Source organism: Akebia trifoliata, chromosome 14 (genome assembly GCF_017979445.1).
Source record: "Akebia trifoliata isolate Shusen 1 chromosome 14, ASM1797944v1, whole genome shotgun sequence".
Taxonomy (NCBI): domain Eukaryota; kingdom Viridiplantae; phylum Streptophyta; class Magnoliopsida; order Ranunculales; family Lardizabalaceae; genus Akebia; species Akebia trifoliata.
Window position 1 is genome coordinate 10,678,642 of NC_141388.1, and position 72,089 is coordinate 10,750,730.

Sequence of the window (72,089 nt, forward strand, 5' to 3'; positions counted from 1 at the left end):
CTAACTTCAAAAAAGTGCTTTTGACAGACAAGAAGCCAAAAAAATCCCTCACCCCCCCCCCCCCTGCACGCACACACACACACACAAAACCCCAAACACTACACCAAATGCAACTTTAACGTCTTGTAATACGAGTTTAAGCATTTCGAAGCCCATAGAAATTATATGGGGATCTTTTATTGGCATTTTTTCCCCTGAAAGGCCACATAATATCTATGTAGCATGGATTCTTCTAAAAGAGAAATGTGCTCAGGTGCCTTCTTATACACCAACTCTAGTCCAACACTTCCAATTTTATTCCCTCCCCTTATTGCTAGATTTTGATTAACAGTGGTCATAGATCATTGATTATATTCTTTCCAATTAAAATTTTATTTTTATAAAAAAACAATATCATAAAATAATCAATCAAAGCCTACCTCTGAAAAAACTAATTAAAAAAAAAAAGGTCCCCAAAGCAACAAATAATCTAACAAAATATACTTAAAAAAAAAAAATCTAAAGAAGTCCACAGTTGATCCATATAAGAAGAAAAAGAAAAAGAAAAAAAGGAAGCATTAACAAATCAATAAAGCCCATCAATGTCTTCTACAAGTTGTTATAATCAAACCCATCAAGGAAAGAAAAAAAAAGAATTCTCACTAATGATGAAAAAAAATATTACAAGAAATGAAGAGAAGACATGAATCCAAACTTACTTCTGAAATAAAACTCTGCAACCCATAGAAGAACAGAAACCTAAGAGATAGAGAGTGTGAGAATCATATAAAGAGATCCTTGTTGCATCAAGAAAGCTACATTCAGCAAAACTCGGGCAACAACTCCGACTACCTCTCCATATATTACGAACTTAGACGTCTTTCTAGCAAGAATACGCCGTGTGTGCGCAGATTGCTGTTTTAAAAGCTATGTGCTATGCTGATGAGCCAATGGAACGACGCCAAGTGTACTAAAATTACTAAAAACACACATGGCGTCATACTATCAGCTTATCATAAAACTTTCAAAACAGCAAATCTCAATTCTATATAATCTACCGTACGTGGTCTTATACTTAACGATTCGAGCTAATCATTCTAAACCTTCGACCATCAGTTTCACCATAACCTTTAACTGTAGATGTGTTTCCTCGCGATACGATTAAAAAGAATCTATGGTTATTTGCTCACCCCCAAGATTGGCCCACCAAATTCAATTTGATAGAAATATGATTAAACTTAAATCTGGCGCATGATTTCTAACCGTTAGATGTATCAATTTCTCTTTTAATCAGATTGGACTGTCTTGATCGATGATTTGGTGGACCCCATGCGATTTGTCTGGTGGGGTCCATTGAGGATGTAGAACTTAGTGTGTATCTTTATCCAGCTTTGTCATCTCTGAATCTAACCCTCCAGGTTTCTGGGGATTCGAATCTTGTTATAAGTATATTATACATGGCTTTCTATAAATGTAACCATATGAAAAAACTTTGAAGCGGCCACCGCTTCAAAATTTTGAAGAAACCCTCTCCACTGAATTACACGTGGCAGTTCAAAAGGAGGTATTTCAAAAAATTTAAAATATAAATTGTAAAATAATTCAAAACGCCACGTGTCTTATAATGAAGAGGGTTTCCTCAAAATTTGAAACGGGCTGTACGGTATGAGTCTGGCATTACCCTTTAAGACTAATTACAGTTTACAGCTGTTGATTCGGTGTATTGGAGCGTATCAACTAAGTTGATCCAAGCTGTAATTCTTGGCTCTTGCACCTTTGGAAGGTTTAAAAATAGGAAAGTTAACCGATTCCTGCGGGGTGAAAGTACGCATTTGCTGTTAAAATTTTATGAAGCAATGATATGACGTCACGTGTAGTAAAAAAATAAAAAGTATACCCTTTAATGTCTCTCTTCTATGTATTTATAGGGATCAAACCCTTAGAGGATGTCAATGGGTACTCATTTAATCGAATCGAAATCAAAATCTAAATTGAATACTACGGTTCTAGATCCTTTTTTATTGGAACTAATTAGAGTCTTTTTTTATTGGAACTAATTAGAGTCTGATCTAAAATAGAATCAAACTGATAGGAACTAGAATCGTTAGGTTCATTTTATCTAATGGGTACGCGCAAATACTCGGAATCGATTTATTTTATCATTTTTTTTTCATATTAAAGATGACTTAAGGTATTTTTTTATTTCAAAATAAATATATGTTATATAAAATTCTTCAATCTTTCATATAAATTATCGATTGGAACTTAAAATGAGTTACTCTTCTAAAAATTTACAACTTTTAATAAAGATAAAATTTTATTTTTGAAAAAAAAAAATCATTAATTTGTATTTTAAGAATAACAAGTTATAACTAAATTAACAATTTTATTGATCATATGTTAATTTTTTTAAAAGGAAAAAAAAATTTTAATGCTTTGAAATATATTTTTTTTTTCATTCAATTCTTGAGAATCGGAACCAATAGGTGTCCATGATTTTTGGGGTTTCGGATCCGATTCCATTTATTTTGGAATCAGACCTAGAACCGACAAAAATCAGAATCAAACTAATATAATGGTTATGATTCTAAATTCCTTAGTAACCGAACCGAAACCAACTCATTGACACCCTTACAAATCATAATCCTTCCATTCCCTTGTTGATGTCATATACCTTCCAATTCAGAGTTGGTATCTGAATTGGAATGTATCTTTATTTGGATTATGTCTATATTCATCTTGATAATTTTTGTAAGAATTCCCTTTTACTTGGATGGTCCTCGATTTTTTGGATATTTAGCAGATTGCCTCTAATCCAAATCCCTAATTTTTCAGGATTTGGATTCCTTATTGCATTCCGTCTGTTTGTAATTGGTTCTAAACTTCGCACTTATTCGATTTTGAGTCCTGAGATTAGGTTGATCATGTCCCTTCGACCTCGATGCCCTGGCCTTACAAATGCTTGTTGATCTCCTCTTCCCTCGGACTTGGATTTTCATGATGTCATATCTTGAACTTGGGACTCGTTTTCTTATGCTACCATGCATCACTATTTGGTGCGTTCACAAAAACAATCATCCACAATGTGTATTGAAAAAGCAAATTCGTATTATTGTCGTGAGGACGAGTTTCTAAATGTACCTCACACTTATGGGCGTGATACATACACAACTATGTGTAATGTTAAAGGCAAACCAGTTATTACCAAGGGCACCTCGCATCATAGCCAATTTTTTTGTTTTATATTAAAATTTTAGGATTGGACCGAGTTTTGGTGAGAAGGATCTATATGGTTAGGAGATCATCCTCACAAAAAATCAGCCCATTCCTAAATTTCTAACCCCGTCAAATATAGTTTACTAAAAAAACAAAAAGAAGATTTACGTTTCTTCAACTTGTTTTGATGTGGTTAGAAGTTTCAGAATGGGATGATTTTTGGGGAGGATGATCTTCTCACCAAAAATTCAGCTCATTCTGAAAGTTTTAACTCGTATAAGACAAAATAATTTGGTTATGGTGTGGGTGCCCTTGTTAATATTTGGGGTGTCTTTAATACTACCCCACAACCATTAGTAAGAATCTTTTTTTCTTAACGTCCCCTCTAATTATAATCATTGATCTTAAGGATTGTAAAATGTTTTCTCAACCATTAGATCATATGTTGTTCTCAATGACTTGAATTGTTGATGTTAACCATTTGAATCATCTATCTCAACAATTTGAAATAGAGTAACAATTATAAAATGTTGGCTTGACTATTGTAACTAAGTTCATTCTCAATGATTTGAATTGTCGATCTTAACGATTTGAATCATCTATCTCAACGATTGAAAGTGTGTCACGGCTTAAGAAAGAAAAAGTTTATTAACTGACCTATCAACATACCACCCAAAAATTTGGGGTATTTAGAAAGAAATCCCTCAGTTAAAAAGGATAAGATTGAATCAGTCGAGTGAAGAGCCAAAATTATTGTCATCTGTGTTTTTAAAGAATTTGGCATTTTGAGGATAATCCCTATTTGATAATGAAACATTTTTACCAAAAGAGACACTTTTGTACTTGTATTTTTAAATTTCTTCTATACCCTCAGCTTAAATTGAAATAAATGCAAATTTCAGAAATATAAGATTTCGATGGGTCGTCGATAACTTTCACAACTACCCTAACAACATTCTCTATATTATTATATGTGGAGGTTCAATGACGATTATGTAAGGATTTTTTTGTCAATAATTTTTTCGAATCTTTGTGAATTACATAATATCATTCTGTAATTATCAAAGAAACGTTGTTATTGTTGTTCTTTTTATTATTATTTTGCACTAAGAAACAATATAACTTTTTAGGGACAAATGTAAAAAGTTCATTTGGTGGAGGTTGCTAATATCCTATGAACTCGTTGACATTGACATTATATGTTTTCATGTATATATGTGTATATTTTCACTAAAGTGTAAAGATCTTTTCTATAGGTAATACATGTCAAGATATCAAGTATTTGATCAAATGAAGTTGACAATTAAACAACTATTATATAGGGCAGAAGTTGGACTGAATCTCGAGTCTACACATGTCTAAATTTGAACCCCCCACTTGTCTAAATTTGAGAAGAATTTCATGGCCAGGTAGGGTAGCTTCCAACTAGCATAGCCCAATCCCATGATACCTTAGATGTTAGGTAGCTCTGCTCAGTATAACATAGTCGAGTCAAGCTAACTATGCACTCTTCCACAATCTTGGAAGAGTAGTGAGAGTAGATTTCTGGCCTTTATTCTATGCTAATTATCATTCTATTCTAATTTGGGCATTAGAGAGTGTTTTAATGGTATCACACCAGTGCCCCAACTCGATAAGGAAAATGACTCGTCAAGAAAAAATTTATTTGAGTTGTTAGAGGTAAGCTTATATTTTTTTCTTACAACTATATCACTCATTCAAAATCTTAATATTTATAATTGAAAATGGAAAAGAAAGGAATGATGTAATTTCATGATTACAATGTAACATAAGCGAATGCCAATGCAACCTCTACAACAATGCTAAGACCAAAAACAACATCAGTGCCAAGTGCATAGGAAGAGACCTACAGCTTGACTCTCATGCAGTGGAGATCTAATATTCTAATAATTTGATAGTTTTCATTTTATGAGCTATTTATTTCCTTTGGAAGGAGTAGTAGCATTGGAGATCACATGAGAGTATTCTCCAATTCCAGGTCACCATGCGTTCTATTAACAATGCTTAACAACTTACCAGATAGGTAAGATGTCAACGTGAAATCGGTTTGTCGACATATGTTGGTTGGTGTTTAATTTTGAAACCAATTTTCCTATTATGCTAATTTTCTACTATCATAAAAAAAAAGATGGCATGACTCTGGATAAAGTGGAATTGAGAAACAAAATTCATTTAACTAACCTCAAATACTTCGGATAAGACTTTGTTGATTATGATAGAAATTTCCACACTCAAATAACTAGGATTACTAAGAGTGTTTTGGAAAAGGAAGGTCAAGTGTGAGAGTTGGACGTTCAACCATATAACTCTCAAGACTTTGGCTTCCGAAGGTTTATTGTGAGAGTTGAAGACAACTTTGGTATTCGGTTGAAAGAAATTCTGCACGACGCAACCCAAAATCAATCGCCCAAATCAATGTTAAACCCCAAATCATGCTCCTCCAACAAAACAAAAAACAAAAAAAATAATAAGAGAGAGCTTATTATTTGGCGAGTTTGGTGAGAGCCATAGATAATGTTTAAATGTTGCTTTTTTTTACATAATTATCATAAGCATTATCATGTTAATAGTCCAAACATTTTTTATTTTAAGCTCATTATGCAATAATTCTTTTAATTGTATGATAATCTCAATCATGAAACTTAATGTGGGAGACTATGAGCATGAAAAAGCCTAATTTGAGAGTGTAAGTGATTGTTTGGAGAGATCTCGAGGTTTATCTATGGATTATAGGATTTTAGGAGAGAGATAGGGGTCCATATCTTAAATCTTCTTTAAATGGGCTTATGAAAGCCCTTTAATACTTTTCCACCATCTAATTGGAGATGAGCCATAGTGCTAGATGGGCCACCCAAGCTTACTTAAAGACTTCTTTTAGAGTTGAACTCATTATCTTTCAAAAGTTACAAAGAACCCTTAGATCTTCATTGAGTGCACCACTTTTATCAATACAAAGAGAATGCATCTACACCATTGATCTTAGAGCTATCACATGACAATATCTAATCCCTTTGGGATATTCAAAATGAAGTTAAAAGCACGTCAAAAGTGATAAAACATGGAGCCAATCCTTACATTATGCATGCATGCACAACTCAACCACCCCCATCCTCTCTCTCTTCTTTGGATTCCACACCAATTTTTATTGATTTTCTAATCCTTATGTCATGTATACATTTATCAAGAACCAATGCCTCCCTTATTAAGCTTTTCTTTGTTATCTTTTCTAACTTCTCTCACCTACTTACATCAAATGGCAAGATTCTTTTTGACTACTTGAAAATCACATTTTTTCATGTCACCATTATTCTTCATCTATTCATTAGCCACCTCATCACTTCACTTTCTCTACTTAAACCTTTGTTCCTCCACCATTTTTTATCTTTTGACTTGGTCTCAATTCATTTAGAGCTAGGAGCTTGGGAGATTTCTCTTCTTCTTCCTTTACTTCTACTTTATTTCATCTTGTATTTCTTTTTTATGTCTTGCTTTGGCTTTACCATACTAGGCTAAGACCCTTACTAGGGCTAGAGAGGATGCTCATTCTCTCTCTGATTTTGTGACTTAGAGAGTGTACCCATGTAATGTATTTTGAGGATTATTGTTGAGATTTATCCTTCACCCCTTTTGTGTCTTATGTTGTATCTTTCATGATGTATGTCATATATACTCCATTGTTGGACTATTTTTAGGATTAATGAAGTAAGGAGGTATTATTAATCTTTTGTGAGTTTTCTTGTGTTGTTTGATTTCTCATGTCAAGCATGGATAATGCTTATCTTTATTAAAATTATTTGAGAATTGTTATTGTTATATCTTAAGTGGGAGAATAATTTATTAGTTATATTTCATTTCATTGGATTGCACTTACTAAAAAACAAATGAGAAGGGATAGGCTACTCTTAATGCCTTAGCCCTTCTCTTCTTGACCTTACATCAATCTTGTCCACCATTATTGGTATAAACAATATTGCACACTAATTAATCACTTGCAACCAACAATTCTCTCTCTTCTTCTTTATCTTTCATTTGTAGTAGTCTTAGTCTTGTCCATCACCCCAATCCTTGTGTTCCACCTAAGGGCCTTCTAGTTTTAGAACTTGGCTACAACAATCTCTAGTTGCATTCTACTTTATTACTTTACACTTTGATGTCTAGGGATCTTTAGTTGCATACATTTTACATGTACAAGGAATACATTCTTGTATTTTCTTAATTATTTTGAGTATACACATTAAGGACGTAACTCTTGTGGAGTCGATAACATTTAAAGGTGAGGCCTTTGATAGAAAGAAATATGGTTTGAGAAATCTGATGATTCCAGTAACAGATCAAAGAAGTTTTTATTGTAAATGAATTTTCTCCGATGAATGAGATGCTAATTCTTTTTACAATTCCTATGATTGACACCTGCATTTTTTTATAAAAGAAATGAGTCTTGAGAGAGACTAAAAACAAAACATAGAAAAATAATGGTTTTAAAACAAACCGTTCTAATGTTTAAAGAATGTGGCTTAATCTTTAATCCTGGTGTGAAATAATTTAAGAAATTGGGGTGGAATAATTAAAATATAAGGTGCCAATAGTGGCTCTCTAAACAAATTGGGGTGCAAATAGTAATTCTCTAATAATTTAGGAAACTGAGGTGTAATGATTCAAATCTTTCTCAAAAAAATAATTTTATCATTATTTTTTATATAATCATTCCAAAAGTCAAATTATATATATAGGAGCACGTTCGACACCCTATTATTTACCCTACATTTTGTCCTACGTGTTTTGTGGGACATGTGTTACAAGTTTTGGAATGGGCTAATTTTGTGTGGGGAAGATCTCTACGGTGAGGAGACCATCTTCACTAAAAATCAACCTATTCCAAAACTTCTAGCCCCATGATTACAAGTTGAAGAATCGTGAATTGTCCATTTTTTGTAAATCATTTTTGATGGGGTTAGAAGTTTTGGAATGTGCTGATTTTTAGTGAGGATGGTCTCCTCACCATAGAGATCATCCTCATCAAAAATCAGTCCATTCCAAAACTTGTAGCCCATCTAGGGCAAATAGTAGGGTGCTGAACATTTTCCATATATATATAGTTTATGTAATTCAAACAACAAAAATAATTTTTCACGAAAGTTTTTATGATATGCCCAAACAGTAGAAAAAGATTTGCTTGACAAGTTAGTTGCCTTCAAAATCATTTATCTGACAAATGATTTGCCAACTAATATTTTCTCTGTAATCAAACACGCCCTAAAAGTTTATGGTTACATAATTTAATGAGATCATATTGAGCTAAAGCCCAGAAATATCTCCCAATCAAAACCTACCATGAGGTAGAATAACCCTTAAATTTTATGGGTTTTTTTTTTTTCATATAATCTTTCACCATAATGTTGTTCATCACACATGGAATCGAATGATTTTGACAATTATTGGCTTTTTATAATAGACTAGAAGGTGACTTGTGCGAACATAGACACAAGTATCAAAAGGGCTTATTTGTAATTTAAGATATTAATTAAAGGGTTTTTGAAGATTACACAGTAAAAAAAAATGCACTTTTGTAATTTTGAATACTAAGCTATGTGTAAATTGCACTTATCTTAGTTTTATTACCAAAATAGTCCTGATTATATTAAATTTAAATATTAAAGTGGAGGCAATTTTGGCCACTCAAATTTTGGTGTCGAACCATTTTTTTCTGCTTTCTCTCATTATAATAGTAAAGGTTGGACATCTTTTCCAATGAGACCCCATAAATAAAGGGTTCTCATTAATGTGCACATTTTTTCCTAATCTTAATTTATAGATGTGGATATCCCGTAACCAAGGAGATTTTTATAAATTGACCCCTTAGTATCCAATTATGGGAAATGAATTTGATGCAAGTTTTTTGGATAGGAAAAAAGATTATGGGCGTGTTTAATAATTAAGGATTGCACTTTCAAGTGTTCAACTTTTGAAAGTTGACGGTGAGTGTTAATTATAATTTTTGTGGTTTGTTGTTTACAATACTTCACCTTGGAGTTATATAGAGTTCCAACTCCATTGGAAAAGAGGAGGAATTAAAAAAAAAAAAAAAAAAAAACCAACTTTCTAATTGAGATTGAAGACATATTCTTATTTAGTTTTTGAGAGAGAGAGAGAATGGTGGTGGCTTTGGCCATCATGGATCATGGTGTGAATGTTGACGAATTGTGTTGCTTGAGATGATGGAGAATGTAAACCTTACAATTGGCGTGGATTGTAGCGTAAACATCGGCATATTGTGTTTGTTGAGGAGAAGATATGGAATGAAAATCTTAACTTAATGAGAAGTCATTCCCCCTTGATAATGAAGAAGGTGGGGAGCTCTAATCTTTTTTGGAGTTACTTCTCACACCCCATAATGTTTATTAATGATTTTAAGTTGGTGTGGCAATAGTAACTCTCAAGGATTATTTCCATATTTTAAGACACTGGGATGGTTTATTAGGGTTTTGCGATTTAAATTGCAAAGACTTTCCAAACAAATACGGAAGTTTTCAACGAATTCACATTAGGATTTTCGATTTCAATCGATAGTTTCTTAAGACTATGTTCTATTTCTACTGTTTGGATTGTTAAATGGGGAAAGAAGAGAAGCGGAGGGAAGAGGAGGGAAAAAATGTCAAACTTGATTCTCTCCAAAAGTGGAGAGATGAGGAAGGAAGAGAAGAAAAAAATATTTTACATTCCAAGTTTTTCTCTCATTATTTCAAAATTTCCGAAAAGATGATATTGGCGGACCAGCTATTGCTACTTACACACCCCAAGTAAACAAACGAATAAAATCTGATTTCAGAAAACCCTAGTTGTGGAACGGAGGCGAAGAAACCCTAGAGACGTAGAACGAAGGAAGCGAACTCGAGTAAACAAACGAATTAAATCTGATTTCAGAAAACCCTAGAGTTGTGGAACGGAGGCGAAGAAACCCTAGAGACGTAGAACGAAGGAAGCGAACTCGAGTAGGAGACGACCTGAGGTATCATCTCTCTCTCTCTCTCATTCTTCAGTTTTTTTTTTTCCTTCAAAAAACCAATAGTATAAATTATCAAATAATATGGGTTCAATTTTGTTGTTCTGGAGAAGAAGAAATTTCATGAGAATTCGACCAGAATTTTTCAAACATCATTCATAGCTGTTAGAGCTTTGACCAAAAGAGATGTAGGTAAGGTTGCAGGATTTTGAGTCATTTGGGTTTTTCTCTCTCCCCATTTTGATGGTCTTGGTTTGCTGCATTTGCTCCTGGAAATTTTGGTATTTAGTCGTTTTCTTTAGATTTGTGTGTTTCTATACCAGTTGAGGTGATCTAGGTTTTTCCCAAAATTTTGTTTGGTAATCTGGGTTGTGCTTAAAAACGTGTTTGTTGATTTGGATTTGAATTTCTTTTCTGTAGATTTTGGAGGTTTATGACTGTTTGGTGGTTGGGAATTTGTAGTTGAGATTTTGGGGGGATTTTTATAGCTAATTTTGTAAATTACATCAAATGAGATTTGGAAATTGTGTGGTTTGGTGAAGAAGTCTTCTGCATCTCCTTTTCCAAATTCCTCTCCTGCTGCAGTCCCACCAACTTCTAGTGCTACTAGTCCACCACCTTCAACTTCATTCCCTCCTCCAAACTCTTCTACTAATACTACTAGTCCACCATTGTGAATGAGACAATAGCTGCATTATATATTTTTATGTGTCATTCTTGTATATTTTGATTCTACCCACACAAGCGCATTTATATGTTTATTTTGTAAAAATGCAGAATCTCTATCCATTACTTTTAAGAAGCCCAACCCTGTTAAAATGGGGATTGAATTGTTCAGCGATTCAGACGACAACGAAGACATTTCGAAGATCGAAACCAATGAAGATTTCGCTAGGCGATACGAGCACAACAAGAAACGAGAGGAGTTGCACAGATTGGAGGAGCTGAAGAAGAGAGGACTTGTCGAAGACTCCGAAGAAAACTCTTCTTCCGAATCTGATATTGGAGACGATGAGGAGTTGATTGGTTCAGATAAAAGTGATATACGGTTCTTAGATGCCCTAGTTAGGGTTAAGAAGAATGATCCAATAATTAATCGAAAAGATGCGAAACTCTTTGAATCTGAATCTGAATCGGAAAATGAAGAAGAAAACAACAAGAAGCGTAGATTGGGTAAGGAGAGGCCAATGTATTTGAAGGATGTTGTCGCAAAGCAATTGATGGAAGAAGGACCTGAATTTGAAGAACAGGAGTTGAAATCAGGTGTAAAGAGCTATGTTGAAGAACAAGACGAGCTTCGACAGGATTTCTTGAAAGCCGTGGACGAGGCTTTTGATGGTGATGATGATGGAGATTTGCTGATAGAGAAGAAGAAAATTAACAGTGGCGATGTGGAGGGGGGCGAAGATACCCGTGAAGTACAAAAGAGGTTGGATGAGTATTTTGGTGGGGATGAGAATTTGGATGAGAATGAGAAGTTTTTGAAGAATTTTTTCTTGAACAAAATGTGGATCGACAAAGATAAGGGCAATAAGCCTTCAGGCGAAGATTTGTATGGTATTTCGGATGATGAGGAAGCGATAGAGAAGCAAGAGAAATATGAGTCGGAGTATAATTTCCGGTTTGAAGAGAACGCTGGGGATCGGGTGTTGGGTCATTCTCGGTTCACGGAGGGATCAGTACGAAAGAAAACAAATGCCCGTAAACTGCAACGGAAGAGTAAGGAGGAGAGGATGGCTCAAGCAGAATTCGAGAGAAAAGAAGAGCTGAAACACATGAAGAATTTAAAGAAGAATGAGATATTGGAGAAGCTTGAGAAAATACGGGCTATTGCAGGTATAACGGATGGCGGGGTTTGCCTGCTGAATGAAGATGATTTAGAGGAGGATTTTGATCCCGAGGAGTATGATCGGAAGATGAAGGAAGCATTTGATGTGGATTACTATGATGCAGAGGATGCGAACCCTGGTTTTTGCAGCGATGGCGAGGAAGGTGGTGACGATGATGATCTTGAAAAACCTGATTTTGATAAAGAAGATGAGTTGCTTGGGCTTCCAAAAGATTGGGATGTGTGTGGGTCTGGGTCTGGGGATGGGTTCTCAGCAGCTAGAGAGAAAATCTTAAAACGTAAGGCAAATGGAAAGGATATTGACCTCTCGGATGACAACGAAGAAAATGAGGAAGAGTTGCCCAAAGAGGGTAAAAGAAAGAGGAAGCGTAAAATCCCACTTTTGGAGAAGGTTGCACTTGATAATAACTTTGATGAGTACTATAAGTTGGATTATGAAGATACCATAGGAGACCTAAAAACGCGGTTCAAGTATACGTCGGTTCCATCTCAAAGATATGGGTTGAGTGCTTCCGAGATTTTAATGATGGATGACAAGGAGTTGAATCAGTATGTTTCTTTAAAAAAAATCGCTCCTTATAGGGAAAATGAATGGAAGGTTCATAAGCTCAAGAGGTACAACCAGAAAATGAAGAATAAGTTAGTTGCCCAAGACCAAAAAACTGGTAAGAAGCATAGTTTGAAGGGCTATGGCCATTCAACAACATTGGTAACAGGTGCTGCGGAGCAAAGGAAAGCCCAATTGGAGGAATCAAATGGTGAAGTGGGTACAGTGTCTAAGCGAAGCAGGAGAAGACACCGTCAGGCAGAACTTAAAATATCACAATTGAGACTCATGAAATATGGAAAGATTCCCACCAAATCCAAAAATAAGAAAAAGAACTGATGTAAGTGGTAGTTCAGGCGCATCCAATAGAGGTAATTACTATAATGAACTTATATTCTTTGTCAATCGTCATTTTGGTTGATTTTGTTTTCCTTTTGGATTGATCCTTGTTTGAGATATCATATGTGCTTGAAATTGTTGCTGAAAAAATATTATAAGTTTGAAGCATCTGAGGGGCTTCAGGATTACTGAACTGCTTTGCTTTCCCATATATTTATGCTTTTGTTGCAACTATAGAGCTGGTTCCCTCTTGGAAGTAATCAATATATATATTGTTTTGTTTTAATGACAGAGTCTTCTCATTGATTTTTCTCTCCTTTTGTGCTACGATACATTTTTTTAACCTTTTAGTTTTTTTTTTTACTGTGCGTGCATGAGTGAGTGCGTAAAAGAAATAATATTAAAAAGCTGGTTGAGTTAACCAGCACAAGAAATGAAGAGAACTCTCCCAAATACCACCGACAAGCTAAACACCCATTGAAAGATTACAAACTCTATCCCATCTAAACATAAAATCTTCAAAGAATACCCCTCTAAGCTCCTTAAAAATTTTACACCAGAAGAAAAGCAAATACAAGATAGTATTAATAATGTCTTCTACGGAGCACTTCTTATCTTCGAAAATTCTCCCATTTCACTCCTTCCAAATCCCCCAGACAATAGTGAAAGGAGCAAAACTCCACATAATCCACTTAAATTAGTGAAGGAGTAAATCAATTGAGACCACAAATCAAACACCTCTTTGATAGAAGAAGACAAGCAGCCCTCTTGTCACACTGAAGTAATAAGTGGTCCACTTATTCTTCGTCTCTCCCGCACATACAACACATAATTGGACTGCAAAGCCTCTTCTCCTTGACTGATCCGAAGTCAGAATTCTCCCCCCAGCTGCTGCCCACACAAAGAAAGAGATACCTAGACGGAACCCAAGGGCTCCAAATCGCCACATGAGGGAGGAGGCTGACCTGTCCTAGGGTTGCACCTGGTTCGGTTTGAGGTCAAATTGGAACTAAACCGACATAGGTCGTGTCACGCCCCAAAAACTCAACCCGAATCCCCATGATTCCCAAGTTGAATCCCGAGGCATAATATAAAACCTATATCATGATAATCAATACATAAATGTAAACGACAAATAATATAACTATGTCTTACCTGATTATTGCTTAACAGAACAGATACATATCCTCAAACATCAGAACACTTGACATATATACATAAAACAGTAATGACATAATATGGTGGTCATAATTACATAACAAAAACGACAGCTAAAGACTTAAACCTAACTCTAGTTTAAGCCTCATTACTAGTAATACCCATGCTCCACTCCTGGAAGCTTGGACTGATCATCTATAAGGCCCTGACACTGAGCCTCCTCGGAAGGATCACCTAAACTAGGTGCGCCTGAATTTGTGATGTCGTAGGGGTGAGTAACAGGGGAGTTACCCAATAGGGGAATCTTACAATTCTAAATAACAGCAAACCTCCAAATTTGTGATGTCTACAATTACCTTTTTCCAAAGACTCTCCCCCTCTTCCCCAAACCTCCAAAGTATTAATAAGTTGGATTCTTAGTTGCAAGAACCTTCCATCCTAAAGGCCTCTAACTTTGGAGTCTTGCTCGTTCTCACTTTGTAAAATAATCAAATTAGAAGAGTTTAAAACATCACATAGATGTACAAATGGGTATAGATATGAAAATCTGCTTCCCTACTCCCACATCCAACTTTCCTCCCTCATTTCCGCTTTGTGCATTTAAGGTTGGATTGTGAGAGATCATAGAAGACTTAGACATCTAAGTCAAGCAGACCGCTGACTCATCTAACAAGTACGAGTTAGTTGATGCAGTGATTTTAATGATTTTAGTGTCTTGTCCAGTCCATTGTGCGTTTTAGGTTGGGTTTTAGGACAACCTAGTGCCTTTACACATGTAACAAGTGGGTCCCACCTATTATCAAATACCATGAATCATATGTAGTTTCAAACATAGTCTAAATTTAACCTATTTAAATTCATTCTAGCCATAACATCCTCTTAAAAGTACTTCTTATGAAGTAGAGAGTTTTGTGATTTGCTTCTCCTGTAAGAATTTTAGCTTGAAGCCAATTTCGAAAGAGTACTTTTTAGTTTTTATATGACTTTGGCAAACACATTTTTATGACTGTACTTTTTCTCATCAAAAGTACAAAAAATACCAACACAATCTAGTTTAAGTACCCGCCAAATTAAGTAGCTAATCAATTACATATGTATAAATTTATGAAGTGAAGCTTAGTGGATTGTGAGTAGTTAGGAGTTGAGATTATGGTCTCTTTGTGCTTTCTTGCCTATATTATGTCCTTTTTGTTCTTTTGCTCTTGGATGGTCTTTTCGGCCTCCCTTTTTGTATATTCCTTATCTTTTATAATGGAATTTCTTTCTAATTATAAAAAAGAAACCTTAGTGAGCCTAGGCAAAGAGTGGCTTTACTTGTTTGACATAGTCTATTGCTTTTAACAACATTGAGCGGGAGTGTAGAATGGGCTTTGCAGAATGATGGAAATTGGAGTCTGAGAAAATCTCTTGAGGGAATTTTAAACTGACGCAGTTAGAACTTATAAAAATGGTCTATTGATATTGTGTCTATTTGGGAATATAACTAAAATGGTGGATTTGATAGTGGAGTGAATGGATTTTCACAAGGTGGTTTTCCATTCTTCCAGAGTTTAAAGTATTTTGTTTCGTGATTTTGTCTTTATATGAAAATAAATTTGTTGTAAATCTTCTATATAAGGTTGTTCTTAGGTCCCCTTCTAGTTCTACTCTTACGGAGATGCTGTTTGATCCTCACCTTCCGTTTTTAGTATACTTTTGGCTATATTCTCCTTTATGCAATATTTTCACTAATCAGGTGAAAAAAAATATGAAATGGATGGATTAATTTTTTTGAGAGCTCAATGCATACTCCCTTTGTCAATAAAAAGCAGGTTCAAGAACCAAGGCCACTCATTTTCTCATTTGTTTTTTCATTTTGTAGAATGGAAATGAGACCAGGATTTGTCAGCTTTATCCAAATAACATTCTATATCTGAAGGAAATGTAGTTCTGCAATTTGTTCCAAACCACCCCAAAGCAATTGGTTTGGTTTGGTTTGGTACTTGGTTTGAAACAGAACAAGTTGCACCCCTAACCTGTTCTAGTCAACCGATGGTAAAAGTTTCTTACTGTAAAAATCCCGTTCCTACTTCAGCCCAAATCCTTCCATCCTCTCTACCTAAACCATTGAATGCCCCAAACATCTGATGGATTAAAGATGCCACCTCTGGAATCTCCCAGTCATTGAGTGCCCTCCGAAATCCAAGATCCCAGACCCTGTAAACCTATCCTCCACACCCCAAGATAGCCGGGGACGGGGATTAAAACTTATGTGTTACATTGTTTGTTATAACATGATATCCCTCAACTGAAAGTGTTAGACGTTTAAAAAGCTCAACATGACTAATAAACAACTTGTTATCCTCCAAAGTATTAATAAGTTGGATTCTTAGTTGCAAGAACCTTCCATCCTAAAGGCCTCTAACTTTGGAGTCTTGCTCGTTCTCACTTTGTAAAATAATCCAATTAGAAGAGTTTAAAACATCACATAGATATACAAATGGGTATAGATATGAAAATCTGCTTCCCCACTCCCACATCCAACTTTCCTCCCTCTTTTCCGCGTTGTGCATTTACGGTTGGATTGTGAGAGATCATAGAAGACTTAGACATCCAATTCAAGCAGACCCCTAGCTCATCTAACAAGTACGAGTTAGTTGATATAGATATTTTAATGATTTTAGTGTTTTGTCTAGTCCATTGTGTGTTGTAGGTTAGGACAACCTAGTGCCTTTACGCATGTAACAAGTGGGTCCCACCTATTATCAAATTCCATGAATCATATATAGTTTCAAACATAGTCTAAATTTAACCTATTTAAATTCATCCTAGCCATAACATCCTCTTATGAAGTAGAGAGTTTTGTGATTTGCTTCTCCTATAAGAATTTTAGCCTAAAGCCAACTTTGAAAGAGTACTTTTCATATGACTTTGCCAAACACATTTTTATGACTATTTTTTCTCATCAAAAGTATAAAAAAAAACCTTTCTAAAAGTGTTTTGCATAAGTACAAAAATTACCAACACAATCTAGTTTAAGTACGCGCCAAATTAAGTAGCTAATCAATAACATATGTATAAATTTATGAAGTGAACCTTAGTGGACCGTGAGTAGTTAGGAGTTGAGATTATGGTCTCTCTGTGCTTTCTTGCTTGTATTGTGTCCTTTTTGTTCTTTTGCTCTTGGATGGTCTTTTCAGCCTCCCTTTTTGTATATTCCTTAAATTTTATAATGGAATTTCTTTCTAATTGAAAAAAAGAAACCGTAGTGAGCCTAGGCAAAGAATGGCTTTACTTGTTTGACATGGTCTATTGCTTTTAACAACATTAAGCGGGAGCATAGAATGGGCTTTGCAGAATGATGGAAATTGGAGTCTGAGAAAATCTCTTGAGAGGATTTTAAACTGACTTAGTTAGAACTTATAAAAATGGGCTGTTGATATTGTGTCTATTTGGGAATATAACTAAAATGGTGGATTTGATAGTGGAGTGAATGGATTTTCACAAGGTGGTTTTCTATTCTTCCAGAGTTTAGAGTATTTTGTTTCGTGATTTTGTCTTTATATGAAAATAAATTTGTTGTAAATCTTCTATATAAGGTTGTTCTTAGGTCCCTTTTTAGTTCTACTCTTACGGAGATGCTATTTGATCCTCCCACCTTCCCTTCTTAGTGTACTTTTGGCTATATTCCCCTTTATGCAATATTTTCACCAATCAGGTGAAAAAAAAAATGAAATGGATGGATTAATTTTTCTGAGAGCTCAATGCATACTCCCTTTGTCAATAAAAAGTAGGTTCAAGAACTGAGGGCACTCATTTTCTCATTTGTTTTTTCATTTTGTAGAATGGAAATGAGGTCAGGATTTGTCAACTTTATCCAAATAACAGTCCAGATCTGAAGGAAATGTAGTTCCGCAATTTGTTCCAAACCACCCCAAAGCAATTGGTTTGGTTTGGTTCGATTATTGGTTTGAAACAAAACAAGTTGCACCCCTAACCTGTCCTAGTTAACTGGTGGTAAAAGTTTTTTACCGTAAAAATCCCATCCCTACCCCAACCCAAATCCTTCCATCCTCCCTACCTAAACCATTGAATGCCCCAAACATCTGATGGATTAAAGATGACACATCCGGAATCTCCCAGTCATTGAGTGCCCTTCGAAATCCAAGATCCCAATCCTTGTAAACCTGTCTTCCACACCCCAAGATAGACGGGGACGGGGATTAAAACTTATGTGTTACATTGTATGTTATAACATGATATTTCTCAACTGAAAGTGTTAGACGTTTAAAAAGCTCAATATGACTAATAAACAACTTGTTATCCTCCAAAGTATTAATAAGTTGGATTCTTAGTTGCAAGAACCTTCCATCCTAAAGGCCTCTAACTTTGGAGTCTTGCTCGTTCTCACTTTATAAAATAATCCAATTAGAAGAGTTTAAAACATCACATAGATATACAAATGGGTATAGATATGAAAATCTGCTTCCCTACTCCCACATCCAACTTTCCTCCCTCATTTCCACTTTTTGCATTTAAGGTTGGATTGTGAGAGATCATAGAAGACTTAGACATCTAAGTCAAGCAGACTGCTGACTCATCTAAGAAGTACGAGTTAGTTGATGCAGTGATTTTAATGATTTTAGTGTCTTGTCTAGTCCATGGTGCGTTGTAGGTTGGGTTTTAGGGTAACCTAGTGCCTTTACACATGTAACAAGTGGGTCCCACCTATTATCAAATTCCATGAATCATATGTAGTTTCAGACATAGTCTAAATTTAACCTATTTAAATTCATCCTAGCCATAACATCCCCTTATGAAGTAGAGATTTTTGTGATTTGCTTCTCCTGTAAGAATTTTAACCTGAAGCCAACTTCGAAATAGTACTTTTTATATGACTTTGCCAAACACATTTTTATGACTATTTTTTCTCATCAAAAGTACAAAAAAAAAAAAACCTTTCTAGAAGTGTTTTGCATAAGTACAAAAAATACCAACACAGTCTAGTTTAAGTACTCGCCAAATTAAGTAGCTAATCAATTACATATGTATAAATTTATGAAGTGAACCTTAGTGGACTGTGAGTAGTTAGGAGTTGAGATTATGGTCTCTTTGTGCTTTCTTACCTGTGTTGTGTCCTTTTTGTTCTTTTGCTCTTGGATGGTTTTTTCGGCCTTCCTTTTTGTATATTCCTTATCTTTTATAATGGAATTTCTTTCTAATTAAAAAAAAGAAACCTTAGTGAGCCTAGGCAAATAGTGGCTTTGCTTGTTTGACATGGTCTATTGCTTTTAACAACATTGAGCGGGAGCGTAGAATGGGCTTTGTAGAATGATGGAAATTGGAGTATGAGACAATTTCTTAGAGCAAATTTTAAACTGGCGCAGTTAGAACTTATAAAAATGGGCTGTTGATATTGTGTCTATTTGGGAATATAACTAAAATGTTGGATTTGATAGTGGAGTGAATGGATTTTCACAAGGTGGTTTTCTATTCTTCCAGAGTTTAGAGTATTTCGTTTCGTGATTTTGTCTTTATATGAAAATAAATTTGTTGTAAATCTTCTATATAAGGTTGTTCTTAGGTCCCTTTTTAGTTCTACTCTTACGGAGATGCTGTTTGATCCTCCCACCTTCCCTTCTTAGTGTACTTTTGGCTATATTCCCCTTTATGCAATATTTTCACCAATCAGGTGAAAAAAAAAATGAAATGGATGGATTAATTTTTCTGAGAGCTCAATGCATACTCCCTTTGTCAATAAAAAGCAGGTTCAAGAATCGAGGGCACTCATTTTTTCCTTTGTTTTTTCATTTTGTAAAATGGAAATGAGGCCAAGATTTGTCAGCTTTATCAAAATAACATTCTAGAACTGAAGGAAATGTAGTTCCAACATTTATTTCTACTATGGTTGAGAGCCCTAGAACCCACCCCCTCCCCCCTCCCCTCCACTCCACACCGCCCACACCCAACCCCAAGAAAAAAAACAATTGAGATCCGCTCATCCAATTCTTCCCTTTTCTCCTTCCTCTCTTGCTTCACTTGTTGCTGCTTCTTCTCTTTAGGATCCCCACTTTAGCTGATCTTCGATTTTCCTTCATCCCGTTCGTCCCTATCTTAACTCAGCTGTCCTACCATGAGATTTTATTACTGTTTTCCAACCCAAAAACTTCTTGTACTATCGTTTCATTCTATTTTATGAAATCTTCACTGTTGTAAGGATATGCGTTCGTAAAATTTACTTTATTTATATCATTTTAGAGAAACTCTTATGTCAAGAATGATCTCCCAGCCCATGTGATATGTATGGCTTACAAAAGGGAGAATGGGAACTATCACGAGATGGGTCCTTCCAAGGAGTTCTATCTCTGACACAATAGGACTATACAAATAAGTTATAATTGGTTGTAAAAGAATGAGTACCATTTAGAATATAGTTGTTTCCATAATCATTGAAGAACTTTGTGGCAAACTTCGCCTCTAAAACCTGTTTTTCTCCAAATTATTTATGGTTTTTTGTGAATTGCCCTTACGTGGCCACTTAAATATGTGACGTAAATTGTAGGTGAAATGCAATGAAACTTAAAATATTGCCATGTTATTTACAGTACAATTTTATACTATTTGTATATTTATGCTGACAAAATGAAAAAGAAACTGAGTACCTGGAAGGCAAAATATCTATCCAAAGGGGGTAAGGTTACGTTGATTAAGAGTACCTTAACGAGTATTCCGATTTACTTCCTATCTATATTCTCGTTGCCTAAATCGGTGGAAGCTAAGATTGAAAGACTCATGAAGAATTTTCTATGGAATGATAATAATGGTGGTAGAAAGTATCATTTGGTGAAGTGGAAGACGGTTTGCACTCCAAAGAAGAATGGAGGCTTGGGGATTAGAGGGCTAAGGCTAACTAATAAAGCCCTCTGGGCAAGTGGCTTTGGAAATTCTGGGAAGAAAGAGAGAACTTGTGGAGGAGAGTGATTCAGGCTAAATATGGAGAGAAGAAATTTGGGTGGTATAGTAATGAGAGTAGAGGCACTTACGAGTGTAGCGTGTGGAGAGGTATTCTGAAAGGTGTTGATAAGTTTGATAGGGAGATCAGATTCAAAGTTGGGTTGGGGGACAAGGTTAGATTTTGGGAGGATATCTGGTGCGAAAATTCATCTCTGTCTACCCAATTCCCTTCCTTGTACGCTTGCTTTTTGAAAAAGAATAATTCGGTAAGGCAATGTCTGATTCGGGACGGGAACACCGATTCTTAGGATCTGGGATTCAGAAGAAATTTCAATGATTGGGAAGTGATGGAGGTTACATCTCTTCTAGATCTCCTTAATCAAATCCAATTGAGAGAGAACGAGCAGGATAGAAAGGGAATGGTTCAAGGCTAAGGATAAGAAGTTCTCTGTCAAGTCTTTATATTCTTGCTTGCTTAATGCGGGTGAGGTTTTTTTCTATCCCTCTATCATTTGGTCCGCCCTTGTTCCTTCTAAGGTATCCTTTTTTATATGGCTAGCATCTTTGGGTAGAATCCTTACTTTGGATAATTTGATTTGTCGGGGGTGGATTATCCCAAATTTTTGCTATCTTTGCTCGCCGGATGGGGAGTCCGTCAATCACATTCTTATTCATTGTTCTTTCTCTCGTGTTATTTGGATGTTCTTCTTATCTTGATTCCAGGTAGAGTGGGTTGTCCCTTTATCGTTTTTTGACCTCTTAAAGGGGTGGAGTTTCAATATCTTCTCTGCTAGAAAGAGGTATCTCTGGGCTATCCTTCCGTCCGCCATTGCTTGGGGTCTTTGGAGAGAACGCAACAACAAGATATTCCATAGCAAGGAAAGCTCATCTCAACAAGTGATCTTAGAAATTTTGGGGTTGATTTTCCTTTGGTTGAAGATGAGTAAGGACTTTGAGGGAGTGTGCTTTCAAGATTTTGTATTTAATTGGGGAAGCATTTGTGATTCATAGTTCTCCGTCAGACGTGTTTTCTTTTCCGTTGTTTATCTCTTTCTTTGTTGTTGATGGTGGTTTGTTGTTTGGGGGCTATCTCAGCCTCCTTTACTCCTTATCTTCATTTATAAAAGTTATATTTATCAAAAAAAAAAAAACAAGGAAATTAAGTAAGCATTTATTACTATAGAAAGTGAAGAACTATTGAAGTAGAAGTACACATCCATGCAGTATCCTGTACTACTGCATCAATGTCATATTCTTGTTGATATAGGTACACTGTGCATATTGAAGTATCTGGGTATCCTAGGGTAATGCAATTACTTAAGGGGTTTATAGACGCTAGAGAAAAAATAAATCTCTGAATGTGATAGATTCGATGATTTTTACTCATTCTTATCATAGAACTCTACTTTTGATCTCACAGATCTTTCTAGAACCCATTGAATTGTATGTTCCGATCATCCTAGATGTGTACCAAGTTTCTTCATGGTTGGCAACATGGATGCTGCTGTCATTGAGTCCACTCTATATAAAATTAAATAAATCAGAAAGAGTGTGTTCTTACTTTTCTGTGTTTATGCATAATTGTTTTTATGATGGTAAGTCAGTAAATTCTGTTAAGTAGAAGAGTTTGTGTCTTGAAAAGTTTGAAGACCCCCTTTTGAAAATATTCGTTTGGATAAGATATATTGATCTCCTGAAATTAATTGACTGAGAAGCATATGAGGGCCTGGTGGGACGTGGACCAAGTTTTATTAACTTGTGCTGGACTGGTTCATATGATGATAGTTGTTGAAAGTTGAAATGGAGATTCTTGTGTTATGGATTTTAGTGAAGCTCATACACCTTTACTGATCTATTATATTGGTTGAAGTTGATAACTTGAATTTGACTTTCAAGGAATTACTTAAACGTTGACGCTTCAGCCCTTTGTTACATGCACCATATTGCCAGCTTGAAGGATAAATGCAAGAAGCTGATGTACTAGGAACTGATATGGAAAGTTTTGTTCTATATCATTCATTTCAGAAGTTTGCCTATTGGACGGGTAACATGTGTCTTTATTTTATTTTATTTTATATAGGTATAGGGTTAGTGATTAGCTATGAAGTCTTTGTACTTGTGACGTATGTTTTCAAACATGAAGAGATGGGAGTGGTGCACTACCTACCTAGAAGACTTCTTGTCAAACTTGGCTTTAATGACTTCTCTGCAGGCAATTGTGACTAGAGCCAAATTGCTACAACCGCTTCCTGAAAAGTGCATAGTTCATAATCCTCAATCTTTGTAATATATTTTGCAATGCATCACAACTTTTGAAGGGTGATGTATTGCAAACTGAAACTGTTTGCTTACTATATTTTGCTAAATGCTTGGCATGCAATTGTAGCAAAGAATGTAGCCTCTAATCTTGTCTCGACATTAGGCTAATGGAATACTTTGTGCTAGGGTAATATTTTCCATCAGTGTTTTAGCAACGTTTAATACACACAATTACATGTTTAGGGGAATGTTGTCAATTGTCATTGTTGTGCGACTGTGACCTACAAATAATATTATAAGATGTTTGAAATAACGTGTTCCAGAATGTTATTTGAATTGAACTTGAATAGCCGAAATAACTGAAATAACAACGATAAATAAAAACCATTATTTTCAGGAAAAAAGGCTAAGTAATGCTATTATTTAAGTTGAAACTTTTTATTCCTTGACAACTGAACTGCCTAAATAACACTGTTAAATAACATCATCATGGTGGTGGTTTTTGAAAATAACACAGATATGAAAAATTAAACATTACATGTGAGTCGTCAATTTTTTACATTTTTCATGTCCTTCTAGAAAGCACTTTTCACTATTTCTCTTTGTATTAATTTAAGCTCTGTTGCCAATAATGCTAGTGAAACTAACCAGAATTTGATCTTGTGACATATTTTTTGTTGTCATAATTTATTGCAGCTTGAGTGGCTATGTACCGCAGGGCCAACCGACTGCATCAAGACACAGAATGGTGCGCCAAATAGACAGAATCAAATCAACAATCCAACAACTGAGATCTAGAGGTGAACCTGTGTTGATATCTTGAGAATGATATCTGTAACCTTTCCTTCTATCCTTCCTAGAGATCCGGAGCAGATGCATTTCGTTAAAAAAAAAAAAAAAAAAACTATTCTTTTTGTGTGTTTATGTTGATTACTCACTCATCCAACTAAGTGGGTGACAATGGGGATTTTAATTAGAGAGATCCAAGAAACCACTGGTTTATTTAATCCTCATAAATGTAGCCTTAAGTAGTAAAACTCAAGGTGAACTACTGAGAAAATCCACTTTTGTGATGTTAGTAGTGTGTTTGTGGATCTAGTTCTGGAATTTTTTTGGAGTGTTAGTTTTATCTAGTTTTTCTTCCAATCAGGCACTTCATGTGGGATCGAACAACCTGTCCTCTCATTCTCATTCCACGCTTCACCACCTCTTGAATGGATCACATAAAATTTGTAGGATCTTAACCATCTGAAATAGAGCTAAAATTAGGCAGGAAAGTAGACTCTTACCTCCCCTATCCTCGTCGAGGATTTGAAATACATTAGTACACAAATCACAAATACAAAACTCCCTAGATTCAAGACAACTAGTTCGACTAGCCTAGCAATCTGCTGTTCTGTTAATTTCTCAAAATACACTCGTAAATAGGATAAAAGAAAACCTTGATTGCCATTAAGTTCACATATCCAATTTTGCTCTTTACATCTTCAGTTTCTGACTGCTACATCGATAGGCATCTGTAATTTTATTGTTACCAAGTGTGGTATGAAAAACTATTAACAATCTTTGATCCAATGGTTAAAAATCTTTGATCAAAGCTGATTTTGGTTGTTTTAAAGTCTACAAAAGGATGGGCCATGAACTCATAAAAAAATACATCATCTTCGATCTTCACCCCAAAAAGCCCATCTTGTTCTTGAGATTTGAAGCAAATAGAATTTTGAGACTGAAGGGTTAAAATTTTACCCTAGATGTTGAAGTTAATCTATTTCTAAGAAAAAAAATAATCAAGATTTTTGAAATTAAAAGAAAGTTTAACAAGATTTAGTAATTAAGTGATTAATCAGCAAATAAATCAAGTGGTGCTGAATTTTTCCGAATTTTGTGATTGCTTGGAAATTTTAAAAGGTATACATGAAATATGTAAATATCTCTGCAGAAATTGTTTTTTTTTTTTTTCAATTATTATTTCTTTTGTTGAGAAAGTGTGACCAAAAAGGTAAATATATTGACGGCCACTACTTGAAGGAAAAAAGAAAAAGAAAAGTTGTTTTCAATCATTCAGAAAAAAAAAAAAAAAGCTCTTTGTGACCACTAAAGTCACCATCCTACTAATTACAAAGTGTGAGACTTCTCTTGAAATGATTTATGGAGTTGAAACTCATTTTATTGAACCATCACACCACCTTTAAGTCAAAGCCCATTGTTCCACTCCATCTCCCAATAATTGGAACAATCCCCCAACCCAATCTCCATAGAAATTCGGTTTAATATCCTATGTTTTCTCATAAATGTCTCTAACAGTGTTGTATCTTCACACATACACGTATGAACCAGGGTTACACGTGCAAGATAGGACTTACACGATGATTTTTCATTGGATTGGAGATGAAGATTTTAAGGATTTTCATGCTTAATTTGTGAGCTGAGCCTAAGGAGTCGTTTTCGGAATGATTATATACTTAATAGGTGCAAGAATTTGTGTTTAATCTAGGTTGGATAAATGTTGAGACAGTAGTAGATAAGGTCTTATCATATGGCATGAGTCTTCATTAAAGGTGAATCTTAATTTGTGAGCTGAGCCTAAGGAGTCGTTTTCGGAATGATTATATACTTATTAGGTGCAAGAATTTGTGTTTAATCTAGGTTGGATAAATGTTGAGACTGTAGTAGATAAGGTCTTATCATATGGCATGAGTCTTCATTAAAGGTGAATCTAACTTTCATCTAAACTTAGTCGATGATGGTTTAATTTCTATTACATTAAAAATAATAAAGAACAACAGAAAGTAAAGATTTGGAGTTGGAAAGAAGAGAAGAGATGGAACCAAAGACAACATGCAACTTACCTAGTTCTTTGGTGGCAATGACGTGATTTGGTAACATTCCCTCGTCCATACTAACCTATCAAACTCCTAGTGGAACGTGAGAAAATGTTTCCCTACCTACTTGGCGAGTCCTTAGTTATGAAACTAGATTGGAATGTCAAAAATCTTTATAAATTTTTTTTTTTGTTTGAACATGGTGAGTTCGAATAGTTAGGCCTTCAGCATTTAAATCGTGAGTAATGTGGGGAGTGAGATTCAGGAACTGATTAGACTTAAAAAAAAGTTTTAGCAAAGGGACTATTAAGAGAAATCCTAAAACTTAGGGACTAATTAGAAAGAAATCCCTTTGCTAGAGTCCTTTAAGTAATTTTCTTTTTTTTTTATCTTTTTTATGTAAGTCAATCAAATTTAACCCTCAATTACCATTATCTTGTCGGGTCCCTTGAGTAAAGTCTACAGTTTATTTTCAATAATGAACAACTTGATCAATGAAAAACACTAAGAAGATCTTTTATAGACACATCCATGACTTGCATGCTACACAAGTTGAAAACATTGGTATTTGAATTATCCAATTGACATTAGTGTTGAAAACCATATGGTTGACTACTTGTAGAAATAATTTTACAAGTATAATGTGAGAAGTACAAGTATTGTTATACCCAAATTTATATAAATTAATTAATATTTTTTTAAATTATAAAATGTTCATTTATGTGTTCAAAATATTTATAATAATCCCCACAAACAAATACTGTCTTACATCATATCTCCCCAATAATGAGTTCATTAAACTATTTTCAATAAATAATAATAATAAACATTAATAACATCTTAAAGAGTTATCCCTCTTAAGTCTAGGCCTAATTGCACGCGCGCCACATGAATTGTTCCACTCGCATACTTCAATGCGCTCAAAGTGTAGGGTATTGTCTTCTTGACTTTTGGGAAAGAGAGAGAATCTTTCCATTTTTGGAAACCTATAGGGTCCCTGCCTAGTGCCAGCCCTATTTTATTATATTTTTTTATATTCTATATGTAGTCACCATCATTTCCAACAACACATCCTTCCCCATAATTTAAATAAAATTATAATATTAAGAAGCATAAATAGCCTTTTTTGGTGTTAAAAATGTGATTCCAAAAAATTTTTGGGTCAAATTTCATCCATGAATCTAAAAGTTAGTGGGAATTTTTAATTTTTCTTAATTCGAAGATGTATGATTTGAATTATTATAATTTCAATGATTTATGATCTTTGATACTTCATGAGGATTTCATTTCAACCTTCACTCTTATGATGGTGAATTCGTTTCTAACGTTATTGTCCGTTCTAATTAAATAATAAAAAAATGACAGCTCAAATAAATATGACATGGGTCAGTATAATAATCGTGTTAAATAGGTTAGTTGGGAATCTAACGGCATCATCAAGAATTATTTAGAATATTTTTTAAAATTTCTTAACAAATTAAGAGTTCTTTAAGATCAAATTTTGGATTTAAGATTGAGGGCCAAACATTTGGAAATATCTCATTTGCTAGTAAAGCCCACTTAATTTAATTTAATTTAATTTTTTTTTAGTATTAGAAAGCAACCATTATTTTTTTAATAAAGTATGGAGAGTGTGAGACAAAAAGTACCAACTTCAAAGCCTCACTTTCTATATAAACAAATAGCCTAAATAATGATTAATGTCACTAATCTATTCTTTGACTAAACCCATAATTTTGATGTGGTGTCACATCGAACTAGTTATAATTTATTTTGGTTAATCAACCTTAGATTCATCCACCTCTCTTATTTACAAAAGAAGAAGCGTTTTTTAGATTCGTGATAATCTAACACCCCCTGACATATGCCCCCCATACGCCCAAATCATAGAACCGTGGATCATTTGCCTTGGGATCTTGAGGCAAATGATCCACGGTTCTGTGATGAAGTGTAGGTCAAAGGGGGCGTCAAAAAATCATTATTATTATTTTTTACTATAAAGTAATTAACAAACACTTGTCATTTTCATATTTAATTTGGACCCTTAACCCTAGATTATTGAGATCAATAGAGATAATTAAGTTTACTAAGGATCTAGATGCATAGAAAATTATTTTTCCTGAAAAATATTATTTTGGGTATATGATTGCATAAAGATTATGAAGTTCAATATAGATAATCAAGTTTACTATGGATTTGGATGATTATGCATAAAAAATTATTTTTCATGAGAAATGTAGTGTTAGATATATGATTGCATATATTCCCTGGAATTCATTTTTCACCCAAAGCGATTTTTTACTTTCCGGCCCCCTAATGTTAATCTCTCGCTATTTCTCTTGCCCCCAAAACTAAAACCATCTCTTTCTAGAGCATTTCTTAGGTTCAATCAAATGGTGAAATTCAATTTTCTATAATCATTTTTAAAGGAATTTTTATTTTCTTAGAAAATGAATTCTATGCAATTATACAGGCTAAAATCCATATGATTGTAGGAAATTCATTTTCAACTAAAAAGATTTCTCAAAAAAAAAAAACATCATGAGAAAATTAATTTTGATTTTTACACTTAAGAAAGTGTAAAAAGGAGAGTTTGCTTTTAGTTTTGGCTGTAACAGTTGTGAGAGAATAACATTAGGAGGGTAGGGGAGATAATTGCTTGAGGGAAAATGATTTTTCTTGGAAAGTCAAAGAAATGAAATTTATATTTTCCATGGACAATCATTTGTCCATATATTTTCCATACTCAATCATTGAAACCCTAAATTATTAGAAATCTTCTTTTGTGGTTCTTTTCATTATTCTTCACAAATTGCTCATCAAGTATATAGTTTAGGAGTCTTGAAAAAGACTGATTTGCCCATTCAAACTCCCTCTAAATACCTTTGACACATGGGTCAAACATAGAGATGTTATCTTATTAAATATGGGTCCGAATTTCAAGATGCCAATTGAATGAAGAATAGGTTGAAATGGACCATGTGACATAAGGCATCTCTATGTTTTTATCCACATGGGCTGGATCAGATGAAGTGGGCCCGGCCTATTAACCCAGATAAGAATTGAAAGCTTGTGATAGTTGAAACAGTTCTCAACACTCCAATGCTCGACTCGACTCGACTCAGCTGAGTTAAACAAAATTATATTAAATTTAATGCATATTTTATGAAAAAAGTTTTATTTTTTTAATTAAATAAAAATATTATATTTTTTTAATATATATAATCACATAACTCGTCAAAGTTTTTACCTAACTCAGTGAATGCTAAGCTGACTCGACCAAGTAAACTTGGAAAGTTGGTTCATTCAAGTTTAGGGGGTATTATTACCTTGAAATTCAATCAAGTGCTGATGACTTATCCAAGTCAACTCAACGAGTTTTAAAACCAAGATTGAAACCTTACTCCTAATTATTAGAGACACCTCCCATGTTTTAGAATTTATGACATACCCCTTGACCATGGTATCATCTCTCTCCAAAAAATAAATAAATAAATAAATTTCTTTGTTTCTTTTTTCTAAAAGTTCCTTTTCACATTCAAAGATTCCAACTATTTTCTAATGTCAAAAAATTTAACTTTAAGTCCAAATGTCAAAGTTCACCGCTCTTGTTTTATTCTCTCAAATACTCATTATTTTTTTAAACCCTAGCGCAAAAAGTTTTACCCCTTTTTACAATCTGAAGAATAATAGAGGATTTTTGGAGAAGTTGAAGTTAATCATTGACTTTCAAAAAGAAATATCAAGGGTTTTTGGCAAGATATTGAAGACGAGTTCAAATATGATGGATTGCATGGAAGTAGGAAAAAATCATCCAGAGTTTGGGGAATGTATTAATCCATCGATTCTTGATTAGAGAAAACAAATGATCAACTAATATGCAGAGTTGAGGATCAAGTCTTGATGGCATTGGTTTGAGATCACAAGTACAAACAAGATCTTGTCCAAACTATCAGAATCTTAATTGATATTGCTGCATATATTATTTTCCATCACTACCCTCCTTTTATGGTTTATCTCCGACACCGTAGTACAATATATTTTATTCACTAATGTTAAAATAAATGTTGATTAATATTTATTTAAAATTGATTCAAATAAAATTAATTTAGTTTATTTTAAAATGATATTTTGAAAGTTATTTTATGGTTGGTGTACTTTTTGGTTAAAGAAAAGTAGTATTTTTTTAAAAAGAACATTTCCATTGGTTGATATCTTTTCACATGGATTGAAATTTGTAAAAGTTCTTTTGGCTCCTTTTTCAAATTTTTTGTAAATCCCACATTGCTTTTTAAAATGTTTTTGGAGGGATTTTTAAACCTATAAATAAGAACCTATTCTCAACTCTTTTTTCATTCCAAAGACTCTCTTCTTGAGGGTTCCTAATGGCTTCAAGCTATATGGAAATTTAATAATTCTTTTTTATTTATATATATATATAGATATATATATATATATATTATATATATATATATATTATATATATATATATATAATAGAAAGAAAAGAAAAGAGAGAGAGCGAGAGAGAGAGAGAGAGAGAGAGAGAGAGAGAAATTAAATATTTAATAGGGCCGTCCATTTTGGATAGGCACCAAGACCGATCTGAAAGGTTTCGAAAGGGCCTAAGGGTGCTTAACGGATTCCTTGATCCGAATAGGTGCCTAGTAGTTCCAATAGGTTTCATACCTATTGAGATTCAAAAAAACCATTTACGAATGGGTGTGATTTTTATAATTGTTATCTATTTATGGAGATCAATTCTATTAAAATAAATTTTTTTTTCAAAAATTTTCTACAAAAAAGAGGCATTCGTGTATCCGAGATTCTGTGTGACAGATTTTCTCAAAATAGTGCAAATTTTGAGGAAATATACAGTTGTGTTAGAACTGGACTCTGTTGTATCCTGAAGATAAGTTCGTCAACAACCCATCTGCATCTTCGTGTTCAATCGGAGTGGGGGTGTCTGTTGTCTATAAGACAACGTAGATTACTATGTGCCTCAGAGCAATTTTTTCAAGTTCTATTATTTTTATAACAACTAATAAATCACACATATAGAATGATTACAAATACATCTCCTAAGTGTACAGTGACTTGACATTGAATAAATTGACTTAACTAACATGCTGATTGTGATGTCGAACCTACATGTAGATTAGACGGTGCTCAAAACTAAAAAATAGACTCATGTCGACATCCAGGGACGAAGACAGATAAGGACGAGAAGGGCTATAGTCCCCAGTGGAATTCTTGAAAATAAAAATAAAAATCAGTAATTAACCCTTACATTTTACTTGGTATTAGAGGTGCCTCCAATATATTCTCTTCGAAAACATGGATGAAATAAATAAAAAGCTAATTGTTTTAATTTTAAATTTAAGTTTTACCATGAAAATTAGAAGGTTGTGGACTTGTGGTGCTGTTTTGTCAATGTGACCATGTGGGTCCAATGATGGTTTTATGAGGGAGAATCGATGTTGAGAGGAGATATGATATAATAGGTATTGATTGAAAAATTGAGAGTATTATAGATATTTAATCTTTTGAAATGATGTGAGTCTCACTCTAAGATTTGTAGAGTAACGAACTTGATAAAATAACACTTAACCCTCACTAACTAAAAATCTTGACTCTGCCCTTGTCAACATCACTTAGTGCACTATAACCAAGATGTCATGCGATGCAGTCATGAATTTGAAAATCTATAAATAAGTAAACATTGAAAGCAAATGTTTACTTATCATTATAACAAATCCATAGAATCCCCAACTACAAGGAATTGAGAAGAATATGGTAAGGATAATCATAAACCTACATAATAAAAACAAGGTTTAGTAGATTAAAAAATTACAAAAATGGTTGCAGAGTTTGAAGTCAACGTGTTGTAGAAAAAAGTCATTTAAAAAAAAAAATACTAGAGGTTCAAAATATGAATCGTTCGAAAGGTCTTTGGGCTCACTTTGTGGCATCCAAAAATTGATGACAAAATTTTGTGAACTTAAAAAAAAAAAAAATTTCAAAATCATTATTTTTCACCATTAAATTTTAATTTTAAATTTGGGAGTTAGATGAAAATTCAGTAACCATCCATTTTTAAAACCTTGGATCAAGATAAAAAAAAAAAATCTTTTTTTTTAAATATGAATTTTCTCATGAAATCTAGAGGTTATGTGGCATTGGATTGCTAATGTAGTGATCCATTTAAGTAAATCAACTCTTAATAAGACCTAAAATCTTACCATGTTAGTAGGAAAAATATTTCTCAAATAGGAATAAGAGCATCTCTTTTCAAACACATGGGTATCCAAGATATTCATATAAAATAAAATGGGCACGTCTAAATCACTTATATTTAAAAGTTAAATCTGTAAAATGTTGGAAATAGCCTTAGCCGTGTAGATTTCGAAGAGAGAGCTGTGGGTCACATCGGAAGGCGACCGCTTGGTTGTATTGCTTGTTTGTGTTTTTTTGTATTAGATGTATTGGTCGGACTAGTGTGGGTCAAAATCCAAGAGTAAAGAGTTGCTGTTGGCACACCAAGTATTACTTATAAGACATCAATCTACATGCACCTAAGGATTTTTCTCAAAACGTGTGCAACTTATGTCAAAATTTCGATTTTAGTATACTGTTCATTTTAATTCGGATAACATGTTTTTTTTTTAATGATTTCTTCATTTTTTATAATCAATGAATTCATAGATAAATTATCAGCAAGATCGTTGATATGATAAAATCGTTGATATTTTATCAACAAATTCGTGGATTATAAAAGTGACGAATTTACTGAAAAATATGTTTTGGAAATTAAAATGAATAATTTACTGGATTCAAAATTTCGTTAAATTCAACGCACAAAATGGAGATTCACCCTACGTAAATAACTCCTCAATTTCAAAAGGATTGGTGTGTTGGAAGTAAAGGTTGCTGTGGACATAGAATTTCTCAAATTAAATGATGTGAAGGTATATAAAGATATTTTTAAATCATAATCGGTGTTAAATATTTAAAATGTCCAACTCTGAAAGATTTTTATTGTATAAACGGTGTTTAATATTTTATAATGTCCAACTCCAGTGCGATGATGCCACGTGCATAGGAGATTAATTTTTCTAAAGTCGTGATCCAGAGCGGTGTCTTGTTCCTATGACAAGATAAGGCATCTATGTGGCATGTTTTGGTTGGCAATTAAACACATCGAGCTGTGTTTCATGTAGCCCGATGTGTTTTAAACTCATTCTCAAATGTCCCATGTAGACAACGCTCCTATTACGAATGGGATGCCTTAGCTCATCCTAATTCTTTTTATTATAGGTCTTAAAGAAAAAGAGTAATCAGGATTGAAAGTTTAATTTTTATTTAGCGATCATGCAAAAAATGAAAGATAAAGCCCTCAATTTATATTTTCTTCCCACGCTCTCATCGATCATTTGAAATAGTGGTTTATTTCTTGATTTTCCATATAGGGAGATCTTTCATTATTTTCACTTGGATTCTTCTAGGATTCGACTTGGGATCCTTTAGGCTCAAACCAATGGGATGGTAACACACAAGAAAATATAGCCTACTCTCGGAGGCATGTCAGATTAACTATAGTTGTGACTTGAGATAACTCATAACAACATTATTTATAAATTAATCATCTAAGGTTTGATGAGATGGTCAAGAACCACACTTTAGGAAGTGGAGGTCTTGATTGATTTTCAATTTTGGAGTTTATTCGACTAAAATATATGGAAAGATCGACTAAAATTTGAGATAACGACTTGTTTAAATGATTTCAACCCAAAATAACTATTTTGGATTGATTTTCATCCCAAAAATATGAAAAAAAAAAAAAAAAAATGTAAAAGAATCTTAATTTTTTACGTACATCTTCAAAATATTTGAAAAAAAATCCTTGAAAATGACTTCTTCTTCCTTCTTAAATCCTTTCCAATGGAATAGAGTCTCCGAAACTCAATTTAGATGCTAAAAATCTAATTTTTTGGATGAAAACAACAAGTTCGAACGGTTAGAACATTCACTCATGAGAAATGTGGGAGATGATGTTCAAGGACTGTTAAGAAAAGAAAAGTTCACTAAATGGACTATTAAGAGACCACCAAAATTTAGGGACTCTTTAGAAAGAAGTCCCTCCACAATGGTCCTTTAAGTAATTTTTTTTTTTTTTTAAAACAAATATTCTTAGACCATCATCATAAAATCTTATCTCCAAAAATTTAAGATTTGGTTGAATGGGTGGTGTTGTTAAGACTCTATTTTGTTTAAAGTTATGTCTTATATTGTAAAAATATTCATACCTTCAATTATTACCTCAATCGACGTTTTTTTGGAATCCTAGTCCTAAATCATTTTCTTTAAAAGAAAATATGATAAATGAAATAATTTCTTTTTTCCTTTTTCTTTTTGATGACTTGGAGTATCATTATATCCCATATATGGATTAATCCCTATGGTTACACACCCTAACGCTATAGAAATTTCAAAACATGGAACAATGATCAAAGGGAACAAACCCCTATCATTAATTTTACCATTAAACCAACCCCTTGGAGGTACAAATGAAATAATAATTTAGTAATTAATTATATGAAACATGTTTATATCCTTCAATTAACTTAACAAAACTCAAGGGCTCATTTAGCATAGTTCAACAATCAATATAGGTCCTTTTATAAAATTACTTCTATTTGAATCATAATTATAAGGTGATAGATTGCAATATATATTGTTTGGTGATGCAATCTAGAGAAGTGACTTTTGGGGGTTTAGATGCACTTCCATAATTGTGGCTGAAAACAGTTTCTTTTTAGATATTTTGGTCATCAACTTAAAACCCTAAAAAAATTGGAGTTACCTTTGTCTTAAAAAAAAAAAAGTTTTTCTTCTTTTTTTTCTTTAATGTTCCATCTAAATTTCTGTAGAAATTTAAATACAAAGGCTGCTGGGACAACTTTACTCATCTTTAGATTCCAACTTCTTTGAGAATACGAAAGCCAAGTGGGTGTCAAATAATTGGGGTGTCATGGGGTTCATTTTGGCTCTTACTATTCCAATTCTCAAAAATTGTTTTGAGACAAAAATAAAATAAAGTAAAAAATCTTTGAGTGATAATTGAATTTCTTCTTTTTTATTGGCAAGTATTGTTTTTTTTTCATCGCATAATATATGAGAAAATTCCTTTTACAAATTGTAGACATCTCAATTTGAACGGATCCCACTAGAAAAAAAATTAAAAAAAGACGTATTTTATCAATAAAAAAAATCATTAATGGACGTAAAGGCCCAAATTTTTAAAATTCGATCATTTTTATTCAAATCAAAAGTCTTAGGACTTTCAAGTTCCAATAGTCTAATGGCCCTACCGTAGGACTAATTCATCTAAACCCATCTCTTTTTCAATCCCACCACTTTCTCAAATCTTTACCACTCTAATCCCGAACCTATCATCAAATCTCGAACCCGTTTTAAACCCACCTATGACCCACCAATCCTCAACCACCATAAGTCTCATTTTAACCTCATTTTAAAATAAACTTAACTCTAACCAATACCTCAATATAATTTAACCCTAAATCAATTTCAATGCAACCCAATCTTAAGCCTAACATACAAAAATCCATTATAATCAAACGACTCAAATCCATGTCCATATCCATACCCATATCTATGATCATAATCATTCAAGGTCCATGCAACCATTGATCATCAAAGGGGACACTTGTCATCACCACCACTCACCTATTAAATTCTTTTATCTAAACTCATCATCATCCTCAAAAAACAAATCAATTCATACCCATGTCATAATCTAATCCTATCACATTCTCCTCAAAACACTCTATAAGTCATCTTTACACCCTAATTTTCTAAATCAAACCCCATATCATTGGACACATGTCACCATTTCCTCCACATTTTCAAAATCTAACTACCTAATCTCTTACACAAGTCATTCTTTTAACCAAACATCCACACCCCTCAACCTAAACCAACACTCAACCTAAGAATGGATTGTCTAACAACCCCAATTAGATTATATCATGGGTTTAGGTCAAAAATAACTTATCCATCCTCTTTTACCAAGTTACCCCTCCCCAACTTCAAAATGACAAGCACCACATACCTAAATCTCATGTTATTCTTTCTTAATTTTCTACTTTGACATTTCTAACCTCTAAAAATAACCCTCAACACCTATAAAACCTCATTCTTCCTCTCAAAAAGCTCATGCTTGAATCCCTTCTCTTTCTTCAACTTTTTAAAAAACCCCCTTAAACCTCTATTGAATTCCCAAAAAGTCTAACAAAAATACATCATCAAGAACAATTTCACCAAAAACTCAAGAAGAAAAACAAGAATGAAGAATAAAGCTTCAAGATAGGATGTAGTACAACCATGTAATCACCTCCCCCTTCCCTCCCATCTTCATCTCCTTCTCCTATCTCTCCTCCTCACTTCTTTTCTTTTGGGTTTTGGAAGTCCATCTTCATTAAAAAGATAAGTCTTGTAGGCCTAGACATAATGGGGTCCCTCTCATAATAAGGTGACTCCTATGATTTAAGTCCAAAATAAAATATCTCAAAATTTGAGGGTACAAAATTTTCTTCTCTACCAATTTTCTCTCTTAAAATTTATAAAAATAAAAAATGACTATTTTTAAATATTACCACTTATGGTGAAAGGAATATGATGCATAACACATTCCTTATCTCTTAACATGGATCCCTTACCTAGATCTTAGGTGGACTAACACTCTTATTTGTAAGAGAATCACTATAAATAAAAATGAAATTTTGAAATTATTTTTCGGGTGCTCATTCACACCCTTTTTTTAATAACGAATGGTGGCAACTCCAACTCCAACTCCAAATCCACGTAGTAGAAATCTTCAAAAACGAAAATCCCATTTCTACACAAATTGTTGCTAACTTTTTTCTTTAAAAAAAATAACAAATTATCCATAAAAGCATCAATGTCATAGTTTCAATTCTTCTAATAAAAACATAAGTAATTTTTAAAAAAAATTTAAAATTAAAATTTATCTTTTTTTACAAGTAATAAACCTCTTGAAAGATAACACTTTAAGTTCAACCAATAATTCATTTAAATGAAAACTTGAAAAATTATATGTGTATTAACTTGAAAAAAAAAAAAAAAAACATTCAATCACCTACAATATAAGAAGCACCAGATGATGACTTCAGTTCCTATTGGTTCGATTCTTTTAGACTTGATTATAGTAAGTATAAAAATAAAAGAGATTCAAAATTAGGACTTTTTGTTTTCAATTTAATTTAATTTTAATCAAACATGTACTATTGACACCTAATGGTGCCACTTAGCTAAGTGGTAAAGGCTTGAGTAGAGTTGATCCCATGATTTAAGTTCAAATTCTGTTGAACCCATCTTCACCTCTATTAACCATTAATCCCTGATCATGCTTAGCCAACAAAAAAAAATTAAAAAATTAAAAAGAGAAGAGAGTTTCTTTTGCTACACCAACTTTTGCTAACACCACCCCCAACGCGTGCAATTCTTTGGTAATTTACATATGAATTGGTGTGGTGTTAGCAAATGTTGGTGCGGCAATAGAAACTCTAAAAAAATATCATTGACAACTTGCAACAAATTTAATATATCATACATTATGGACCAACCAACCAACCCACACTACACTACACACTTCTTTCTTCATCTAAAATTGGAGAGAAAAATAAAAGTTTCAGCTGTTTATTTTGTTTTTGGGTTGGGTTGTTTTTATTTTTCCTTAAATTATTACTGGAGAGAGAGAGAATGAGAGAGACTCCTATTTTAATAAGAGATGATGAACTTTTTCTTCAAGTTTGAAGCGTCCACAAACACCATCCCATCCAATCACAACCCCACCTTTAATGTCTCTCTCTCCCTCTCTCTACACTAGGAGTTGTGAGAGTTTGCTAATTTGGATTCATTTCTTCACTCTTTCTCTCTCATTACTGTCTTTCTCTTTTCTTTGGTGCTCCAACCTGAAGGAAAAGTAAGAAAGAACGGATCTTTCCCTCTTTTTCTGCTTCGATTCTTCAGATTCTCTCTGTTTTCTCAATTGGGTTTCTGTTATTTCAGCTTTTTAAGCTTCTTTTACTGTTTGGGTGTTTCTCATCTCTGATTTTTGCACAATTTACTAAGCTTTCCCCTCTATCTGGGTTGTGAACTCTAAAGAGATTTGAAGTTGCAGATAAATAAAAAAAACACTATAAGTCCCATCTTATCTTTATTAATCTCATCTCTTCATATTTCTCCATTATTTATATCTTTTTCTCTCCAAATTTTATCTGGGGTCTGTTTGTTTCTCTTACTGTGGATTTAGATCTGATAGTTGGCAATTCTAGGGTTATATATCTCTGCACCAAGATCTAGTATTTTATCAAATTTTCAGATTTTCTTCGAATTTGGAAAGATGGGTCTTTTCTAGATTCTTCATCGCATGCTTGTATGAAAAGCTATTCGAATTCTCTGAAAATGCTTCTTGATTTAATGCCTGTTTTCTCTTCTTGATACCTCCACCTCCCTCTTTAGGTTTTCCTTAACTTGTTATTGACTTATTGTACCTCTTCTGTTAAATCAAATTGGAAGTTTGAAGAATTCTAGGATTCAAATTACGGAATTTTTTCAATACCTTCGCGTTATGTTCTGTGATTCTGCGCTGTAATTTGAAATGATGAAGTGGGGGATGGACTCAAATTGGTCTCTTGAAGAGAGCAAGAGCACAAAATGGACCCATGAAGAGAACAAACTGTTTGAGAATGCTCTCGCAGTATACGATAGGGAGACTCCGGATCGATGGCAAAAAGTGGCGGACATGATCCCGGGAAAGTCTATAATGGATGTAATCAAACAGTACAAGGAATTAGAAGATGATGTTAGTGATATAGAAGCAGGGCTGATTCCAATTCCTGGGTACGCTACATCCTCTTTTACATTGGATTGGATGAACAACCAAACATTTACACAATCTTACGATCTTTGCGGAAAGAGGTCTTCCTCGGGTAGGCCTTCTGATCAGGAAAGAAAGAAAGGGATCCCTTGGACAGAAGATGAACACAGGTAATTATGATTTGTGATCATGTTATCTGTCTGATTTTTCTATTATTATCTAGTAATAATGAAAATTCTGATTTATAAGATGGCTAGAAAATTGGGTTTTTGAACTCCAATTAAGATGAACACAGGTAATTATCCACATCTTATTTGTCTTTTATCTTTTTTTTTTTTTTTTTCAAATCTAGTAATGGGGAAAATTTTGATTTATAAGATGGCTAAAAAGTTGGGTATTTGAACTCGAATAAAGATGAACACAGGTAGTTATACTTTGTAAGCATCTTATCTTTCTTTTTCCCCCCAACCTAGTAATGGTGAAAGTTTTGATTTATAAGATGACGAGAGTTAAACCCTCATTAGTAATGGTGTTTTCATCTGAAAGTCGAATCGAAAAGCAATCATAATTTTAAATTTAAGCTCCACAATGGGTTCACTAATAAGCATGATTTCACTGAGTTTGTCAGTTGATCTATTACATAAAAACTTCTTTGTGATTAGTTGCAGTTAACGCTTACTTTAATGTTTGATGTCGTTTTCTTTTTCTTTGTTTTTTTCTCCTTCCTTTCATTAGTTTTAAGTTTTTTGGTGAAATGGGTTTTTGGTTGATTGATTGCAGGTTGTTTCTATTGGGTCTTAAAAAGTATGGGAAAGGAGATTGGAGAAACATTTCTAGAAATTTTGTTATCTCTAGGACCCCAACTCAAGTCGCTAGCCATGCTCAGAAGTATTTTATAAGGCAGCTTTCGGGAGGGAAAGATAAGAGGAGATCGAGCATCCATGATATCACAACTGTCAATCTTACCGACACTAGACCTCCTTCACCAGATAACAATAGACCCCCTTCTCTAAATCAATCTACAATGCTTCCTCAGCAGTCTAACCCAAATGGCACACATAAAGCATTATTTGATTGGAATCAACCCCATGACAGAGCCAACATGGTTTTCGGCTCGGGACATGGGAATCTGTTCGTGCCCCCTCCTTATGGGGTAAATTCGTACGGGATGAAACAACAAGGGCAAAATCTTCACAAAGCTGCTATTCATGGATCTCATATTAGACCCCATGGTATGGTATTTCAGATGCAATCCTCGCAATGTAACCCTCGTGGATAATGGAGTCGTATTCTAAGTTCTCAATGGATTGAAATGCCAAATCTTATTCTGTTCAGTTGGATTGCTCTTTGTCGTGCTTTTTTCGATGGTTTTAATGTGAATATACTGATGGATACAGGAGCTAGTTCATAGTCTTTGAACTTCGGGAGATAGGATCGTGTTTTGCTTCGGGTTTCAAATTCTGAACTTTGACCAAGAACTTTCAAATTTGGTTTTTTGTTGTATCAAAGATTTTCAGTGGAACTTGAGGTTCTCTCCTTAGATTAGAGATATTTTCATGTGCTTGCTGAGAGATTGTGAGAATTTTCAGATGCATCCATGAATTGGGCTTGTATGTTTTACAAGTATTTCTATTTTTAAGGTATAGAAACTAGGAAACTCCTGATGAAAGATTTGTTTCTTCATGGGTTGGTCTTCCATATTAGTTACTCTAGGGTTAAAATCACACAAGTAGTTGAGATTGGATCAGCATGAAGAAATAAGCAGCTCATGAGTTCCCACCCTGAACGTGATGCTGTCGTCAGATCTGTTGTATTTTGTTGATAGGAAAGAAGGGTTGCAAGATTGATGATTGATGGGTTTATTTTTATGTTTTTAGTATTTCTGAAACATCATCAATTTATATTTGATTTGAAACAAGAATGTCTCTTGTAGCTCTATATCACTTATTTCCATTAAACACTATGTGAATTTTATTATTCTTTGTTTGTTCCCTAATCCTTGTGCAATCTTTCCATTTGAGATGTTGGGTTTGAGTCTCTTAACATTTGCAGATACACGATGACATCGAGATCAAGTTCATAATTTTCTAATGAGCTTATGAGGATTGTCTTGCAGTTATGGATGGAAGATTGTTCCAAATATTTGGTAGGTCTGATTTGGCACATGGAATCAATTTCTGCACTTTTACGAGTGGTCGTTGAGACTAAAGTGAAACCCAGTCGAATCAGTCATTGGATGCTCGGTTCAAATTGGCTGAGTCATAAAGCACTCTTTCCTTCTACTATTGTATTTAGTGGTTTTTCTTTAAGTCCTTTTCTGCAATTCAAGACCTATACTTCCAACATGGCCTACTTGACCGACCTTGATCTCAGAACCTTAGTTGAGGCTGAACCTTTGTTCCACCAACTTGAGCATCTCATGTTTATATCTCTCCTTTTTCTCTTTGTAGTTTTTCTCTTCATGACGAGGACAAACTGAGATGAGAAATCCTATAAAGATGTTTTAATAAATAAACTAATATAACTCAAAAAAACATCAAAGATTACCACTGTAGATTATGTTTATTCTTTAATCTTCATTGAACATAGAAAGAACCATGTCAGATTACCGATGTAGATTATGTTTGTTGTTTAATCATTCTTTTCTTGATCCCTTTTGCTAGACCGATCATATTTATTTCTTCATCGTGTAACTAGTCCATGGTGGAAACACTACAGTGGTCTCATGGATCTGTTTTTCAAGTCTCCAAGTTATCATTGTTTCTTGATTCCTACACGTGCCGACCAACAAACAAAAATAGGTCAAACTTTTTTTTTTATCACATTTTGACACTATTTGCACAAACAGAGGATCTAATATTTTCATTAAGCAGATACACAGATTTTCTTAATCATGGAAGATTATTTTTTATATCCTAAAGTGGGTGTCAAGATTCTCTCCACCGAGGAAATATAGAAGAATCTTCCTCCCTAGTAAGTGCTGCATCAAACTAATGACCCCATTAACAGATTGCATCAATGTCTTTCTTTTTTTTAATTAATTTTGTTTTCTTATTTATTTGACTGTGACTTTCAACCTTAGACCATATTTCCAATTGTTACACAATTGGAAAACCTTCAGCGAAAGTCTTCTGTCCACTACCCAACTATCCCACTCACAATCTCCCAGTGACTGAAATCAACTAAGTCAATTGGTTCTTCTGGTCATGGATTAATCATTATCACAAGAGTTGGTGTCCTTGTGAATTTTATAAAATAAGATTCATTGGCACATATTCATCTTAATTGAATAATTTCTTCCAGAAATGACAAGTGAAATAAACAAATATAGATTCCTATTGTGCTGTTGTTGTCTGTTTGTTTTCTAGTTTCTTTTAATTTCTCTATTTTTTGTTGTTGTTGTTGTTGTGAGTTGCTACTATCCTCACCCAACATAGTTGTTGCTGCTGCAGCTATCATGAAAAGCCTAGTGCCTACCCATGTCACTTGCATATATAATTTTAGGTCCCACCCATTGATCAAAGAATGGAAAAATGAGAAAATTAATCATTCCCCTTTGAACCTTTTCTCAAGTAAATGACAAAACTACCCACTTTCTTTCTGAAAGGAGTTGCCTTTCTACAAGTTGCATAGGAAGGCAATTTGACAACTTTATTCTAATTTTGATCTACCCCTTTTAAGTGGATTAAGTCCACACACAAACACAGTCTCACAACTTTACACCTATGGTCATCTTGTTTCTCTCTTTTTCTTAATAAATTTCTTGATTCTTCTCTCTTCAAATTGCTTTCAGTGCACCACACATCAACAGTTTTTATAAAATATGGTAAATAGAATAGCAGCAAGTACTCATGTGGATCTTGATTTGGTGCAACAAAGAACTTCTACAGTGGTCAAAGATATGAGAATAACCCTTGTTCATGGTGCTTTTCTAACATAAACACAAAAAGAATGTCAAAGAACAGAAAGGGAAAGATGCATTAAATCTCGGTTTTAATAATTAATATATTGTTGAAGACATGCCAATTTTGTATTATATACTAAATAAAATGAAAATAAGTTGTATCCTTCATAGATGAAAAAAAAAAAATGAGGACATCTACCAAAGTCTACACCGTTAGATGGTCCTAAATATACACAACACACACTGTGGACCATCTAATGGTCTATACGCTTGGAAATCTGTCCTTTGAGGAAAGGCAACATCATTTCTGAAAAGAAAATTACTACTTCAGTGGTAATCAGTAGGTATCAATGGACATGATGAGACCATAAGTTAGAAGAAACTGTACCTATTAAACAGGTTGGAAATTTTGAATGTGGTATTATTTTTTCCTTTCTTCTTGGTGTGAGATTCTAAGTAGTAGTCTCTGGAACCTCGTCCATGTATCGAATGTTCCAAGTATCTCTCATAATATGATGCTTTCCAGATTTTTTTCACAAACTAGGCTGAGAAGAATATATAAAAACATAATGTACATCACGTAAATAACCTTTTTCAAGGATTATACTTACCAGAGTAGTCATTTGAGGCAAGGCTTCTTCAGCACTTCATAGTACGCCTTGGTCCAAGTTTACCATATACATGTATTTTTATATCCAATAGCCACTGATGAACACGCAAACATGGTTACATTAAAACAAACACAGTGAACACGAAAGCTGCAAATAATCCATTGTTACTTTGGGAGATTTCGATGTACTTAGGTTTATAGGCTCTCCATATTGAATTTCAACCCAAAGCCCAGAGGAAATAGAGGGTCGTAAGACTGATGCCCAGCATTCATGGGCAACTGATCCACCCTTTTGAACCATGTCACAGGGAGAAGACCCTCAAAGTCATAATCTCCAAACAAAACATCAGTTATTCCTTTTGCTTCGGTCCCTGGCAACCAAGCAGCAACTAATGCATCCATCTTCTCTAAAAGCTCAGGTTCCAAAACTAGGGGTCTTCCAGATATCAAAATCACCAATGTGGGAACTCTATCAGCTACTGACTTTATCACGTCAGTGCCATTAAAAGGGATTATAAGCTCTGAATTGTCACCCAAGAACTCCGCATAAGCAGGTTCCCCAACAACAACAATGGCGAAGGAGAATTCTTGATCTGTTAAGGTGGATTGTGATGGATACTCTTCATAGATAATTTCCGTTTTATCTCCCACTGTTTCTTTAATGGCATCCAAGATGGTTGTGCCTACACAACATAAAATATTTCTGTTAAAAAAAATGGGGTTCCCAATCAGATTGATTGAAATTGTGGTGTTGCAAATTACATAAAATGATTAATATCTGGCTATTTTTGACTCGATCAAATTTAAAACTCAAGTGTTGGCTGCACTGCAGATTAAGTTTTCTTTTCAACCAGCTAAGTTGATGCTACATACAGATCCTGTTATTAAATATAAACAACCAGCTTTGCTCACTTGTTCATGTCACCCATTTGACACCAACAGGACAATTTAGATAATATTTATACCAATTTCCTTATCTTGGTTCAAATATTCATAAAGATTTGTGTGATCATGCCAACCAAGAAAATTATAAAAGATAACGATAAGATCAACTATACTCGATGCTGAATGTTGGGTAATCAGGAAAGAACGTGTTCATAGAATCATGTTACTAGAGATGAGTATGTTGAAATGAACGATTGGAAAGGCTAGGAAAGACAATATCATAAATGAGCAAACTAGTGAAATCTAGAAATAACCCGAATGTGATATAAAATTAAGTTGATTGCAACTGTTTGGATATGTTGCTGCAAGTTAAGGGTTTTAAAGGAATGAGATGAAGGTCAAAAAAGAAGTGAATTAAGTTAGTAATAAAACATGAAGACACATGCGAATTAAGTTAGTAATAAAACATGAAGACACATGCCTTGATAAGAGACAAATCTAGATATAATTGGAAAGTGACAACATATTCATGTTGTTCACCTCAAATAGAGGGATAACCAGTGATAGATTATGATAATTAAATTAAGTTTGTGATCCCCTCAAGACAGCAATAGGACAAAATTGTCACTTCTAAAAAGTAGCTATTAACTGAAAAGTAATCTAGCAATCAATTTTCAATTTATTTATTTATTTGAGAATTTAGAAAAAAAAATACTAATCCTAATATTCAATTTATGCTCACTGCAAGACTACATACCAATTGTAATTCGGCCACCGGTTCCATGCCAGGTAATTGTCCATCCTCCACACTGGTACCCAAGATCATCTGCATGGCTTCCTGCAACAAGAATTCTTCTAGCATTTCTATCTAATGGAAGAAATGGTTTCTTTGAATCCTTTCCATTTTTTAACAGAACCAAGGATTTACGAACTGCTTCACGTGCCAACTCTCTATGCATCTGAGAAATAACACTGGATTTAGATCATAATTTAAAAGTTAACAGTTCCACTTATTTAACAACCATCAAATGAAAGAGTAGTCTAAAAAGCTTTCCATCATTAAATAACATAAATACTATCGCATTGGATGACTATTAGCAATTAGCACAACTATTTCCAACACGTGATGACCACTGCTAACCTTGTTAATGCATTGAAGTAAATTATATGATTATCGAAAGGCTATTTTATGATGACGTTACAAAACTAGACAATTAAAAATGAAATAGGACACATCACCATAAGGCTTACTCATCAAAAAGGCGTCTGCCTCTTTGACTAACACATAAGCCTCTGGGGAACAAAGGTATTTCCTCAAAGCCTCATTACATTTTTTGAGTGAGAGCTTCACCCTGTGGCGAGCCTCAAGGCATAAGTCTCCAATTCCTTAACGAAATATTTATTGAGTATGGGGTGCCATCACATGGTCCAAGAGTGTGAAAGCTCTAAAGACCAATATTGAAATTTTACGAGTACAGAGTGCAATATTCGGCAAAACTGGAAGGATAGAGTTCTTTGAGTCAAAAATATGTTTTTATGCAACAGGGACTTACTACTTCATAATGTGAGGGGGTATCTTATGATTTGTGCCATGCATCATAGATTAGAGAATATACGCATGAACTATTTAATTTGTTGCATAGAAAACATTAATAAGAAAAGGTAGAGCTTATAAGTTATAGCAAATGTTAATTAGTAGCATGAAGGTAAGAAAAGAAAAAAACATAAACAAAAATTAATAAATGTTTACACTGGAATCCATGACATTTTGGAATCTAACACGTGTACAAGGAGGGTATTTCACACATTTAGAAGAAAAAGTGCAACCAACATAGCTGAAAAACAAGAATCAAGCTCCATTTATATGATTCTGTGAATCTTACCTTGCAACCCACTGTTTCTAACAAAGATCTGTCAGTCAATGGATGCTCAAAAAGTCCGGCAACAAATTTGACTCTCAGGATCCGTTCTACAGCATCATCAATCCTTGCCATGGGTATCTCTCCTGATTCCACCAGATATATCAAATCCTCCAGGAATTTTTCATATCTGAAAGGCACCATCACCTGCAAAGTTTCTCAGCTAGGGAGGTGGAGATATGAAAACAACCTTTACATTAACTTTGGGAATTTGGATTTCAAACTCTACCATGTCCACTCCTGCATTAATTGAAGCTGAAATGCAGTAACGGTAGTCTGATCCATGGGGTTGAGAGAGTCGGTCGATACCTTCCCAGTCAGAAATCACAAAACCCTGCAGCAGAGATAAACAAGTCCTTTTGTCACTCTTGGTTTGTGGATCCAAGACATTAATGATAAAGACAAGCTGACAAATACCATATCAAGTGCTGCATTATATTTCAGAACCATATGGCCAACCGATATGACATATTTCATGGAAAAAAATTGCTCATTTTCAGGAGACTTATACTAGGGAATAGATTAGAACTTGTCCAGGGGATCAGGCTATTTATTTATTTATTTTTACCTTAAAACCCAGCTTATTTTTCAAAATTTTTGTTAGGAGAAAATAGTCAGAATGCAACTTGCTTTCATTCCAGCTAGAATAAGTTGCCATAATAGTGGAAACTCCTTGAGATATACAATCAAGATAAGGTGCCATATGGATTCTCTCCAAGTCATCAAAGGACAATATAGCATTCCCCTCATTTATCCCTCTGTCAGTACCCCCATCTCCAACAAAATGCTTGGCACAAGCAACAACATTTTTTCTGCATTCGAACAAATAAATCAAGAAATCAATGTCAATGAGGAACATTAAGGGATTGGAAAACAAAAATAAGGACTTCCACACACATTTAAAAGTTTTAGAATTAGTCACAAGATGTAGTACAAAGATAGGTTTAAAAAGGTAGATAACAAGATTAATTAGATATTGAAAATGTCTAGAATCACAAATTCCGAAAGTAGGTGAAACAGCATAAATTCAAACATATCTCACAGCCAGGAAACATCCATTAATGATTCGGGCATTGAGGCCCCGAAATCTTTGTATTTGGAATCTCTGTCCTACCTCGGAAAAGATTGTTACATGTACTTGTTATTTTTCTTATGTTTTCGTTTAGTATAACTTTCCTGAGTTAGAGAAAGAGGAGAAAAAACTATGTGACTAACCATGTCAGTAACACAGAATGAAAAAGATATAAAGCAATGGCATCTGCTCTACCTTCCAGCTACATAAGGGTAACCTTTAGGGTGTCCTTGGGGTGGCACTCCTTGCAATCCGGAAACAATAAAAGCCATCTGCCTAACAATTTCAGTGTCTTCACTGAAACTCTCATAGCATCTTCCCCATCTGGGATCTCTGCAGACCTGTCACAACCCATTGTCATGTGATTTTAGACAAAATATTGCTCCAATAAAACAAGGAATAGAAAGTGGCACCAATGCTTTTCCTCTGTGAACCCTTACACATTTTAGCTACTATCTTGGTTGGACATATGGAACTCAGCAGGGGCGGAGCCAAGATTTTGCTCATGTGGGGGCAATCAAGAGTAGAAAAGAAAATTTGTGGGGACAATTAAGAGTGAAAAAAATAGTTGTGGGGACAATTAAGAGTGAAAAAAAAATTTGTGGGGGCAATAGTGATAAATTTCTTTATCCACTGCTCAAATCTTTTGCAATAGCACATTATTCCATGGAATTTGAAAACTCTTGTGGGGGACAAGTGCCCCCACTGCCCTCACTCTAAATCCGTCCCTGGAACTCAGGCATGCCTTGAGTGCCGGATTCCCAAATTCTCATAAGTCATACATAAAATGTACAGTACTGAATGAAAGCAATCTGTCTACTTGATGAGCCAAATTCCATCAATATAGAAAAGTTCTTACACAATGAATCCCAAAGCCAGAGGGTACGCGTATAAAAAAATCATGTAAGAGCTAGAGGGCCAGTTTGATTTCCCATTCTTAAGCAAGAAACTTCTCATCATGTTTTAGAAAAATTTCATTTCTCTTCCTAGAGACTTCAAAGTTCTTAACCGTTCTGTATTTCTTACAATTGTGACATGATCCCGTGATCCTTTGAACCCAATGCAAGTTCTCTAATCAAGACAATTATTATTCAATGCTTGATTGCAGGAGCAGAGATTCTACTACTAAGAATTAAAATATTACTAATGCCCAACAAGAGAGCAAGGGTAGGGCCCTTTTATTTCTCCATGTTTTGTGATGAATCAAGTAGCTAAGTCAAACTTATAAGAAAAAGACTAGATGAATTTATAACAACTTACAGCCACACATGGAGCAAAAGTATAATTCAGACCAGTTGCTCGAACTTCAAGAGCAGTCGCAACCCCAATTCTTTGAACTAAATCCACATCTCTACAATACATTCAGATAATAAGGATTTTGATTTATTTAAAAAAAAAAAATTGAGCGATTTATTATATTATTAGTTTTATGTTGCATTGCATTGATACATACATGTATGTTTTGGTAAGGATGATAAGTTCATAGATTTTGCATGTATTTATGAAATTCTTTCCGCAAAAAATTAAAATTGAAGCTCACCGAGTAGCTCCAAGGCCCACGTTATGAGGGAAGATAGTGGCGCCATAAACATTGTTGTGGCCATGAACCGCATCGATTCCATAGATAATTGGAATCCCGAGACGAGACTGTAGAGCTGAATTCTGTAAGGAATCAAACATGTCGGCCCAATCAGATGCTAAGGCTCGATCGAATGGTGGACGTCCACCACCGGTGAGAATACTTCCTGTTAGGTGGGAAAAAAAGAAGCAAAGACATCTCAATTGAATGATAAATTGCAGAAGATTTTGATTAAAAAAAGATGGAGAGAAGAGAAGAGTACCAATGGATAAGTCTCTCATGGCGGAAGGAGAAGCGACGGATCTTTCGATCTGAGTCATTTGTCCTGCTTTTTCCTTCAAAGTCATTCGAGAGAGAAGATCTCTAACCCTAGCTTCAACAGGCTCATTAGGGTTTCTGTAGATGAAGTTCGATTGTAATGCTCTATGCATCTTCTCTTCTTCTTCTTCTTCGCTCTTAGCTCACTTTCTTTCCAACTGTTTAAGAAGAGATCAGATTTTATTGACTTCGGACAGAAAGTGAGACCCACCATCACCCAATCATAATTCACAAGACGTCCAATATGACGTTGCTGTTAAATGACCACGTGTCCTTTAACAGGCACAAGACATCCAATACGAATTTGCTGATAAATATTACGACCTGTCCTTTTACAAGACCACGTGTCCTTTAAGAGGACAGAGAGCGAGACTATCTCCCACGTTTTTCTTCTCTTTCCAACTTAACCTAACTCAACCAACAATTTTACTTTTGTATACGTGGCAGCTGTCAATTTTTTTTACTGTTTAATAATCTCAACCGTTTATGCCAACTAAAGCTTAAGTTGATAAGGCTCAAGGTGTGTTCACCCCATGACCTGGGGACGCTCAAGTCAAAATTACAAGTACAAGCAGCAAATAATAACGATACGAAGCATGCAAGACCAAACTTAATTATGGCCCCCCTTCAATCTGTAGTGCTTGCTACATTAGCAAACTATAATTCAAAATGCTACAGTAGCAAACTATGGTCCCTTCTACAGTGTTAAGTTGCTCGGCTTCAACCCAAAAAGACTAGTCCCCCCCTCTGACAAAACAACCTGATTTCAATATCAGACATTGATGACCACACACAACAAACAGAGTCCCAAGGAATGTAATTGTTACTTCAACCCCCACCCCACCATACTCTTTTCTTCAGGAGTTGCTAACCTTTATCAAATTTGAGAGAAGTGGACCTTGAGTCATAGGTGTTGGGAGCCATGGTTTTAAAACGTGTTTTGACGTCTCGGGCGAGTTTTTCAATACGTTTGAGTTGTCTCATTGAACAATGAGAAAAACAAACCATAGTTTTAAATCTAGTCAGATATCGTTGGTGGATGATACCAAGCTGTATTAGACGAATCGTCTAGGTCTTTGATGAGATTTAAAACCATGGTTGGAGCAACTCTCCCAGCTGTCTTTCTGATCAAATCTAAAATGTCAAAACTAATAAATACAAAAATATGAGTGAGATATCACTAAATTTTTTTTTTTTAAATTGTTTACAATCTCAAACAGCAAAAAAATGGTCAACAGCATGAATGAAACAAAGAAATAGTAAATGCAGAAGAACAGAGGCAAAAAATAAAAAGTGGAAGACAGCAGCTTTTCTAACAAATCCATCAAACTTGACCCCCAAAAAATTCGTATAATCTCACATTCAAAGAGAAAATTCTCAGTTGTTAATGAAAACAATAGCAAAGTGGGAAAAAAAAAATTGAAAATAGAAACGAGCAATCTCAACAAAGTAATGACCAAATTGGGTCAACCATCTATGTGTCTTGCGGATACTTAAAATGGATACCATTCACACAACCTCAATGATCTGACCTTACTGGCTAACAAGAAGATGCTTGCACCAGCTTCAAAGATATAACATTACAAGTAAAGTCGCTCCTCATCCTTGTCCACCAGCTCCGTTGTTTCCAAAACGTCGTCCGTAAAAAAAAAAGTGTTTGCCAACCACAGGTGAACGTACAGCAGCAAAATTTCATCCAAGTACAAGTGCAATCAAATTATAGACGTCAAACTCAAACTTATTACAGGAAAGAAGGGCTCAAACAGGCCTATGGACATGGCAGATTATGTATGGAGTGCATATTGCCGATACAAAGAAAGACAAGAAGAAGAAAATCAAGAGGGATATGTACAGTACTATAAATTTCTGTTGGTCGATGATGGGTCCAACGGAACAACAGTGTCCGGATTGTCCGTCCTTTGCCCTGCAAGTGAATAGTAAGCAAGTATATGGGCATGCTGTTCATGCGGTCTAACACCACCATCTACATCGGGTACAGTAAACCCTAACGGAAGAATAAGTTCAATGTTCCAGAAAGGACGAACCATGGCCAAGAGGTCACTACCCGTTGCAGATCCTCTGTATCCTTGAACCCACAAGTACCTTAGAGAAGTCAGTTGCATTACAGCAAGAGAAAGTGCACGTTCGCTAAAGCAACAGCCCCTCATTTCTAGTTTCTGCAAGTTAGGACAACCTCTTGAGAACTCCAGAAGCCCAGTATCAGATTCTCCTACGTAACCCAGAAGCATCCACCTCACATTGTTGCTGTACTGCCCAATATACCTCAGACCAACATCAGTCAAACCACCGGCTCGTAGGTAGAGACCAAACCTCCTAAGCTTCTGACAACCAATCAACAAAGCACGGACTCCATTGTCGAGTGGTAACTCTGTTATGTGTTCTTCTCGATCAAGCAAGACTAGCCTGAAATCACAGAGGTTTTTGCAAAAATTGCCAATAGCTTCTAAAGAAGCATTAGTGATATCGGACACATAGACAGCTAGGTATTCCAGTTCGAGGCAACCCTGTGCCAAAGCAGACAATCCTCTCTGCGATACAACCCCTTGTTCATCCTCCATACCCTCATCGGCACCGCGTTCAATTCTAAGCCTTTTTAGTCTCTTACAACTCTGAGCAAGAACTTCCAGCCCTCTATCTCCAATCACATTCCTCGCCTATTCATAATAAAGAATATTATAAAATAAAATAAAAACACTATAAACTAAAAAATCTGGATTAAAATAAATCTGTATTATAAAATAATTAAAAAAACAAAAAACTTCCAGATTCCATACCTCGAGAACTTCTAAATTGGGACATCGTTGAATCAACTGACAATGGTCCTCCGTATCGAGCAGGGAATACAAGAGATCCAGCTTCTTGACTAGGGATGCAAGTGGGAATACCATGGGCATCTCATCCTTTCCCATGTAGCTGAAACCCAAGCGACGTAAACTTTGGGGAAGTAAAATACCAGCGTATTTGTCAGGTTCCTCACTGAAGGAACCCCCACCAAATTCCTCTAATGCCGAAGCAGCGCGGAAGAAATCAATTAGGCCAAGGATTTCACATTCACTAATTTTTATGGATATTAAGGAATGACAATTTCTGGCAATCATTTCCAGGTCTCTAATACTTATTATACTAAGATCTGTCATATAGAAATTTAAAGTCTCCAGAACTGTGTTGTTTAGAGCAAGCTCATGCAACCAATTCCCGTCATTCTCAGTTATTGTGCTCTCCTCCAAAAACAATGTTCTTAGACTTCTGCAAAAGTATAAATAGGATTAAAATTGTTGACATGAAGTAGCATAATTCATGTTCTGGTCGACAAGGCTCCAAAACAGTAACTTAAAATTGTTTATTACAATGGTTACGGGGGGGGGACTATACTGCCTAGGTATAGTTCTTAAAATTGTTTATTTCAATGGTTACAAGGGGGGAACTATACTGCCTAGGTCCACACCAAAGTTAAACTTCATTACATGATTGGAATATAAAGATTTGAGAACAAGATTATAAATATGAAGTATGAAAATGTAAAAGAACAGTTCAGCTCACCTCAAGATGAGGTGAGGTGACATGTGTGTAAGTGTCCAAACCAAACATGCTCAATAACAAAATTATAATTTTCCACTCCCAATCATATTAGGGCCATGATACCCAAGATCATCATGATCATGTACAATTACAAACAATAAAACAAGGGGACCCAGTACTACTCTGCCCAAAACAAACAATAGCAGTAACACCAACTACTGTAACAAAATTCAGACAGGTCTTTCTATCTAATCAAACAAAATGAAAGAAATAAAGTTTTCAAAAGAAAAGGACTGCACGAAAAAGTTGTACAAAAAAGGAAATTACCAGAAGACTTTCAAAGGTGCAGAGTGTTCCAGAGACAGTGATGTTACTACACAATTGGATCATTCCTATAGACAAATCAGGTTCAAACATAGCTCACTTTGTGATTCCCTTTTCCACTTTGTAATTTGGATTGATATGCCTGTTGGTTCTTCAACATGCATACCAATCCAAGTGCAACCGCTTAATTTGTACCGCCAGTAGTACCTTAGTTGGGAAGCTCTAGTGAGGGGCTCGGATGGAAACATGCTGATGAAAAGTTCATTTATAGGGAAAACCAAATCAAGTAGTCTACTTGGGATGTTGCACAGTAGGAAAATGGGTGGAACTAGACTCAATAAACTTACTATCAAATATGTTGTGGTCCACATAAGAATTTTTTTTTTTTTTTTGAAAGCAATAACATGCATTGTATATTAATGATAAAGAAATTGATGGTCAAATGACCATATGAATACAACGGAAAATAATATTAGCCCATCGGTCTAAACAGCGAATCCCATCTAAATAGTAACTCTTCAAAAGTGACATTCCTGAATTCCTCAAAAAACTTGCACCAGAAAAATAACAGACCAAAATACTTATTGTGACTTCCTGAATTGATGGTTCATTCCCTTCTAAAACACTGCTATGAATTTCTTGGGGCCACCCTCCAGGGTCCAGTTGACCCTCAACTCAACCAGTTGCACGTAGGACTTTCCAAGGGGGCGGTGCGTGTGACCGGAGGTTTAGTCTCACCCGAAGGGTGGGGATACCCATGATAAACAAAAAAAAAAAACATTGCACATTTAACTCAAAATTTAGGGTAGTTGAATCCTCATCATCATCTTGACCTTATCCCAAGTTTTGGTTCTAGTGACATGAATCCTGGTTCACCATTCTACTCTTTCTAGAACCATATTTTTTTTATCAAGGCTAGTATGTTCAGATATTTTCTTAGGACTTCAATCCATGTAATTTCTGGCCTTGCTCTTGCCTTTTTGAAGCATTTAACTAGCACCAAAATACTCCTCAATAGTGTCATTATTAGTCATCAGCTTGCACACCCACACCATTCAACTCTTTCTAGAACTAGATCTTCTATTAAAGCAGGAATGTTCAGATCTTCGCTTAGGACCTCAAGCCATGTCATTTCTGACATTCCTCTTACCTTTTTGAAGCCTTAAACTTGCGCCAAACCGCTCTTCAATAGTAATGTAGCTCTAGGGGTTCTTTTTTTTAGGATTTTCTATATAGATGGGATAAAGCAATCCCCCCGTGCTAATTAGAGTTTTTTTTCCTAGTGTTTTTGTTTTGTTTCTCTTGGCCTTCTGGTAGGTCTCCCTGACTTCTTTTCCTTTGTATAAGCTTTTTTCCTCAATACTTACCATAAAAAGTACTAAGCACAAGAGTAAGACTATTGTTTCTTCTATGTAACATAAATTTAATAAATTGACATAACAAGTGGAACCCCATTACTTTGTTAATTCATAAAACTATGACTAATATTGTTTCTTCTATTATAACATAGGCACAAACACTTTTAAAAATTTTGCTTATGTTGAACACATATTGAGATATAAATGAACCTTGACCCGCATTATAACACGTAAGGTAGTCTTAAATTTTATTCTAACAATGTTCTATTAAAAAGATTTAAAAAAAATTATAAAAAAAAATAATCTTCTAAAAGGTTGGTGTAATGTCATACACCCAATGCACATGTCAAACACTAATATGTCCGTGTCCTTGTTACAAATGTTTTCTTTAACAATATAACCATAACAGGGGAAAATTTGTATTCTATAGAATACCAACCTTTGTTGTCCACTTGTTACCAGAATCCGCCGCATCAAAACAAAGTATTTGTCAATTTCACATTTATTTGTTACTGCCCTAGAAAAGCTAGAATTATAAACTTTGTTAATGCCTACAAGCCTCAAGTACACAATTTCTATGGAGAGTATTTAGGCATATTAATATTAAAAAATTTATGGAATCATTTCAAATTTTAATTAATTCAATTAAAAAAGTGAAACTGTTGATGAATCTAAAGATCTTGCAATGTTTCAATCGGATTTGACTTTGACAACATTGGTCCTTAATAACAACAGCCCAATCCCAAAAATAGTAATATTTAATCATCCAAAGAACCAATCGACTACCAAGCACAAGAGAACAGTTCAGCAAATGGCTTCCCAATCACAGAAATACTGGAGAAACTCGGTTGGTCTTAAAGATACAATTAGCTACTAAATAATTCTATTTTCAGATGCAATTTCTTCTTGTTCTTCTTCTGCTTGAAGCTGATCCACAATGTTACCAGCTTTTCCAACTGATTATAATAATTTGATAACTGATGAGCAATTAACAAAACGAACACAAACATTTAGGATAAACCAACATAAGATTTAAATACCATAAAATTTTATTAAGCATAAAAGAAACACAAGTCACTCATTCAGCTCAAATTTGGGTATTTGCTTGAATTAAAAGTCCATGATTGAAAATAAGTACCTGCAAGAACGAGCAACGTGTAAAAGGCCATCAGTAGAAAATCCAGAGCATTTGTCCAGTTTAAGTGCCTGAAGCATTTGACCACGAGAACGACCAAGAATCTCCAGATCCTTATCTTTAACAATCATCCTCCGAAAATGGAGCGATTTCAGGCAATTAAAACCCTGTGCAATCTCATTTATCCATGGACCGGCATATCCTCCCCAATCCTCCGGTATGAGATTAAACATTGCAGCCCTAGGTTTTCCCTTCAGTTTCAATGACTCGAGTCGTGGAAACCTTTGCCTTAGACGGTCAGGTGTGGTAGTATAACACAAAGCAATAGTGATGTGCTTTCTCGTCAAGGCATCAAGTTCGTACCATCTTCGACAAACCAGAGATACAGCGTCGCGGTCTCGAGGATCATCTATGAATGCCATTATGCATTCAAGTGCTGTATCTGAGATGCCAAAGCTTAAAGCCCTGTTTATAGTCCTATTCGCCATCGATAAACCCTATAGAAAACCCCCTCCAAAGGTGATGATGAAACTCCGAAAGCTTTATTAAGTTTATTTTGAGTGCAAGATTAAACTGAAACCCTAACTACAATCAAGCTTATGGCTTTTCGATTCTAATGAAGACATCTTCGAACTCGTAAAGACAAAAAGCTGCAACGTCTCAAGAACCAATACAAACAATCAAGAAACGAAAAGAACAGAACGGATTCGTCAACAGATGTATTAACAAATCCCCCAAGAACTTCAAATATCCCCGTTTAAAAGCCTATAACAGCGACCAAAACAGCAAACTCAAAAGTAAGAAAACCTTATTTCGATCGAAAACATCTTTGCAGACCAGATCGACAAGCCAGACCAGAGCCGTTACTCAAAAAATCAATCAGCCAACGAGAATAACAGACAGATTCCACATAAAAGGCTTCAATCGATTCAGAAAAAAGAGAAAACGGTCGAATCTTCAATACGACAACCTAACCGATTCACTGTAGCGTGATCTACAAGCAGTTAAAAAACTTCAAGAAAATAAGAGAAAAAAAAAAACTCAAATTCGTGTTATTCGATCGATCGGTTCCGCCATTAAAACGACTCTTCGAGCTACTCTGCAATCAATGAACACCTCCAAATAGAGAAAAGAGACCTCAATCAAAACCAAAAATTGATAGATCCATGGTTATATCACTCAAGGCTCTGTTCTCACGAACACAGCATCTTGAAAGAGCCGAAAGGAAACAGCAGAGTCTGAAACTCTGCCATCCGCTGAATCCGCCATTAAAGACACCAATGAAATACAAAAAGCACGGATTAAGATGAAGAATCAACGGTTAGGATTATCGAAGATATTTATCTTACACAGACAGTTACACAGTAGTTTTCTGCCTCTGGATCAGATCTGGCTCCGTGTGCGTCTCCCAACAAAGAGAGAGAATGAGATAGAGAAAAAAATTAAGAATTAAAAAAATATATATAAAACCAATGGACGGTCTGGATTATTCTACACCTCAGCTCCTCCACTCATACAGACTGAGACCACTTGTTTTATTTATTTCTTTGATTGAAAATAAAGTTTCTTTCTTTAAAAAATTATTTTTTTATTTTAAAACGGCAACAAAGATGACAGCTGTAACGCATATTGTATTAAGGAATTGATGACGTGGAAATTTATTTTTATCTTTGTGATTTGTCGACAGTTACAGAAAAAATTAAAAAAATGGAAGAATGATTCAGTGCTCCCACGGTGCATTGTAATAATCAGATTGGTAAATTTAAACCGCTAGATATTATTATTTAATTTCTAGTAAATTTCGTATTGTCAGAGCAGAATGGACTGTTTTCTGTTACAACGGTATCCGCATATGATGTTAATGTGGCACACGTACGCTGTAGTAAAAAAATAAAGGCTATGCGAAGAGTATTTATGGTAGACCCCAAATATAGCAGTATTTATAAACTCACCCTAAAGTTGATAAAACTCTTTTCCCTCCTAATGTAATTAAATTCGTTACAAATTCAACTATAACTGCCAACTATTCCCAGTACTATCATTTAATATTCAAATTACAAAAATATCCATATTCATAAAATCTACCTCTTAAATCTTTTTTCCCTTATTTATTCCTTAAATAATAGTGGATAATGTTCTCCTACAATTCAAGTGGAAAAAATCTGAAAATTTTGGTAGAACCCTCTCCCTTTAATGACACATAGCGTCTTTAAGGAGGTATTACAAATATTAAAGAAAATTGGGTTGTGAAATAAAAATAAAAAACAATGGAGGGTTTCTCCAAAACTTTGAAACGATATGACCACATCTAAAATCGAACTAAATTTAAGTGGACATTATAATTAAAACGTTATATCATTTAATCTTACCTTAAATCTGAAGATAATTTTTAATTTTATTGCCTTTTCTTTTATCCTATTTCTTAAAAATATACTCTAACTTTATTTTCTTTCCTCATATCCTCATTTTCCAATAGTACATCTTTAATTTTATTATCTTTTTTCTTATTTTCGTATTTTCTAATAATATACTTTTAACTTTTCAACAAATCTATCGGTAAAGTCTCAGTTCATCAATAATTGCCAATTGCTCCTGATACTATCATTTAATATTCAAATTACAAAAATATCTCTATTTATAGACTTGAGAAAGAACCTAACTCTTAATTATTATTTTTCTCTATCTTTCAATTCAAGTGAATCATGTATTAAATTTTTTAAAAACTAAATCCAACACTTATACATCATTGATCAAACTGATTTATGAATTAATAAAATAAAATAACTAATGAAACTAAGAGATTCTAAATAGCTAGTGATGCCCTTTTAACATGTAATATGGCTAAGGGGAATTTGTGTCTTTGGAGAAAAAGGAGGGAAAGGGTTTAAGATGGTAGGATCTAATAGGGGTATTGGTGTCATAATTAGATAAATGGAATTTGTAATGAATTTGATAAAATCAGTAGTGGGGAGAATTTTATTAACTTTAATGTGGTATTTGCAAATGATACATAAGTTTTGGGTCTGCCCAGTAACCGACTCTAAAAAGAAAAAAGTATAGAAGTATAGATTCTCTTGTTTTTAACACATCATGAGGAAATCTAACTGACCCAATTACACTATCTCTAACCCACCAAGCGTTGCTCCAAAAATTGATGGGTCAGCTAGAATTTTGATTTGCTCTCTCCAGGGAACATCAAAGTTGAAGTACCCTTATTTAAATGCAACATAGACCACTCTTTTCGTATATTTGGACCAACTAAGTAGTACCCCCGGGGCTCTACTTTGCACTCAAAATGGGAGAACTATTAGCTGTTTGTCAATGGAAGTAAGTTTTTCACATACAATAAATCGTAGCTGTTGAATGGTAGGGGCACATCTTTACTATATGATTGATCAAATTAATCAAGTGACTAGGAACTCGAGCTAGTTGACTCTTCCTTCACTGTTTAGATCACAAAATGGACCAACTTTGTATGCCCTACAGAGACATCAAAATTAATCTCCACATATGCAGTTATTTCATTTTTTTTTTTTTTGCCTAATTATTTGTATCAAAATACCAATATTACCCTCCTCATAGACTATTATTCTCACATTTCTCGCTGTAAGAACATTCTCAAGCTCTCAACCTCATCTCTCTCAAGGATATTAAAGTCATTTCATAAGCAAATTACTATATGGAAACTAATTTTTACCCCAATACAGACTTCTCAAAACTCAGTTTCCGAGTCATCTTTTCGTCCTAATATAACGAGTTGATCCCAATATAACGAGCTGACTCACCTTCGTCTAATTACAAGACCTTCTTCTGTACTACAAACCATGTGATGGGTCCCACATCACTGATCAAAAGTCAACCTAACCACATGATGATAATTGAGTCTTTATTCCAAACATGAAACAGCTACGATGATCATTCATTTTATAGGTCTTCGTGGACCAATTGGAGCAGTGGATTGGAGCAGTGGGACCCGATCCATATATCCTTTATTTGTCTTTTTCGTTGTCTTCTTGTCGAGTCTATGTTATGTGTCACACACACACACACACACATATATAAATTAAATTAAAGAGGGTCATTTTTAAAAAAGAAATAGTTTGTTAAAAGAAAGAAAGAAAAAAATTTCTTTGATTGCTTTTTTTTTTTTCTCAAATGCTTTATTCTGTAAAGAACTTTTTGAGGTTAAAAAGTCGTCTTTTTTTTTTTTAATGAAAAAGACTATAGAATCATTTTTCAAACTTAAAATAAAAAAAAATTGAATTTATTTATAAAATATTTTCAAGATAAATATATTAAAAAATTAATTTTCTTAAAGAAGTATGAATGTGATCAGAAAATCTATAAAAACAAGAACTAAATGATAAATATATCCCAAAGGGGTGAAAACTTCTATACAAAAAATATTTTTACTTTAAACAGATCAAACCTTACAATTATATTTCAACTATCACTATCTCACATACTATTAATGGGCATAAGCCGTATAGTTTTCTTTAGATTTAAAAGAAAGTTGTTGACAATAATGCATATTAATTGATTTTGATAGTTCATTGGTGATATTATTCTCTTGAAACAACGGATTTAATGCCTACATGACGAGAACAAAGAGATATAGAGATAGAGGGTCCCTTGTCTAATACCTCTCTTACCCTCAAACCAGTCAAAGAATCTATTCTTCTCATGGTGGGCCTCTCCTGCAATCTGTGAAGTCAAAGAGTGGGCCTCCCCTTTTGTATACTAAAAGCAAAGAAAGGTTATGATTAATGTACTATGAAATTGTTCCAATGTTTCAATCAATCCTTCATTGTAATATAGCTGTAAGTTTCCACATTTTGGTATCTATAAAGTTTTAAACCTATTCAAGTCCAATTATATTTTGAGGTAATGTAATTAATTTTTTGAGTTAATTTATAAACTCGGCCGAATCATCCTGAAAATACGTCGAGTTGTTAAAGGAACTCAATAGAGATTTGTTGTTATATTTACTATTTTGCGGCAAAAAAAAAAAATGAAATTTTTTATTGTTCAATTAAAATATTAACGGTTATTTTGATTTAAAATATTTTAACTTTAATATATTTTTGTTTAAATCCTTGGATCACGGGCATTGGAGTTTTAAAACTACGAAATCAACGACCCACCAAATAGATTGGATTAGCAAAACATCCAACATTTGTTTTTTTTTTAAATGTATTCTTAAATTTTTTTTATTTTTTATTTTTATTTACATGTGTCTCCCTCTTTTAATTCTAGACAACCTTAATGACAAGACATATCTCGAACTTTGGTAATTGATGTTAGGTATTTGTCATAATAATTAAAGATTCGTGATCCATCTACGTGTCCCATTTTATGTATAGTAATATATAATGTCTACATTGCACATTTTTTATGGACATTAAATACGTCATGTTGTATGCTATGTAGCAAATGACTTGGTTTGGGGAAGTGGATCCTCTATAGCACACTTTCAACGATTGAAAGAGCACCATGTCAGTGATGCAATTAAATCCCAAATTTAAAATATTGAGAGTTTAGTAGCTGTTCATTTGTAAAGACATGTATTTGGCGAAAAAAAAACTAATTTTTTATATTTATTTTTTAAATCAGATCTAAATCATGATCACAAGAGGGCTGAGGATCTACTTCCCTTGGTTAGGAGTCAAATATGCTTTAAACTCAAACCAAAACCTACCACGTAGGTACTCATTCCTATTTTATAAGAACAAGACATCTTACCTAATCCAATCAACACCTTCACAGTATTACCGATATTGATTAGCAAAGCGAGAGATGCCTTCTAAATCTACCTCGGGTATCATTGTAGTTTTAAAATAGAGTAAATAAGAGAAAGTCATTTGAAATGGTTTGGACCAGTTTAATAAAAGTCATTTATATTTCTAGTTAGAAGAAATATTAAAGTTAAAGTCATGAAAAGAGATAAATCCAAACCCAAAAAGAACGTGAATAGTGATGGGGAAAATGCAAATAATCACACTTTCAATAATAAAATATGTTGTTTAATTTTGACAAAATAAAATGAAAGAAAATGATTAGTTTGACCAAGTCCAATGTTACGAATTTGGAGAGACTTATTCAATATAATCACGAAGAAAATAACAAAAAAATTAAAGAATAAATCAAAGAACACTAGAATTTACGTGATTCAACAAGGATACTTACATCCACAAGTGGACTAAATTGTTTTTACTCTGAAATCAAAGAAGAATAGTACTGAAAAAAAAAAAAACACTCGAGTTTTAATCCCATATACTCTTTTGTAACTTGGTAGAAAATTTTCAACTGGATAGACTCGGCCGATGAACGAACCTCAACCAACTACATAACCAACTAGGTCAATAGGCTAAGTTGCAATAGATATGCATGGGACCAAGTGTGTATATGGACCATAAACCTCACTAGCAATAGAACCCATTCTTGAACCAACTCCATAATCCATTGAATCAACAAAATGAACTATAATGTGTGTTGTTGGGCATTGATATGTATATGCTTCTCAAACCCTATAAGAAAATACTTAAAAATACGTAAACTTGTCCCAATATTACTATTTATAAGATTACAATAATGAAACTTGTAGACAACTAAAATAATTGAGAATTCTTGGATGAATAATACATGAACCCTAATAGGGTATTTATAAAAATTACATCAATCAAGATATGAAAATAACCTAATATAAATATTCTAATTTTTTAATATTTTCTAATGTTAGAATATCCTAATTGATACTGTTATATATATTATTGTCCATTGCTACCTTCTTTTTGTGATGAGATATATTGATAATGATATAATGTATCTCATGTATCATAATATGTTGCATCTAATTCTCTTACATCTTCTTGTAATTGCATAGTCCTTTGAAGAAGGAATATGCAATTGGCTTCTTCGAATAATTTCTCTTGATCTTATTAAGTGACATGCTATTAGATCACCAAAAATCCAATTGTGCTTCCTGGTGGTCACTGTTTGTTTGTGAAATCCATATCTATCATATCTCACTCTTTTTTTGAGTTTATCAAAGTTGATGGTTTATGAGACTAGGTCTATCATGATCTTTCTCAAGTACATACAAATTAGGATTGTACAATTTAAATGAAAAAACTCTTGTTGGATAGATGTTTTATAAGAAAAAAAAAAGATATCGTAAGAGATGAATATATAGACGTGTGAGATTTATAAGAGATGTAGAAGGAAGTGTAGTTTTATTGAAGAAAACTAAAATAATAATAAAGTAAAAAAAAAATTATGTTTAACGATGGTGATAGCGTCATCGTCGAACAACGACATTCCAAGATTGATGTGCTCAGTGGAGGTTGAACTTTGACACTGTGAAGAGAATGATATTTGATTATTCTTAAATAAATAATACATGAATCCTAATAGAGTATTTATAGAAATTACATCAACCAAGATATGAAAATAGCTTATTAATAAATATTCTAATTGATATTACTATATATATATTATTATTATTCATCACTACCTTCCTTTTGTGATGAGATACACTGATAGTGGGTATCACTCCCAAGTATTAGATTAATTTATATCTAACTACTGAAATAAAAGATACATAAATAACACCCAAAATTTTCGGTATAATACTTTGAGGACAAAGGGGAAGATGAGAAAGAGGTCGTTCAATCAAGCTCTAGTGATGTGTGATGTTTCTTCGTCAAATGTCGACCCAAGTCAAAGGAAGGAGAAGATGCGAATATATCAAAAACATGGAGCCAATAATACCTTATAAGAAAAGATAAACAATAGGAGAGGTCCCCTTCGAATAATCATAAAAACAAGAAAGTAAACCTATTGCTTGCTGAGCAAATTCACTAATGGGCCACCATGTAGACAATGTGCAGCCCAAAAGTTGGACCAAGTGGGCAATTATAATCAAAATTAAAACAGTTTTGAGTCCTTTTCTTCACTGTTAGCTTTGTCTTTTTAATTGCATGACTTTATGTCTGATTTTCCATCTGTGCCTCACCAATCGAACAATTCGTGATCGTCTATTGGTGGGCCACCTCATCTTTTTTAACCCTTTTTTCTTAGTGTTTTGGAGCTAATGGTATTATTTATTGATTGGTGATAATATGATTCCCCAACATGGCATACTCAATCGACTCCCTGACATGGGGTGTGCCAGAACCATAGACTTTATGCCTCGGGATACACAATCTCGCATTAGTATGCCACATGGAGGAGTCATATTATCATGACTCTTATTTATTTTATTTTTTTGGTTGGACCACTTCATTTAAAGTGAAATTTAAATATAAGACAAATGCGAATATTTCGCCGTATTTACCTTCTCCACCCATGGTTTCGAGATCGAGATGAGTACTTAAGTTGTTCATCCCAGACTTTGGTCAATGTGAATCATTTGTCAATTTGACTCATCCGAGATGACCTGGCCACTGATTAGTTGACATTTTTAAAATATCGACAGATTGGGTTTTGTTTATTTATTTTTTAAAGGGATAATTAATTTTTTAACAATTTGTTAATTCACATTATAATACTCTGGGTCGAGTTAACTGGATGAGTGAACTCATTATCGATGGGGAACAAGCCGAGATATTGAATTTTAACATCATTTCGTTGTCGCTAATGTGTGTTTATTTGACTTTAGGGGCTGTTAATGGTTGCCAGGTTACCTAACAAATCAGAATCTAATACGTTGGATTTCGGTTTATCACTCTCTAGGTAGTAGGGGTGCAACTTGGTTCGGTTTGAGGTCAAATTGGAACCGAACCAACATAGGTCGGTCCCACTAAATAAGAATCAAAACCGAACCAAATTCCATTGGAACCAAACCAACCCAAATCAAATTAAAACCGGTTTGGTTCGATTTGGTTCCACGGATTGCAAATATTTTATAAATTATAAGTAATATTTTTTAATGAAAAAATAAACATAAAATTTCATATAATAAATCACAAATCTATCCATAAAAAATCATTAGTTTATCCATAAAAGATCACTAATCTATGTAATAACTCTTAAAATAATTCATAATAATTATTATTATATATATATATATATATATTTATTTATTTATTTATTGCATAGGGGTTCGGTTCTATACAAGCTTGATCCGAGAACCGAATCAAATTGATTGATTCTCCATTTCTGTAACTCAGAACTGAACCGATCCAAGTTGCACCCCTACTAGGTAGAATCTAATTATACTTATTAAGTTGGATTTTAGTTTGTAAAAATGCCACTTAGGGTGACGTTTTAGATTACTAATGATAATAAATGGGATAAAATAGTTTCCTTTTTCTAAGAGTCATGATGAATGCAAACGGTCTTGATTATAGGGCTGACGTAACAAGGGAACAGAATCATAAATCATTTTTTTCGGGATACACAGGAAAAAGATCTACGATTTTGTGCCCTTGCTACATCACTCATGTACCACCCCATGCATTCATCATTATCCTTTATATATATATTGAACAATAATCAAGACAAAATAAAATAAAAGAAAGGCCTCAATGTGGATTGATACTTGGAGGATATAAATCAATTTAAACATGAAAGTAAATGGAGAAAAAGAGAATTTAAGTTATTGAAAAAAAAAAAAAAATTACTTCCTCTATAGATATTATTATCTTTAATATTTTAATGAGACACAGAGGAGTCGAAGTAGTTCGACACCAAAATTTAGGTCTCACAAATGCCTTTATCTTTACATTTAATATAATTAGAATCATTTTTGTCAAAAATCAAGAAATTGCAATCCCACGATTTGATGATCAGGTTGGTTAAATTTTAAATTACAAAGTATCATTTTTTTTACTATATAATTTTTAAATACTCTTTTAATTAATTAAAATTTTAAAGTATAAATTTTAAATTTGATCTCACAAATACCCCCTACCTTTATGATCAGGGTCACTAGAACCCATTTGGTTAATTTTCAAAATTATAAAATTATCTTTTTTATTATGTAATCCTAAAATAAATAAATAAAATCCTTTAATTAATACTTTAAATTATAACTAAGTCCTTTTAATAAACATGCATTTGCACATGCCACCTTTTAGTTTAATTATACTTTTACTTCACCTACTACATGGGTAAATGTTATCTTTTATTATAAGTGCTTGGGGTGGTCGGATCTAAGGCCAATATTTCCACACACACAAATCGAAAAAGGAAAGAAAATAAAATAAAAACTGACTCATTGTAAATATTTTGTCTGTTAAAGTGTTTCTTTCATGGTTCCTAGGAATCTTAAAGTATTAAAATCATGTCTAGCAATTCTCCTTGGTTGTTTTTGTCGGCATGTAGGGTATATTTAATTTTCAATAGATTAGGTACATTAAAGATTATTTAATTTATTTTATATTAATTTCATATTATATAAATTATAATATCATATAATAAAAAGAATATAGAGATCCTCAACTTGCTTCAAGATGACAGATATTGGTGTTTGTTGGGACATGGATGCTTCAAGTTTAAAGCAAACAAAGGGCCTCTATGGAGGCAGAGATCTAGGGGTAAAAATTGACAAACCTATAGAAATTATTATATTTTATTTGTATTTGTTTGAAGTTGAAAGGTGTGTGAATTTATAATTTTATTAAGGGTTTTGTTAGCGTGCACTCTAAGGGCCACATTAGAGTTTAATAAATACTAGGGTTGCAACTCGGGCGGGTTGGGAATCAACCCGCGCCCTTGCCCAACCTGACCTTAGGCATGAAATGTTCAACCCAAATCCTAACCAAGCCAAGTCGGGTTGGTTAGGCTAATGCATTCCTCATTAATACTATGTAATTTAGTGTTGGTAAGGAGAAAAGATAAGTGACATGTAAAAGAACTAAAAATTTATAATTATTTTTCCTAAAAATGTGTTTCAAAAGTTTATATACATAAAATTATGAGCAAATTTAAAGAGAGAAGGAAAATAATAAAATTAATTAAAATGATTATTTTTATTAATAATCCTAATTTTCAAGTAAAGAAAAATATTTAAAATTATAATATAATCATTGTATGATATTATAGAACCACACTTAAAACAAAGCAATTATTTATCTAATGAAAATAATCATACATTAGTTTTGATATATTGATAAACAAAAGCATACATATTAAAATATAAATTATGAGTGTAAAAGAAATCAAGATAAAAAATATTTTTAAATTATAATCATATTAAGTTTGGATTTGGGCAAATCAAGTTGGTCGATACCTATACTCACTCCCAACCTGATTTGATGAGTCAAACATTTTTTTTTGTTGCCCTAATCCAAGTTAACTATACCTAGACCTGATCCAAATTTGTTACCTAAAATTAACATAGTCACAAAATTCTCTAAATTTTTCAGAAACTTTGTAAAAATCTCCGAATTAGGGGTTAATCTATCCCTCAATTCATCATGGAATATAGTAATATATTTACGCTTCACCTCCAAAAGTTTAGTATATGGAGATGTACGTATGTGTATCCCAATGCATACAATTTATGATTCTAAGACATGCCATGTGAGAAGATTATTTTGAGTATGCCACGTGGTGTGTGTGTATGTGTGTGTCTCGCTATTAAATACAAGAGTGCTGTCATTCTGACTAGAAAATCTTCAATCCATTAAAGTTCGGCTGACGTGGCACAGAATAGAACCATAGATCTTTTTCCTCGAGTTACACAACTGCACATCCTCATAAATATGGACAGATGTGTATCCCGATGAAAAATCATTATTCAGAAACAATATTGCTTTCAGCCGGCTTTGATTGTTGGGAGTGATATTGCCAGACCCATACGTTATATTCTTGGATCATTATATCCATCATTGGAAATGTGGAAGATGTAATTAATGTCTTTATCAAGAGTTTTTAATGTACACGATCACATCCCACATCCCACAATTATTTTTTCCAAGTAAGATACTGTTGGCTGAGAGAGGGCCCCAATGTGATAAGAAACTAAATACTAGACCTCGAGATCTAGTGTAAACTATTGACTATTATAATATTTTGATTGATTTGATATTAACTCAAGTCTTGATCTGTTGGTGGTTAGGAATCATATTTAAGAATCTCATAATCAAGTGAGATATTCTACTCCAACTCTGGTCCTACCACATAGGGTTAGATTTTCATTGGATTGTGTGATGTGAATCCCTAGGAGTATCTAATATATCACTGTAAAACACTATGTCCTTAGAATAATTTTTCGAGGTTAGATTTTGTGTTTCTTAATGAGTTAATGGATCCAAAACTATTAACAAAAAAAAAAAAAAAAGACATATTTTAACCTCAAAATGATGTTTGAGGCCCCAAAGTCGTCGAAAGGATGTATGTCATTGATCAAATTCATAATTTAATTAGTAAGAAAAATGATTAGCTGCGCAATTGGAAGGAAAAAACAAAGTGGGCGTAATGATTTGATATGTTACCTAATGTAGGACCATCGATCAAAATAAATGTTAATTTGACGATGAATGGAAAAGAAAAGATGTCCTTTGTAGTTCCAACTAACGGTTGAGAGTATGCCACATCTTCAACGAGTTTTCATTGGTTGGACATTTTAAACAGCTTGATTAGAGTCCAATGTATTTTAAACTCCAATCAAAACCTGCGACATAAGCACCATTACTGTTCTATGGGAATGAGATGGTCTTGAAGAATTAATAACAAAAAAAGTGGTTGGGTTGTCGATGTTGCATGTTTCATCTGGTTGGGACTATTATCAGCATTTGTTGTCCTCATTTTTTTTAAATTCTATAGAAATAATAATTTAAATATTCAAAATCCTCAATTAAGTGGTCACGTTTGAATGTGGAGAGCTATATAATAGCACCATAGTACCTTGTCCCCCACACTAATAGGCTCAATCTTGCCAACAAAAGCGACACAAGAAGTGTACATGATTTCAAAGCTATTCCAAAATCAGTGCAGAAGACTATTTGAAGTATGATAGTTTTTCCACTCGGTGACGTGTCACAATGGGATTGGTCGGATCATTCCAGTTCTTGACATGAAAGCGAAACCCAATCCCATCCTATCTCATCATCCTAGTGGAATTTGGTTCAAATTGATCATCTTTATGAAAAATTTCAGTTGAATCGATTGGTTTAGATGGATTTCGATAATTTTAATATGGACAGTCCACGATTCTTCAACTCACAAATATGTGGTTAGAAGTTTTAGAATTAGTTGATTTTTGGTGGGGATGATCTCCTTGTCATAGAGATCATCATCACCAAAAATCAGCTCGATCCGAAACTTTTAACCCACATAAAACAAAATACGTTGTAGATATATGAGTTGATATGTGTGTACACGGATCTTAACAATAGCCAAAGTTTTATCTTATGCAGGTCAAAAGTTTCAGAGTGAGCTGATTTTTTGTGTGAGAAAATCATTCTCACAAAAAATCAACCTATTTTGAAATTTCAAACCCTATCAAAAGTGATTTATAGATTACCGATAAAAAGTAACAGTCCATGATTCTTCAACTTATAAATTAGGGTTCAAAGTTTCAGAATTGGCTAATTTTTTTTGTGATGATGATCTCCTCACCATAGAGATCACTCTCACAAAAAATCAGCCAAATACAAAAAATTTAGCCCTTACTTTGGCAACTATATATTTAAGAATTTAAATATTTCACATTTATAAAATTAAAAAAAAAAAATGAGATTTTGTGATTGTAATTTCTTTTTTATTGTTCTTTTAGTAAGCCCAAAATTTTGTTTCACCATCACTACTTTTACTAATTCACCATGTTAAGACCTTCAATTGTACCAACTATTAGTCCATTTAATAATAATAAAAGGTGATTAATTTTGAAATTTAAATAGAAATTTCACATGTCCCCGATGCATTTGATTAGAGTGAAAAGCATCTATGATTCTTTGCACATATCCACATCAGCTCAATGTTGATTGCATTGTCTTAAGGAGTCAGTTTAGCATTTTCCGATTTTAAAAAAAATATGGAAACCTTCACCAATCTATACTATTAAAAAGAAGGGTAAAGATAGATTTTCTGACTCCCCCACTTGGCATACTCAAAATACTCTCCTAATGTGGCATTTGCTAGAATTATAGATCTTTTTCCTCGGATACACAATTGCACATAGTTATGGAGATGTGCATAGATGTATCCCAAGGCATAACATCTATGGTTCTAGTACATGCCACGTCAGGAGAGTATTTTGAGAATACCACGTGGGGGAGTGAGATTATCACGACTCAAAAAAGAAATAACAAAACAAATCGATCCCAATCAGATATAGAAAAAAAAAAAGAATCCAAAACAACATTTTTTATTCCAATTCCATTTCCATTTCAATTAAGTGGATATAGAGGAAATTTCCCCTTTTATGTTAATATGTTAGATGTCACGATGATAACATTCATGTCTCTTACACTTTGTTTATTATTTTTTCACTTGATTATAATAAATAATAAAATATAATAATTTTTTCTTAAATCAACGGAAATGTCATCAAGCAACCTATTAAAGACCTCCAACAACTTTCAACCCCATATCAAATAGATTTTATTATAAAACATACTTATTTATATATTAAAACATATTATTTATTTATTTATTTGTGGTAGTGGTGTCTGTTAATGATAGTTAAGGAGTTGCTCTAGCATTTCATAATCCACAATCACCAAGGATGCTCCAAGATTCGGATCTAATCAGATTCTTTGTTAGTTATTCAAATCCTAAAGGAAAGGTGGAGCCCCCCCATGGAGTGTTCTTCATGTAGTCCTTGCTATAAGGAACTTGTTTGACAAATTCAATGAAATTTTCTTCTCCCACGTCTCCAGAAAGCCTAACAATACTATCAATATACTTGCTTTTTATCAGATTAGTTTGAGTTGTACTGAATTAGATTGTGAGTTGTTTTCTAGTAATTTTGTCTCTAGTAATTTTGTCTCTATTATTCATCAGGATGCCTGTGATGTCCCGATTCTTCAGTTGTAATTGATTTGAGTCTGCCTTAATCCTATTGACCTTAAAAAAAAAAAAAAAGGCGCTAAATCCACTAAAACCCTCCTATTTATTTTGTTTAATGTTTATTATCTCTCTGCAGTCAGCCTGGCTTATTAAAACATTTTCTTTTAAATATATGGTTACGTTAGTAGGGATAATAATAGTGCTATATTTATGTTATAGAAAAGTACAATACTGCATAATTACATATAGAGAGAGAAGTAATGGGGCTTTCTTCCATGAGTGGATGGGAACGTAAGTGTCACGATGTGCTGTGTCATGAGTAATGAATTTGATTCCAGGTCATCCATCACACATGTATATGGTCCCACACCAGAAATCAATCAAATAAGGGCAAGTCTGTAGTGCCCCTCTATCCTCAAGGGGTGGTTCAATGCCAATTTCGAATCCAATAAGGGGTGAGAGTGCCTAGGTTGTGTGTTCAATAACCATATGAACAATATTTTCTCGGGGACACACGCAGTGATGTGTGGGTGTTGCATGTGCCTGGGGGAGGGTCTTAGGTCTCATATACCTTGGTTCCGGCCCTGGCTCATCTGGCCTCCCCTAGTCGTAAGTCTAGACACACGTTATCATATATATATATATATATATATATATATATGCAATATTTTCTCGGGGACACACACAGTGATGTGTGGGTGTTGCATGTGCCTGGGGGAGGGTCTCAGGTCTCAGATACCTTGGTTCCGGCCCTGGCTCATCTGGTCTCCCCTAGTCGTAAATCTAAACACGCGTTATCATATATATATATATAATTTTTTACTTAGTGGGGTTAGTGGTTAATAGTCAATATTTAGTATGTGGTTCGACAGCCAACACGAGGGTACCAACGCATTTGTCCTATGTGGCTAAAGCACACAACCCAACAATTCATGTTTTATTTGAGTAGGTTTTTAGAATTTATGTGATGGGTATTGTCATTTTCCTTGAAGTTTTGATCAATTCAAGTAAAATTGAGCATAAGCTCAATCTTTGGATTTAATATTCCGAGCTATAACTATAATCCTGATCTAAAATTTCATGCCATTTTGAAATATTTTGGTAGAACATTCTGATTAGGTCGAGACTAGAAGGAAGCATTCCAAAATCTTTGGACTGTGACTATTTTGATTATTCTCCTGAATAAAACATTTCATTAAAGAATCGTGATTTTTTTATTTTCTTTTTTCATACGCTCTTTGTATGTTCTTTGACCTTGTAGTTACAAAATCATAAATTTTTTTCTTGAGTATCCCAACGCAAAGGAGTTACGGTTTTGTGATGGGAGTGTATAAAGAACGTATGGATTTGACTAATTGTGCTCCATGTTGTTCAAAAGTAACGTTTTGAATTTTTTTTTCTTCTAAAATTTCCCCATAATCTCAATCCATGAAAATGTCACGC

General features: G+C 33.9%; 5 protein-coding genes across 8 annotated transcripts in view; 2 read left to right on the plus strand and 3 right to left on the minus strand.

Annotated features, from left to right (window-relative positions):
- The window catches only part of LOC147386204 (protein NRT1/ PTR FAMILY 8.1-like), a 4,366-nt gene extending 3,513 nt beyond the window's left edge, over positions 1–853 (minus strand). Inside the window, exon 1 of the mRNA XM_086423915.1 lies at positions 699–853. The gene's annotated coding sequence lies outside the window, so the exon portion shown is untranslated. The remainder of the gene's footprint in view (positions 1–698) is intronic.
- Positions 854–9,860: 9,007 nt separating this feature from the next.
- LOC147386205 (uncharacterized) lies at positions 9,861–24,411 on the plus strand. Of its 4 annotated transcripts, none has more exons than XR_015171696.1 (4): positions 9,861–10,222; positions 10,994–12,983; positions 22,993–23,086; positions 23,998–24,411. XR_015171696.1 is itself a non-coding variant. In XM_086422142.1 (4 exons), the coding sequence occupies exon 3, from the start codon at positions 11,035–11,037 to the stop codon at positions 12,949–12,951; it is 1,917 nt and encodes a 638-aa protein (XP_086278268.1). In that variant the 5' UTR covers positions 9,862–10,222; positions 10,330–10,408; positions 10,994–11,034; the 3' UTR covers positions 12,952–12,983; positions 23,998–24,411. The 4 variants fall into 4 exon arrangements, 3 of the variants coding, with proteins under 3 accessions (XP_086278269.1, XP_086278268.1, XP_086278267.1); XM_086422142.1 differs by lacking the exon at positions 22,993–23,086 and adding an exon at positions 10,330–10,408 and having other exon boundaries at positions 9,862–10,222; XM_086422143.1 differs by lacking the exons at positions 22,993–23,086; positions 23,998–24,411 and adding an exon at positions 22,463–22,979.
- A 13,425-nt stretch (positions 24,412–37,836) lies between these two features.
- Positions 37,837–40,982, plus strand: LOC147386206 (transcription factor DIVARICATA-like). Its single transcript, XM_086422592.1, has 2 exons — positions 37,837–39,214; positions 39,825–40,982. The coding sequence occupies exons 1-2, from the start codon at positions 38,826–38,828 to the stop codon at positions 40,321–40,323; spliced, it is 888 nt and encodes a 295-aa protein (XP_086278718.1). The 5' UTR covers positions 37,837–38,825; the 3' UTR covers positions 40,324–40,982.
- A 2,521-nt stretch (positions 40,983–43,503) lies between these two features.
- Positions 43,504–49,492, minus strand: LOC147386207 (uncharacterized). The gene is made up of 9 exons (XM_086422590.1): positions 49,276–49,492; positions 48,975–49,179; positions 48,695–48,785; positions 47,630–47,775; positions 46,931–47,174; positions 46,592–46,696; positions 46,327–46,509; positions 45,201–45,402; positions 43,504–44,241 (listed from the first exon to the last, which is right to left on the minus strand). The coding sequence occupies exons 1-9, from the start codon at positions 49,442–49,444 to the stop codon at positions 43,754–43,756; spliced, it is 1,833 nt and encodes a 610-aa protein (XP_086278716.1). The 5' UTR covers positions 49,445–49,492; the 3' UTR covers positions 43,504–43,753.
- A 1,200-nt stretch (positions 49,493–50,692) lies between these two features.
- LOC147386208 (coronatine-insensitive protein 1-like) lies at positions 50,693–57,119 on the minus strand. Its single transcript, XM_086422591.1, has 3 exons — positions 55,692–57,119; positions 52,127–52,598; positions 50,693–52,006 (listed from the first exon to the last, which is right to left on the minus strand). Exons 1-3 carry the CDS (start codon positions 56,174–56,176, stop codon positions 51,188–51,190), a joined length of 1,776 nt encoding a protein of 591 aa, XP_086278717.1. The 5' UTR covers positions 56,177–57,119; the 3' UTR covers positions 50,693–51,187.
- Between the last annotated feature and the right edge of the window lie 14,970 nt (positions 57,120–72,089).

Excerpts from the sequence above, each read along its gene's own strand:
- LOC147386206 (XM_086422592.1), top strand. The coding sequence starts at position 38,826 with ATGATGAAGTGGGGGATGGACTCAAATTGGTCTCTTGAAGAGAGCAAG. Across the intron at positions 39,215-39,824 it reads TGGACAGAAGATGAACACAG|GTTGTTTCTATTGGGTCTTA; the intron begins GTAATTATGATT and ends GATTGATTGCAG.
- LOC147386207 (XM_086422590.1), bottom strand. The coding sequence starts at position 49,444 with ATGCATAGAGCATTACAATCGAACTTCATCTACAGAAACCCTAATGAG. Across the intron at positions 46,697-46,930 it reads AAAATAAGCTGGGTTTTAAG|GGTTTTGTGATTTCTGACTG; the intron begins GTAAAAATAAAT and ends TCTCTGCTGCAG. Across the intron at positions 45,403-46,326 it reads TAGAAACAGTGGGTTGCAAG|ATGCATAGAGAGTTGGCACG; the intron begins GTAAGATTCACA and ends GTTATTTCTCAG.
- LOC147386208 (XM_086422591.1), bottom strand. The coding sequence starts at position 56,176 with ATGGCGAATAGGACTATAAACAGGGCTTTAAGCTTTGGCATCTCAGAT. Across the intron at positions 52,599-55,691 it reads CACGTTGCTCGTTCTTGCAG|AAGTCTAAGAACATTGTTTT; the intron begins GTACTTATTTTC and ends ATACTTTTGCAG. Across the intron at positions 52,007-52,126 it reads CCAATTTAGAAGTTCTCGAG|GCGAGGAATGTGATTGGAGA; the intron begins GTATGGAATCTG and ends TATTATGAATAG.
- LOC147386205 (XM_086422143.1), top strand. The coding sequence starts at position 11,035 with ATGGGGATTGAATTGTTCAGCGATTCAGACGACAACGAAGACATTTCG.